This window comes from Prionailurus bengalensis, chromosome B4, assembly GCF_016509475.1.
Source record: "Prionailurus bengalensis isolate Pbe53 chromosome B4, Fcat_Pben_1.1_paternal_pri, whole genome shotgun sequence".
NCBI classification, from domain to species: Eukaryota; Metazoa; Chordata; class Mammalia; order Carnivora; family Felidae; genus Prionailurus; species Prionailurus bengalensis.
In genome coordinates, this window is record NC_057358.1 from 75178612 (window position 1) to 75250700 (window position 72089).

At 38.8% G+C, this 72089-nt stretch overlaps 1 protein-coding gene, 1 long non-coding RNA gene and 2 pseudogenes across 2 annotated transcripts; all 4 read left to right on the plus strand.

The window, feature by feature from the left end:
- The first annotated feature begins 14757 nt into the window (after positions 1-14757).
- On the plus strand, positions 14758-15710 carry LOC122472315. Its single transcript, XR_006294410.1, has 2 exons — positions 14758-14924; positions 15598-15710. It is a non-coding gene; the product is annotated as an uncharacterized LOC122472315 (long non-coding RNA).
- Positions 15711-22735: 7025 nt separating this feature from the next.
- CB4H12orf54 (chromosome B4 C12orf54 homolog) lies at positions 22736-38422 on the plus strand. Its single transcript, XM_043561736.1, has 5 exons — positions 22736-22789; positions 26193-26217; positions 27901-27949; positions 36708-36992; positions 38211-38422. Exons 1-4 carry the CDS (start codon positions 22763-22765, stop codon positions 36832-36834), a joined length of 228 nt encoding a protein of 75 aa, XP_043417671.1. The 5' UTR covers positions 22736-22762; the 3' UTR covers positions 36835-36992; positions 38211-38422.
- A 2941-nt stretch (positions 38423-41363) lies between these two features.
- Positions 41364-42882, plus strand: LOC122472316 (annotated as a pseudogene).
- A 19013-nt stretch (positions 42883-61895) lies between these two features.
- Positions 61896-62841, plus strand: LOC122472318 (annotated as a pseudogene).
- Positions 62842-72089: the final 9248 nt, after the last annotated feature.

The following is a 72089-nucleotide window of genomic DNA, read 5'->3' on the forward strand; positions in this document are numbered from 1 at the left end:
GAAGAGAGGGTGATTTTAAGGAGCAGACCAAACATTTCAGGTCTCAGAAATGAATGCCATGTCAGAGAGAGACGGGGAAGCAATGATATCCAGCCCAGGGAAACAGAGAGGAGATGAGAGCTATAAGAAAGGAAGTGCCTGATGAGGGGGTAACAAGAAGCAGCAGTAATTGAAGCAGAAAGGATCCTACACAGGGAGCACAGAAGCAGATAAATTCATCAGAGAACAGATGAAAAATATTACCACGTGTCTGGGTTTTTCTGGTGCAAAATATGTCCCATTTTTCTGAGTTGGTGGGCATGCCACTGAGCTCAGGAGAAATTCACAAGAGAGAAAATGTGCCACAACTGTCCAGTCATGTGAATTGGCATTGCTTTTTCTATTTAAAAACTTTCTGTGCATAAAGAGAAACATGTAAGCTCAGTCCTCAAAAGCCTCTGCAAATAAAGGCTTCAGAAAACTCTTCTAAATTTTGACAGCATCTTTACACTTATCCCTTAGTGATTCCATAAAATAACAAAGGAAAACTTGAAAACTTAAAATTCCTAACAAGTAATAAGGCAATTTCTTTCATATTTCCCCCAACATAATTACACAATAATTTCTGCACATATCTCTCTGTATGAGTGTTAATATAGTGCTCAGAGCACCATCCTGACAGAAGAGGCTCAGGTCTAGCCATTCAGAAGGGATTGTGGGTTAAGGTGGCCAATGAGATGGCAAAGTATGACCTGACAGCCCAGGGGACATTGTGGGTCCATCCTGATTGCTGGAAAGCTCAGCTTGAAGCTTGCTTTAGACTCATTAGCTAAACATGGTTACTGAATGATCCCTCTGGGAATTCCTACTAAAGTGATTCACAGCTTCCCTTTAGGTCATTTTTCTAATGTTGTCATGTATTTGATTATTACATTTATTCAGATGTAATTATTATATATGACATCATCATTGTTACTACCACCACCACCACCACCACCACCACCACCACTACAACAACAACTACTACTACTACTACTACTACTACTACTACTACTACTACTATATGGTCAATGATAATTTAAATTTACCAACATATTTGACTTTTATTTGCTCAATTGTTTCTATGGCACAAAAACAGACACATAGACCAATGGCATAGAATAGAAACCCCAGAACTAGACCCACAAACGCATGGCCAACTAATCTTTGACAAAGCAGGAAAGAAGATCCGACGGAAAAAAGACAGCCTCTTTAACAAATGGTGCTGGGAGAACTGGACAGCAACATGCAGAAGATTGAAACTAGACCACTTTCTCACACCATTCACAAAAATAAACTCAAAATGGATAAAGGACCTGAATGTGAGACAGGAAACCATCAAAACACTAGAGGAGAAAGCAGGAAAAGACCTCTCTGACATCAGCCGTAGCAATTTCTTACTTGACACATCCCCAAAGGCAAGGGAATTACAAGCAAAAATGAACCTTATGAAGATAAAAAGCTTCTGCACAGCAAAGGAAACAACCAACAAAACTAAAAGGCAACCAACGGAATGGGAAAAGATATTTGCAAATGACATATTAGACAAAGGGCTAGTATCCAAAATCTATAAAGAGCTCACCAAACTCCACACCCGAAAAACAAATAATCCAGTGAAGAAATGGGCAGAAAACATGAATAGACACTTCTCTAAAGAAGACATCCAGATGGCCAACAGGCACATGGAAAGATGCTCAACGTAGCTCCTCATCAGGGAAATACAAATCAAAACCACACTCAGACATCACCTCATGCCAGTCAGAGTGGCCAAAATGAACAAATCAGGAGACTATAGATGCTGGAGAGGGTGTGGAGAAACAGGAACCCTCTTGCACTGTTGGTGGGAATGCAAATTGGTGCAGCCACTCTGGAAAACAGTGTGGAGGTTCCTCAGAAAATTAAAAATAGACCTACCCTATGACCCAGCAATAACACTGCTAGGAATTTATCCAAGGGATACAGGAGTACTGATGCATAGGGACACTTGTACCCCAATGTTTATAGCAGCACTCTCAACAATAGCCAAATTATGGAAAGAGCCTAAATGTCCATCAACTGATGAATGGATAAAGAAATTGTGGTTTATATACACAATGGAATACTATGTGGCAATGAGAAAAAATGAAATATGGCCTTTTGTAGCAATGTGGATGGAACTGGAGAGTGTGATGCTAAGTGAAATAAGCCATACAGATACCATATGGTTTCACTCTTATGTGGATCCTGAGAAACTTAACAGGAACCCATGGGGGAGGGGGAAAAAGAAAAAAAAAGAGGTTAGAGTGGGAGAGAGCCAAAGCATAAGAGACTCCTAAAAACTGAGAACAAACTGAGGGCTGATGGGGGGTGGGAGGGAGGGGAGGGTGGGTGATGCGTATTGAGGAGGGCACCTTTTGGGATGAGCACTGGGTGTTGTATGGAAACCAATTTGTCAATAAATTTCATATATAAAAAAAAAAAGAAAAGAAAAGTGACTTCAGGAAAAAAAAATAAAAAATAAAAAATAAATAAAAAAAAGAAATTGTGGTTTATATACACAATGGAGTACTACGTGGCTATGAGAAAGAATGAAATATGGCCCTTTGTAGCAACATGGATGGAACTGGAGAGTGTGATGCTAAGTGAAATAAGCCATACAGAGAAAGACAGATACCATATGTTTTCACTCTTATGTGGATCCTGAGAAACTTAACAGAAACCCATGGGGGAGGGGAAGGAAAAAAAAAAAAAAGAGGTTAGAGTGGGAGAGAGCCAAAGCATAAGAGACTCTTAAAAACTGAGAACAAACTGAGGGTTGATGGGGGGTGGGAGGGAGGGGAGGGTGGGTGATGGGTACTGAGGAGGGCACCTTTTGGGATGAGCACTGGGTGTTGTATGGAAACCAATTTGACAATAAACTTCATATATTGAAAAAAAAATTTTTTTTTCTACTAAAATTGGAAAGTTTGATAGCTGAAACTGCAATGGATGAATTCAACACAAATCAGACAAAGCTGAAGAGGTATTAGTGAATCAGAAGATAGGTCAGAGGAAAATAAGAACTCACACCTGTGAGCATTTTCTTTCTCCTAGAACTTCTTTTAAGTTTCATTTAGTGCAATTCTGCTTCATGATGTATTTATCTCATCTTCACTCTTAAATGATGTTTGACCAGACAGAATCCTAATGGGGAAGCTTTTGTTTGTTTGTTTGTTTATCCAGTACTTTGAAGATGTCTTCTGTCATCTGTCTTTTGTCTTCTTGTTAGTCTAATTCCTCTCTTGTGAAGGCAGTTGTTAATCTAATTGTACTTCTCTGGAGTTCATTTGTCTTTTCTCTCTCTCTCTCTCTCTCTCTCTCTCTCTCTCTTGCAGGTTTTAATATTTTCTCTTTTGATTTTTAGTAACTTTATTATGATATGACAAAGTGTGACTTTCTTTTTTTAATTTATTTATTTAAATTCAAGTTAGTTAACATACGGTGTAGTATAGGTTTCAGGATTAGAACCCAGTGATTCATCACTTACATATAACACCCAATGCTCATCCTAACAAGTGCCCTCCTTAATGCCCATCACCCATTTAGTCCACTCCCCTCTGGCAACCCTCAGTTTGTTCTCTGTATTTAAGAGTGTCTTATGGTTTGCCTCCCTCTGTTTTTATCTTTATTTTCCTTCCATTCACCTATGTTCATCTGGTTTGTTTCTTAAATTCCACGAGTGAAATCATGTATTTCTCTTTAACTGACTTACTTCACTTAGCATAATACCCTCTAGTTCAATCACATTGTTGCAAATGGCAAGATTTCATTCTTTTTGATTGCCAGGCAATATTCCAGTGTGTGTGTGTGTGTGTGTGTGTGTGTGTGTGTGTGTGTGTGTGTACACTACATCTTCTTTATCCATTCATCAGTCGAAGGACATTTGGGCTTTCTCCATGATTTGGCTATTATTGATAGTACATAAACATGTATAGATAGATACATATAGATACATAGGTAGATACATATACGTATTGATAGATAAACATAGGGGTGCATGTGACCCTTCCAATCAGCATTTTTTTTTTCTTTTCATTTAACATACTTGGGATTTACTTATAGGGCTTCTAGTATTTGTAGTTGATATACTTTTTTAGTTTGGAACATTTTCATCCATTATCTTACATGTTGCCCTATTTTCATATATATTACCTTATTCTCTCTCCCTTCTCTGTAATTCCATGTACATGTATGTTATCCTTACCATTCTATGCATTAGGTATTTTATATTCCCTTGTTTTTTTTCTTTATTCTTTCTGTACCTTACTGAATACATTTTCTTCTTACCTACCTTATAAGTCATTAGTATACTCCTCAACATTGTCTAATATCCTTCAAACTTATCCATTAAGATCTTAGTTTCAGCCACTGAATTTTCTAGAACTTTCACTTAGATTTTTTTATAGTTTCCAGAAATATTATGCCAAATTCTCAATCTTGTCTTTAATCTCCATAAATATTTTAAGCTTATTTGTTTTAAAGTTATGTGTCTGGGTCTGTTTCTACTGTCTTTAGTTTTTGTCTCCCCATATTGTTTATTTTTTTCTATTGAGAACAGGATGTTATTATGAAAATTATGGAAATAATTTAAAGCTCTGGCTTATATTCTCTTCCTCCAGAGAAAATTTTCCCTAACTTCTGTCAGACAGCCATGGACATTCACAGTCCTGGATCATTCTCATGTAATTCCAGGGGCTGAGATGAAGCTGGGCTTCAGTCCTTATGAAGTTGGGCTGCTTCCAATCCACTTTTATTTCAGGGTATTGCCCTTCAAGGCTCCAACCCACCCCCTTGGTGGTCCCTGCATTCCATTTTTCCCACTAACTTTAGGAAACTGTAAAAATAACTTTTCACATTCTCAACGACCTCTTCAAGATGCACTTATGTGAAAAAGAGATCCCCGAATGCTGAGCTTGCTTCTCTAGATTTTCTTTTCTTTGGGATGATGGCTCTAAAATTCTTCACTGCTTTCTTAGTTTTAAAATATCTTCAAAGCATATATTAAAAATATGCTTTTCAAATAAAGATCCCAGAAATAAACCCATGCTAATATGGTCAATTAATCTATGACAAAGGAGGCAAGAATATACAATGGGAAAAAGACAGTCTCTTTCAATAAATGGTGCTGGGAAAACTGGACAGCTACATATAAAGGAATGAAACTGGGACACTTCCTTACACCATACACAGAAATAAATTCAAACCAGATCAAAGACCTAAATGTAAGACCTGAAATCATAAAAATCCTAGAAGAGCACCAGGCACCAATTTCTCTGACATTGGCTGTAGCAACATTTTTCTAGATACCGTCTCCTAAGACAAGGGAAACAAAAGCAAAAATAAACTATTGGGACTCCATCAAAATAAAAAGGCTTTTTGCACAGCAAAGGAAACTATCAACAAACAAAAGGACAACCTACTGAATTGGAGAAGATACTTGAAAATTATACCTGTGATAAGGGGTTAATACCCAAAATATATAACGAAATTATATAACTCAACACCAAAAAAATAAAAACAGTCCAACCAAAAATAGGCAGTGTACCTAAATAGACGTTTTTCCAAGAAGACATACAGATGGCCAACAGACACATGAAAAGATGCTCAGTATCACTAATCATCAGAGAAATGCAAATCAAAACCACAATGAGATACCTATCAGAATGGCTAAAATCAAAAACACAAGAAATAACAGGTGTTAGCCAGGATATGGAGAAAAAAGAACCCTCTCGCACTGTTGGTGGGAATGTAAATTGGTACAGCTACTGTGGAAAACAGTATGGAAGTTCCTCAAAAATTAAAAATAGAAATACCACATGATCTGGGGTGCCTGGGTGGCTCAGTTGGTTGAGGGCCCAACTCTTGATTTTGGCTCAGGTCATGATCTCATGGTTGTAAGACTGAGCCCCATATAGATTGAGATTCTCTCTGTCTCTCTCTCTCTCCCTCTGCCTCTCCCCCAACTAAGCACATGTTATCACTCCCTGTCAAAAAAAAAAAAAAAAAGTTCCCTACTGTGCCCAGTTTGCAGACTTTTATAAATAAATAATCACTGAACTTTTTTTAATTTTTCTTAACGTTTGTTCATTTTTGAGAGATAGAGACAGAGTGCAAGCAGGGGAGTGGCAGAGAGAGAGGGAGACACAGAATCTGAAGCAGGCTCCAGGCTCTGAGCTGTCAGCACAGAGCCTGATGCGGGGCTCGAACCCACAGACCACAAGATCATGACCTGAGCTGAAGTTGGCCGCTTAACCGGCTGAGCCACCCAGGCGCCCCTCACTGAATTTTACTGAATGTCTTTTTGCGTCTGTTGAGATAACGTGGTATTTTTTTCACTTAAAGTTTCAATTAGTGGGTTTAAATAAACTTTTTTAAAGCTTGAATTAGAAAATTCTTGCATTCATGGTATAAATCCAACCACTTTAAAATTAGAGGATTGGAGAAAAAACACTTCCTTCTAAATATATTCATAGTCAAGGTTCAAATAAATTAATTTTCCCAAACCTTGTAAGTAGAAATTGAAAGGTATTAAAGAGCAAGGATTAAAGTTTATTTACATCTAAAATACTTTTCATGTTGCCTCAAACACACACACCATTATATATGAAACATGTAAGTGAAATATCATATACCTCTCTATCCATCTCTCTCTCTCTCTTTCTGTCTCTCTGATCTATCTGTGTATCTACACAGACACACACAGAGAGACACACACACAAACATCACTTGTAGCTCATTTGCTCTGTCCTTGGAAAAAAAAAAAAAGGAAGGTGACATTTCATTCTTCCACTGAACTGAAACCAGAAATGCCTTATTTTGATTTACATAAATTGGCATTAGAGGCTGCTCCTGTAACCCTGGAGCATAATGGCATTATCAGGTCACACAACTCCTGTTGTTGTTGAGAAATAAAGCAGGGGCTCTAAGTTACAGGAAATAAAATGAAGATAGTTCCTCTAATTAAATCAATCAGATTCAACAGGTGGCATAGCCATTTTTACCTGAGATAGAAACAAGAGAGAAATGATCACAAACTGTAAGCACATTAGGAAGGTCTGGGAGATACGGAGTTTGGCTGAGCAAGTCTGATCGCTGAGAATAAAGCCCATTGACTACTTTTTCTCTTCCTACCCCTTTTTTTCTTTTCTTCTTCTCTTAATGCAACCTCAAATTAAAGGTAATTAGAATAAGCTAAGAGTTAAGAGAAAGATACAAAATTATACCTTGACTTCCTTTTTTAAATGTTTATTTATTTTGAGAGAGAAAGAGAGAGCACAAGCAGGAGAAGGACAGAGAGAGGGAGAGAGAGAATCCTAAGCAGGCTCCATGCTCAGCATGAAGCCAGACACGGGGCTCATTCTCAAGAACCCTGAGATCATGACCTGAGCTGAAATCAAGAGTCAGACGCTTAACAGACTCAGGCACCCATGCACCCCACTGACTTCCTTTTTAACACTTAAATAATTCCTTTTTAACATTAATTCCAAATATCATATTTTTAAAATAGTGCCTGAGTAACCACTGCAACAGATTTACATTTTTTTGTAAATGACATATGCGAAGCTCAAAGTCATAAATCATGGAGGCATGAAGAGTAAAGAAACCAGCTGGTTCAGACCAAATGACTAAGACACCACTGCCTCCTCGTGGCACAATTCCAGGATGACAAGTTATGATTAGTGGAAGGTGTTTTGTTTTTTCAAATCAGAGTTTCGACAGCCAATGTCACAGAAGCCATGGCTTGGAGTAGAAAGAGAGTTGCTATAAAGATCCCAGAAAGACATGAGAAGAATAGCAATTCTGAAAAGAGACAAAACCAGAGGAAAGTTATCCAGGTTTTCTTTCAGGTCTCCCAGGTATGGGGGCAGAGAGGTTAAAAAAGACTTGAGTAATAAGAAAAGCTGGACTTCAGTAGTTCCAGAATGGTATGCAGTAGAGGGAGATTGTACAGAAAAACTAACAGACACTTAAATCAAGTCTACATTACAGGCGTTGCTCTTTTCTGTATCATGTAAAATTATATATATACACATATACACAACCTGGTATTTCTTCATAAATATATAAACACCCAGGCTCAAAAACAATGTAATTTATTGTATGTTTGCCTATGAATAAGTTACTTAATCCTCTATTAGTTTTCTTATCTATAGGGATAATCATAGTAACTACTTCAGTGAGTTTTTGCAACTCAGTTTAGTGAGTTTTGCAGTTAAAAATGTTAATAATAAAAATAATGACATGATTGAGTCTTTACCATGTGCCACAGGCTATTTTAAATGTTTTACTTTATCTTATTTCTTCTCAAGACATTTATAAAGCATGCAAAGCTCTTAGCTAATACTATGTCAGCAGTTTGTACTCAATAAACAATATTTTTAAAGTCTGTAAAGTGTCCTCTATATCTCAAGTCAAGTAGGAGGAACACATTTGTTTACACAGTTCAGCCAATAAGACACGTTGTCCAGGCACTGTACTGGGCTCTGGGAATGTAAGAATGAGTAAGACAGAGTCTCTTCCTTTAAGACATTTATATTATGTGGAAGAAAGTTGTATTAACAGCTATAATGCAACATAGTAATTTATATTACAACAGTGTGACAAGATTGCTATGGGAGTTCTGAGGAGGAAAAAAAATCATTCTTCATCAGATGGTCAGGGAAATATTCACAGCAAAGATACCTATTTGACTTTGCCTGTCTAGATCACTAAATTTCAGGAAGAAAAGAAAAAAAATCTTCCTGGAAAAAGAAACACTTTATAGTAAAGGGAGAGAGATGTGGACATGTAACATTTGAGATTAAGAGGATGAATTTTGGAATTAAACAGAGCTGAACTGAAATCCCAGCTCTGCTCTTCACCTGCCTTCTGACTTTGGACAGGCTACTGCTCTTTCTCCTGTTCCCTTGCCTATAAAAAGGATGTGACAATCGTGCCCTATCAAAGGTTGGTTGTGAGAATTAAATGAGATGTTCACATAACATTTGGCACATTGTCTAGCCCATTAGTGTTGCGTTGTTATTAATATATTTCCCTCTAAGTTGTCATTTGCTGAAAAAGGAAAACCACCTACTAATTGCTAATTTTTTTGTCAAGCAGAATTAACCATATTAAATGGATTGTAAGATGCATTTGTATTTCAGAAACACTAAAATATGAAAAATGTCCATCTTAGAATCAAAGAAGATTACATTATCATAATTATGAGGACCAGTCTGCAAAGAATCTTTAATGCTATCCTGAATATTCAGAATTGAGCCTACTGTTAAAATCCTTCCCTTGTTGGTGGTTTCTAGATATTTTGTTTATAGTTCTTAAATGACACCTTAAGGTTAATGTTAACTTTCTGTTTCGTGTGGTCTCTAACATGTCCTCAGCAAATAGTGGATATTCCAAAGAGTATGGAATTAAATGGAATCTGACCAATCCATGAAAGGTGACCATCAGGTTCTCATCTTCGAACTCAAAGGAATAAGCCATAAGATCAGTACAAAATGAATACAAAAGATGCAGTTTTTGCCTAAACCCAATAGCTGATAGATAACTCACCTCCTCCCACTGTGTGATTGTTTAACAAAAACAAAAAAACAAAACCAACTACAGCAGTGGTAACTACATGTTAGACTGCCTCTGAATCATGTGTTGTTAATACATGGATTGCTGCCCACACCCTAAGAGTTTCTCCTTCAGTAGGTCCAGGGTGGAGCCCCAGAACTTGACTTGTTAAACCTGGTAGGCTAGTACTGATGAATCTAGTCTGCTACACTTTGAGAACCACTCAAGTAGAGGCAATTGGGCCTCCAGAGTCTCAGCCAGGGACAATTATTCAGAAAGGTCCTTGGCTCGTCTGACCTTCTCTCTGGTGGGTTGGGTAAGTCTGCCTCAATGCCCAGAAGAAGCCTGTGAGGCCTCTCCAGTCAGCTGCCTTCTCTGGTTCTGGCTCTTCTCTTTGTTTGGCATTCTCTACATCCACGATAACATTAGATATTGTCCTGGGGAGAAGGAACTGTGCTCCCACTGAGCATTATTAGCCATAGAGAGAGATGAATGGGAAGTGAGATTCTGCCAGGTATCTCGGGGTCTTGTTACTGCAAACTACACTTGTCTCTTTAGGCTCCGGCAGCTTCTGCCTCCTCTGACATATCATAGGAGGCTTAGTTAAGGAAAATTTGTGGAAGGAGCTCCCCAGTGTCCAAGCTCAGGAACAACTGCTGAACTTTAGCCTCCCTCATCTAGAGACCTCTGAGGAAATTGGCCAGCTGCCCACTTTGTCTTCAGCTTCCTCTCAGCAAAAGTATTAGAAATAAAAGAGAGGGGATACCCTTGAGGCATTCCTAGTGAGCTCCAACCTGACCTGCTATAGCCAAATGCAAGCATAAATTGTCTTCAGCCTCACTAGCTGGGATTGTTTAGAAGCTAGCTGGATTTAGAAAATATTTGTTAACTGCTACAGGAGAGGGATTACACCAGTTAAAACCCTGAAGTATAAACATTTAAAACACATAACTCAAGTAATTAAACATACATGGCATTTTGTTATTGGGATGTCTGAACAGAATAGACTCCTCCTTTCCATTATAGTTCACACATCCTTTCTACTGCTTTGTTATTGTAACAGTGACCACCCTATTGACCTCCTCCCCATTAACATGGACACTTACTGCATAGCTCATCCAAACATTACTGCTTAACTACAAAAGAGCTACTCAAGGACTTGGACCACCTCCTCCAGCTATTTTACTCCCAGTTTCCATCCTAGTAATCAAGACACAGCAGGTGCTTAATAAACATTTACAGAACAAATAATGTTAACATCAACCTCCTGATCTCTCTTCATTGTTGTTTTATCCCTGATACCCTTTCCATGAGGATACCTCATTGTTTTTTTTTAATAAAACCCCTATCCTGATACCTCTTTTCCTATTTTAGAAAGATGACTGAGATGTTTCAGCATGAATGAACAGACTCAAATACCTCTAGTCTTTAACAAAACATGTAAATCTTTTAGTTTTCAAATACAGATTTTAAGCAGTTTAGCAGACTTGTCAAATCTTTCTCTTCTTTCTGTTGCTGTGTTTTTCAACAGCATGTCCAAGTATAATGACATTACTTCCCACCCATCAATTCTTTTCTTAAAGCCCACTTTCCCTGTAAGCTGGCTTCCGTCTCTCCTCCTTCTCGGGAACTACACAGTCTGTGCACTAAAATCTTACTCTTGACAAATCTTAACTACCACTTTCTTCTTTGATTTCTATACCTTCATGAATATTACGAAATTGCACTTTCCCTGTTTCCTTATACTTCTTGTAATTCTTTTTGTCTGCTTAATAGATCCTACTTTAAATGGTAGATGCCTCAGGCCAGGACTTTTAGAGCTTGCAAATGCTGAAGTAATTAGCAATGCTATTCACCAATACTCCAGTTTTCTATCTAACAGCATGGATAGGAGGGAATTTCTGAACCACCTCAAAGCAAAGAGTGCCTATGTCTTGCTTGAACCAATGAAATATGAGTTGGGGGGCCTGGGTGGCACAGTTGGTTGGGCATACGACTCTTGATTTCTGCTCAGGTCATGATCCCAGGGTCGTGGGATCCAGCCCCACATTGGGCTGCACACTCAGAGTGGAGACTGCTTAAGATTCTCTCTCTCTCCCTCTGCCCCTCTCTCCTGTTCTGATCTGTCTAAAACAAAATGAAATAAGTGGAAGTTACATGTTTAAGGAAAATGTTTTTAAAATAAGCACAATTCATCATGTTTCTAGTTTGCTGCATCAGAAATTGCTGAAGCATGAAGAAGAAACTTCCTCAGCTTGATTACTTGAGTGAGGATGATACAGAGTAGGGCCTTTCCCCTAAAGCTCCCCAGAAAGGACATGTAATGTGAACAAAACCAAAACTTCCCAGTTTTAAACTGCTGAGATTCGGGGGTTATGTTGGGAGTCCCAAGAGTACCCTCAGGCTTGATGACTCACCAGAAAGACTCACAGGACTTCAGAAGTGGTGTAATTATGGTTACAGTTTATTACAGGGTTAGGATACAAATGAAAATCAGCAAAGGGAAAAAGCACATGTGGCAAAATCCAAGAGAAACCAAGCACAAGACTCCAGTTGTTCCCTCCCAGTGAAGTTGCATGGGGACCCACTTAATTCTCCCAGGAATGATGTGTGAGAACACATGTGAAGAGTTGCCAACCAGGAAAGCTCACACAAGCTATGAAGTCCAGAGTTTTTATTGGAGGTCAGTCTCATGCAGTGCCTATGTGACCAGCCTCAACTACTCAGACTCAAGTCACCTCCAGATCAAAAACATTCACCATAAATGTAAACTTATTTGGTCAAGCTAGTACACCATGGCTCAAAGCCTCCGTCTACAAAAACATTCTTGTCAGGCAGAATATTCCAAGGATTTGGAGATTATCTCCCAGGAGCCAGTCAAGGAGTCCTGAAGACAGGCCTTTCTTTGGAATATGTAGAGAATGAGAAACCCAGGCCAGCAGAGTTAACTCTTTACTGCCTAAGGAGTTAATCTGGGGGCGCATACAGCCCCAAGTCATCCAAATCATCCAAATTCCAAATCATCCGAATAATTTCCACTTTTGAAATACTTGTTAAACTAGAAAAATTAACAAATGTCCAAAAGTTTAAAAATATCATTACCAGGAGATCTGTACCGCAAGAAATTTAAAGAAAAGTCCTTTGGGGAGAAGGAAATGATACCATATGGAAATCTGGATCCACATAAAGAAATTAAGATATCAGAAAGGATATTTACATGAGTAATTATAAAAGACTGTTTATTCTTTTTAAATCTCCTTTAACAATAATTGACTATTTAAAGCAAAAAAAATAATGTATCTGGGGGGTTATAACAAAAGACAACAATAGTATAAAAGCATCAGGGAATAAATTAAAGTATACTGTTATAAGATTTTTATACTACACATAAAGTGACATAATATCACTTGAGGGTAGTCCCTAATATGTTAAAGATACAAACTATAAATCATAAAGCATCCCTTAAACTAAAACAAAAAGAGCTACAGCTAATAATCCAACAAAGGGATAAAAGAAAATCATAAAAATACTCAATTCACAAAGACACAGAAAAAGAGGAACAAAGGAACAAAGAATAGCTAGGACAAATAGAAAACAAAGAGCAAGATGGCAGCCTTACACCCAAATGTATCACAAATCACATCAAATGAAAAACTGGACAGCAACATGAAAAAGAATGAAACTGGACCACTTTCTTACACCATACACAAAAATAAACTCAAAATGGATGAAAGACCTAAATGTAAGACAGGAAGCCATCAAAATCCTCAAGGAGAAAGCAGGCAAAAACCTCTTTAATCTTGGCCTCAGCAACTTCTTACTCAACACATCTCCAGAGGCAAGGGAAACAAAAGCAAAAATGAACTACTGGGACCTCATCAAAATAAGAAGCTTCTGCACAGCGAAGGAAACAATCAGCAAAACTAAAAGGCAACCGACAGAACGGGAGAAGATATTTGCAAATGACATATGAGATAAAGGGTTAGTATCCAAAGTCTATAAAGAACTTACCAAACTCAACATCCAAAAAACAAATAATCCAGAGAAGAAATGGGCAAAAGACATGAATAGACACTTCTCCAAAGAAGACATCCAGATGGCCAACTGATACATGAAAAAAAGCTCAACATCACTCATCATCAGGGAAATACAAATCAAAAACACAATGAGATACCACCTCACACCTGTCAGAATGGGTAATATTAACAACTCAGGCAACAAGAGATGTTGGCAAGGATGTGGAGAAAGAGGATCTCTTTTGCATTGCTGGTAGGAATGCAAGCTGGTGCAGCCACTCTGGAAAACAGTATGGAGGTTCCTCAAAAAACTAAAAATAGAACTACCCTACGACTCAGCAATTGCAGTAATAGGTATTTATCCAAGGGATACAGGTATGCTGATTCGAAGGGACACATGCACCCCACTGTTTATAGCAGCACTATCAATAATAGCCAAAGTATGGAAAGAGTCCAAATGTCCATCGATGGATGAATGGATAAAGAAGATGTGGTATATATATATGCAGTGGAGTATTACTTGGCAATCAAAAAGAATGAAATCTTGCCATTTGAAACTACGTGATGGAACTAGAGGGTATTACGCTAAGCAAAATTAGTCAGTCAGAAAAAGATAAATATCATATAACTTTACTCATATGAGGACTTTAAGACACAGAACAGATGAACATAAGGGAAGGGAAGCAAAAATAATATAAAAATAGAGATTTACAAAATAGAGAGGGGGACAAAACATAAGAGACTCTTAAATATGGAGAACTAACAGAGGGTTACTGGAGGGGTTGTGGGATGGAGGATGGGCTAAATGGGTAAGGGGCATTAAGGAATCTACTGCTGAAATCACTGTTGCACTATATGCTCACTAGTTTGGATGTAAATTTTTTAAAAAATTAAATTAAAAAAAGAAAAAAAGAAATTGAAAGCCAAATTTTTCAGACCCTGTTTTGCAATTCAAAGTTAAAGGTGGATTCTGCTAAGCTCCTTCCTGCTGTCTCTCAGAAGCACTGGATGTTTAATGCAGTGGGTGGAAGGCAATGAAGCAGCCAAAAATCGTAGAAATTAAAATTCAAATTTTATATTTTCTCATTCTTTCATCATTATCATTTAGATTGAATGGAACCCGGGCTGAGGGGGGGGAGGGCAGGGGAGAGCCAATTGTCTCAGATCTATGATGTCACAGCTGAAGTCACAGAGAGTTGAAAAGGGCAAGGTAGACGGGGAGCAGATGAGATGGGATTGTTGTGAAATGGGGTTCAAAGAGGAGAAATTCTAGGGGGAAAGGGGTGGGACAAAGTATGACTTGGGCAGCGGAGCTGGGTAACTTTCTGGGCATAATTGGCCTAGTTCTGACTGGGGTTTGGAAGAGAGGAGGATAAGAGCAGGAAAAGGGGAGGCAACTTTTCAGAGGAGGGTTTAACTCTTGTCTAGGTCACTGCTTTGGCCTTTCAACCCCATGTGTTTTTGACACTATCAACTATGAGGTTTCCCTCTTCCTCCACAAAGCACTTGAAGGCTGGGGCTGCCAGACTTCCAGCCTGCAGTGTTACCCTTAGATGACCATGAAGATTCTGACTGTGGGGTAGAATGGGATAGGGAATTTTCCTATCTTCAGTTCATTACACACTACTTCCTATCCTTGCTTCAAAGTCCACCTTCACCTCAAGGGGACTCTAGCCAGCTTCTTAGCCCCAATCTCAGCCAGCTATTATTTTTTACTCAGGTTTTTTTTTTTTTCACCTACCTTCTCACTGGAACTTTCTGTTCTTACTTACTGAAAAAGACTTACCTGGGGCTACACTTCCTTCCTCTCACCCTTATCTTTCTTTACACTTATGTGCACGTGCACACACACACACTCACACACACACACACACACACACACTCAAAACACAAATGCTTCGTGTACTACTGAGACCTCTGTCCTTGTGGGTAAGTGCTTCTCTTCTCACTATACACCTGCCCTCTCCCCCTATCATTTGTGCCTCCCCAGGGCCTAGAGCTATCTCCAACTTCAGCTCCAGAGTCTCTGGTTTCTGTTCAAGGACAAATGGCACAGCATACTTTCCAAGATCAAGAACAAAGGACCTCCATACAGCAGAATAGGTAAATGGGGGTAATGATGATCGCCAAAAGTCTTTAGATTAGATATGCTGCGTGGGAGAAAAACTAGGGTCACCTGTCTACCATCCCCCTTCTGATACACTTACTTCCTGACAGAGGAAGCGGGGGGGGGGGGGGGGGGGGGGGGGACTTTCATGTATCCTCTCTTCTCCACCTCCTCAATGTTAGAGACATTAGTAGACCTTTGTCATTTCAATTTAGAGGGTTAGCTTCAATCTGAAATCCCTCTAGGAGTTAGTTGAGTATACAACGTAGGGACATTTATCCCAGGGTAAATGTTTGTTAAGAAGTCCTTATGTGACCTACAGTTTAAATCAAGGCCAGCCATCCAGAACCATGCTTCCCTTGGACTAGGGTAGAGAGGAGGGCCAGAATCTGCTGTATGAAACTGAGTATGAGACCCAGGCAATGTTATCCATAAAGTCAGAAGAAAGGAGGCTTGCTATGAACTTATGGGTCAAGAAAGCTTCAGAAAGGAATTAGGACTTGGCTTGAGCTTTTGAAGTATTCAGATGTTTTGACTTAAGAAGTAAGTAGGAAGTCAGGAAGTCAGGAAGAAAGAGAAAGTGTCTTCAAAGTTTCCAAGTTACCTATCTCTAAAATGCTCAGAATGGTCAACTGGACCTCAAGTCTGAGAGCCAGTAAGGAATTGAGAAGCCTGAAACTTGCAGGAAGATGAAAATCTGTTCCAAGAGTATGAAGTCTCTTGAAGACAGCTGCAGGACTATGAGGAGAAATAGTGAGTAGATATTGGAGTCTCTGCGAGTTCTATATGAGAAAGCATAAAAACCACACCAGAGATGTCTGCTGACAGGTGTTCTGACGGTAGAAGCAGGCAAGACACTGAAAAATAGTGATAACAATATTTAAAATGAACTTTACAGTTACAAAGGCTTTTATATAATCTAACCCCAAACTCAGTAAGGTAAAGATCATTTCTCCTACTTTTTTTACATGCAGAAATAAATTTATACAAAGAGACTTGACAAAAGTCCAAGAACTAGAACACAATGAAGCTGGAATTCAGACAAACTCTTCTTTCTCCAAACTCCAAATTCTTCCTACTGCAGTGTAATTAGGCTTTCAATAACTCAGTATAAAACAAGGAGGACATGCGCGCCTGGGTGGCTCAGTCGGTTAAGCGGCCGACTTTGGCTCAGGTCATGATCTCGCGGTCCGTGAGTTCGAGCCCCGCGTCGGGCTCTGTGTTGACAGCTCAGAGCCTGGAGCCTGTTTCAGATTCTGTGTCTCCCTCTCTCTGACCCTCCCCCGTTCATGCTCTGTCTCTGTCTCAAAAATTAATTAATTAATTAATTAATTAAAAAAAACAAGGAGGACATAATATATGCTCTCTTAGAGAAGTCATAACAAAGAATATATTCAAACTGACTGGGAATTAGCTTTTTTTATTACTATTACTTAGCATGACAGAGCTTCAGTTTGCTGTAAAGTAAAATGCTTCCCCCACACAGCAGCCCTGTTTGAGGATAAAAAATGTGGATCAAAGCACCCACCTCAGTGCCTGGTTCATGGAGGCTCAATCTTCTTCAGCCCCAACTTCCAAGAATAAATTGCTAAAATTCTACCATGACTGCATCTTTTCTCTCTCCTCTTTCTCCCTTGTTGCCCTCCTTTCTCTTTCTCTTTCCCTCTATCTCTCTCTCTTTAGATAGACAGGTAGATAGATAGATGGATATTGTTTGTTTTAATTTAGTTAGCCATTGTTTATTAAATAATGTAATCAATTTGTGCTTATCCATGGATCATTACATAGCAATAATTATTTAGTATTGCCATTTTGTTGTATCCTGAACATACTGTAATTCCATTGCTTCTCTCCTCTTGCTATCTTTGTGATTTGTTGAATCTTTCTTTTAGAACAAAATAAGCTGTTTAGTTAGGATTATATTTTCAGAAATTGCAAATAAAATTGTAACATTTATAACAGGAATATATATATGAATACACACACACACAGAGACAAAATGTAATTCATTCAGTGGAGACAAGAATGTTCATTTTTAGAAGAAGTTCATTTTAGCCTAATCAATAAGTAGAATGGCAAGTACAATCACCTACGATACATAACAACAACAAAAAAACATTTTACTAAACCTGTCAACAAATTCCATGAAAAATGTTCAATAAAAAGAAGTTGCCTAAAATGACCCATAAGTAAACAAACCTAAAACTAATAGGACTAATATTCACTGTCAAATAACCAAAGGCCCTTTCTGCTTCCATATATTCTGTAAGAACGATGAATTGTGAAAGAAAATCAAAGTTTGGAATTTCAATGTCATTTAAAAACTTTACAAAAATGGCTCTTCTATATTAATAAGAAAAGAAACTAGGTGTACAATCCCCATTACTACGTTAACAAAACTAGGAAATGACTGGGAATGAATTGTTGAATTTTCCTAGTGTATGTTTTGATTCCTTTCTCTTTATCTTTTGTGTATGTACTAGAGATTTCTTCTTTGTGGTTACAAGGAGGTTTACATAAAATATCTTATATAGTATAAGTCCATTTCAAGCTGATAAATTTGATTGCATACAAAAACTACATTTTACCCCTCCCCTATGTTTTATATTATTGTTGATATTTATATCTTTTTTTTTTAAGATTTTGTTTTAAGTAATCTGTGCATCCCACGTGGGGCTCGAACTCACAACCTAAAGACCAAGAGCCGCATGCTCTACTGACTGAGCCAGCCAGGCACCCCAATATTCACATCTTTTCATAATGTGCATCCATTAACAAATTATTGTATCTAGAGTTATTCTTAATACTCTCGGGTTTTAAGGTTTATACTAGCATTAAAAATGATTTAAGCACCAACATTACAGTATTGAAGTATTCTGTATTAGACTATATACTTACCTTTTCCAGCAAGATTTACACTTTCATGTTTTCATTCTACTGTTTAACATCCTCTCATTTCAATTTGAAGAACTCCCTTTTTTTTTTTTTTTTTCTGGAATTTATTGACAAATTGGTTTCCATACAACACCCAGTGCTCATCCCAAAAGGTGCCCTCCTCAATACCCATCACCCACCCTCTCCTCCCTCCCACCCCCCATCAACCCTCAGTTTGTTCTCAGTTTTTAACAGTCTCTTATGCTTTGGCTCTCTCCCATTCTAACCTCTTTTTTTTTTTTTTTCCTTCCCCTCCCCCATGGGTTCCTGTTAAGTTTCTCAGGATCCACATAAGAGTGAGACCATATGGTATCTGTCTTTCTCTGTATGGCTTATTTCACTTAGCATCACACTCTCCAGTTCCATCCACGTTGCTACAAAAGGCCATATTTCATTTTTTCTCATTGCCATGTAATATTCCATTGTGTATATAAACCACAATTTCTTTATCCATTCATCAGTTGATGGACATTTAGGCTCTTCCCATAATTTGGCTATTGTTGAGAGTGCTGCTATGAACATTGGGGTACAAGTGGCCCTATGCATCAGTGCTCCTGTATCCCTTGGATAAATTCCTAGCAGTGCTATTTCTGGGTCATAGGGTAGGTCTATTTTTAATTTTCTGAGGAACCTCCACACTGCTTTCCAGAGCGGCTGCACCAATTTGCATTCCCACCAACAGTGCAAGAGGGTTCCCGTTTCTCCACATCCTCTCCAGCATCTATAGTCTCCTGATTTGTTCATTTTGGCCACTCTGACTGGCGTGAGGTGATACCTGAGTGTGGTTTTGATTTGTATTTCCCTGATAAGGAGCGACGCTGAACATCTTTTCATGTGCCTGTTGGCCATCCGGATGTCTTCTTTAGAGAAGTGTCTATTCATGTTTTCTGCCCATTTCTTCACTGGGTTATTTGTTTTTCGGGTGTGGAGTTTGGTGAGCTCTTTATAGATTTTGGATACTAGCCCTTTGTCCGATATGTCATTTGCGAATATCTTTTCCCATTCCGTTGGTTGCCTTTTAGTTTTGTTGGTTGTTTCCTTTGCTGTGCAGAAGCTTTTTATCTTCATAAGGTCCCAGTAATTCACTTTTGCTTTTAATTCCCTTGCCTTTGGGGATGTGTCGAGTAAGAGATTGCTACGGCTGAGGTCAGAGAGGTCTTTTCCTGCTTTCTCCTCTAAGGTTTTGATGGTTTCCTGTCTCACATTTAGGTCCTTTATCCATTTTGAGTTTATTTTTGTGAATGGTGTGAGAAAGTGGTCTAGTTTCAACCTTCTGCATGTTGCTGTCCAGTTCTCCCAGCACCATTTGTTAAAGAGGCTGTCTTTTTTCCATTGGATGTTCTTTCCTGCTTTGTCAAAGATGAGTTGGCCATACGTTTGTGGGTCTAGTTCTGGGGTTTCTATTCTATTCCATTGGTCTATGTGTCTGTTTTGGTGCCAATACCATGCTGTCTTGATGATGACAGCTTTGTAGTAGAGGCTAAAGTCTGGGATTGTGATGCCTCCTGCTTTGGTCTTCTTCTTCAAAATTCCTTTGGCTATTGGGGGCCTTTTGTGGTTCCATATGAATTTTAGGATTGCTTGTTCTAGTTTGGAGAAGAATGCTGGTGCAATTTTGATTGGGATTGCATTGAATGTGTAGATAGCTTTGGGTAGTATTGACATTTTGACAATATTTATTTTTCCAATCCATGAGCAGGGAATGTCTTTCCATTTCTTTAAATCTTCTTCAATTTCCTTCAGAAGCTTTCTATAGTTTTCAGCATACAGATCCTTTACATCTTTGGTTAGATTTATTCCTCGGTATTTTATGCTTCTTGGTGCAATTGTGAATGGGATCAGTTTCTTTATTTGTCTTTCTGTTGCTTCATTGTTAGTGTATAAGAATGCAACTGATTTCTGTACATTGATTTTGTATCCTGCAACTTTGCTGAATTCCAGTATCAGTTCTAGCAGACTTTTGGTGGAGTCTATCGGATTTTCCATGTATAATATCATGTCATCTGCAAAAAGCGAAAGCTTGACTTCATCTTCGCCAATTTTGATGCCTTTGATTTCCTTTTGTTGTCTGATTGCTGATGCTAGAACTTCCAGCACTATGTTAAACAGCAGCGGTGAGAGTGGGCATCCTTGTCGTGTTCCTGATCTCAGGGAAAAAGCTTTCAGTTTTTCCCCGTTGAGGATGATGTTAGCTGTGGGCTTTTCATAAATGGCTTTTATGATCTTTAAGTATGTTATTGACAGTAGTTTAAATGGGAATAATGGCTAATAGTAGAAAACCATGCTGAAGCTTTCCTGTTCTTTATTAGATTTGAGAGACTCAGACCCGCTTTTTGTTGATGACTTCTAAAGTGTTGAGAAGTAAATGAATAGAAGTCTGTACTTTGGATAGGAACATGAATTGCCATTTTTGTGGTTAGGAAAAGAATGGTCAGGAAAACCATTTAAGTTGATTTAAAGAAATCCAGTCAAAAAATGTCTTCCTTTGTTAAATCAAATGTTCTATAATAATGAAATTGTTGAATCCAATTAAGAGTGTGTTTTGGAATTTGGCAACTATGAGTTGAAAACAAAAATAGGCCCATTAGGTCACCAATCTGAATTTGTTGCCTTCAGTCTTCTAATGAAGCAATGCGATGAGTGGTTAGTCTCAGAATCTACATTATTAAGTCTTGCTTTCTGAAACTGCTTTACAATAGACATGAATTTAATGAATTTGAAAGTAGCTTCTTTTAATTCTATAAAAACTGATGCCTTTTCTATTTTCACGAAATGTCCTTGGTTTCCCAGCTATATGAAAACAACAAGGTGGCCAATTCTCAAACATGAAAATGCCAGGTTTCACTTTATATTTCAATGGCCTATCAGTGCAGAAGCTAAGTATTCCCACAAGGCAGCCAGAGCAAGCTGTTGTGAATTCAAGAACACAGACACTATCTGGAGTTTCTCAGGACTTCCCAAAAATATCAACTACTTCAGCTTCCAAATCTTGACATTCTAGTTGCATATACATTTAAACTGTTAGATAGAGATGGGAATTAGAGGACAATTGATCACTTTGAACTTATATGTTTCCCATACCAAGCCAAGCAGGAAAAGACAATTAAATTAATGACTCTGGATTTTTTATCAAAAAATGAGAAGTCTCGCTAGCCTCTCCTGCAAGCTCCCAATGAACAATATTATATGAAATGAGTAATGTGATCAACTTTTTTATTCTCTGTGATTTACAATGACTCTTCCTGTAAGTTTTACAGAAGAAAGTAATCTTCTTAATTTAAAATGGATAGAATAACTAATGTTCTTATAATTATTGTATTAGAAGAGTGAGTTGCTTATGAAAGCCTCAGAAAACCATCCTGTTGAGAACCAATACATAATTGGATACCTATGACATACAAAAGAATATGATAAAACAAACAGTGAACAAAGGTAGTAAGCTGGTAACTGGCATAGTCTGCCCCACTGACTATCCAGCTTCCATATGCACCTGCACACACCTGTTGAAACTCCTGAATTTCAACAAAACAACTCTATATTTCTGCCAAACAAGACATAACTATCTGTCTCAAAGTCTTCATCCTTCTCCCAAAATGAGGCAACTCAGATTTCTAACAGTCATTCTATCCATCCATGGCTAGGTGTGAGGGTAGGTACATAGTCAGTTTTACGAGAACTGCCAAAGGTTTTTCCAAAGCGAATATACAATTCTACACTCCTTCCAACAATGTAGGAGAGTTCTGACTGCTCTGTATCTTCACCAGTATTTGGTGTTATCCTCCAATACAAATATGTGTTGACTTTAATAGCTATGCTTAGCTTCAGAACAAGGACCAATTAAACAAAGTATAATAGGTTTCACTTATATTCCTCTCACAACTCAGCCCTCTTTAAATAACTTCCTGCATTTCACCCATTTACCATTTGGAGAAATGATGGCCCAGATATATGTAGAGAAGTCAATGGGATCTATTGCTAAAGCTAGGAAGCCATGGTCTCTTGGCATTCACACCCTACAGCCTAATAGCTGGAAGATTCTATATATATAATCCCTTTGTAATAAAGTCTATAACATTAATTTTTTCACAAGTTTTGTGTCTTCTTTCAGGTACTAATGGCTTTTAGGGATATACAAAAAGAGGTGAGATTAAATTTCAATTTTCTAAATTCCCTGGCCACATCACTTTTCCCTTGCTCCCATGTTTTCCATACCCTACTGTGATGTTGACTCTGATCAAAGTTTAAGTTTCAGTCCTTTATCTAGTGAATTCTCCCTTTAAAGAGCAGCACTGGCTTGTCAGTTCAGGAAGCTAAGGGAAGAAGATGCCTAACAATCCCCTCGTGGAAATATGACAATAGAGAAAATTGTATCTACCAGAACTTCTCTGAGCAAGAATACTCTGTGTAATTATATGAAACATTGATAAGTGACTGAGTTAGGAAGAGTCCCCAAGTGATGTGGTAAATTCCTTATTAGACAAGTATGTCTATTCAGTGTAGGGAAGTGCAAATTAGAGGTCAGAGCTAAATGTCTCTGCTAAACAGAAACATTCCTCCTCCTCTGCTCTTCCTCCACATAGATTTCAGTCTTTTTCTATACAAATACTGATCAAATATTTTAAAAATATACTCAAACATGCACTGTCCCCAGCTTGCTCAAGGTGATGATATATCTGGGTCCTACCAAGCCTGCTGTCCCGCCTTTTTTTTTTTTTCTGTCTGTTACAGTGGACAACAATAGGCACTGTCTACACAATTACCTATCAGTAGACTATTTACATAGGTAAACACATAACTTAGGACAGGTACTCATATTATAAAACCAAAGCAAATGGGAAACTTCTACACAGATTCTTAACTTTTGTTCCTCTGAATAAAGACACAGTTTCATTAAAATTAGCATCTAAGTATAATATGAGCTTCCAGTGGTCTCAGAAACAGTAGCTCTCTCTTTCTAGTTGGCAAGAAGTCATGTATAAATTGATTGAGAAAGCACTGAAAATAAACCTCTTCTAAATCACTATCTTTGCCTTAGAACTGAGCCCCTTCTATGGTCCCAGGAAGCTATGTCATTGTATCCTGCTGCTATGTCCAGGACTTACTCTAGGGAAAATTAGAGCAGTCTTTGCCTCCACCTGGCTGCAAGTAAAAGGCGGCATTAGGTAGAGATAAGAAACTTGATATTTTCACCCAAGTTTTGCCTTAGGGTCAGGGTGCCTCTACCCTACCCAGAACTTTAGTCCCCTTAGGCCTGAGTCTCCTCCAGATAACGCTTGAATTAGTAAGAGGAGAAGCCCATCTATAAGTGAGACTTGTGTGTGTTGATTTCCATCCTCACAAGGCTTATATATTAAGTTAAAAGTCCCCTCTGATGTCCTCTATGTTGAAGCTCTCTTCTAGCGCTTCTTCATGGGATCCACCAGATAAATCCCTGTCTTCATAAATTCCCCCAGGCTGATACAGGCAAACATACTCCTTACTTACAGACTTATTAAGAAAAATTTTTATATTTAAATACTGAGAGAAGGATGTCAAACAAAAGATAGCAGAGAGAGGTAGAATTAGAATGTACTTGGCACAAAAACAGACACATAGACCAATGGAATAGAATAGAAACCCCAGAACTAGACCCACAAACGTATGGCCAACTCATCTTTGACAAAGCAGGAAAGAATATCCAATGGAAAAAAGACAGCCTCTTTAACAAATGGTGCTGGGAGAACTGGACAGCAACATGCAGAAGGTTGAAACTAGACCACTTTCTCACACCATTCACAAAAATAAACTCAAAATGGATAAAGGACCTAAATGTGAGACAGGAAACCATCAAAACACTAGAGGAGAAAGCAGGAAAAGACCTCTCTGACCTCAGCCGTAGCAATCTCTTACTCGACACATCCCCAAAGGCAAGGGAATTAAAAGCAAAAGTGAATTACTGGGACCTTATGAAGATAAAAAGCTTCTGCACAGCAAAGGAAACAACCAACAAAACTAAAAGGCAACCAACGGAATGGGAAAAGATATTCGCAAATGACATATCGGACAAAGGGCTAGTATCCAAAATCTATAAAGAGCTCACCAAACTCCACACCCGAAAAACAAATAACCCAGTGAAGAAATGGGCAGAAAACATGAATAGACACTTCTCTAAAGAAGACATCCGGATGGCCAACAGGCACATGAAAAGATGTTCAGCGTCGCTCCTTATCAGGGAAATACAAATCAAAACCACACTCAGGTATCACCTCACGCCAGTCAGAGTGGCCAAAATGAACAAATCAGGAGACTATAGATGCTGGAGAGGATGTGGAGAAACGGGAACCCTCTTGCACTGTTGGTGGGAATGCAAATTGGTGCAGCCGCTCTGGAAAGCAGTGTGGAGGTTCCTCAGAAAATTAAAAATAGACCTACCCTATGACCCAGCAATAGCACTGTTAGGAATTTATCCAAGGGATACAGGAGTACTGATGCATAGGGACACTTGTACCCCAATGTTCATAGCAGCACTCTCAACAATAGCCAAATTATGGAAAGAGCCTAAATGTCCATCAACTGATGAATGGATAAAGAAATTGTGGTTTATATACACAATGGAGTACTACATGGCAATGAGAAAAAATGAAATATGGCCTTTTGTAGCAACGTGGATGGAACTGGAGAGTGTGATGCTAAGTGAAATAAGCCATACATAGAAAGACAGATACCATATGGTTTCACTCTTATGTGGATCCTGAGAAACTCAACAGAAACCCATGGAGGAGGGGAAGGAAAAAAAAGAGGTTAGAGTGGGAGAGAGCCAAAGCATAAGAGACTGTTAAAAACTGAGAACTGAGGGTTGATGGGGGGTGGGAGGGAGGGGAGGGTGGGTGATGGGTATTGAGGAGGGCACCTTTTGGGATGAGCACTGGGTGTTGTATGGAAACCAATTTGTCAATAAATTTCATATAAAAAAAAAAGAATGTACTTCCTTTTTGATTAGGCAAACCTTAGGACCTGCTTAGAGCATCGTTAGGTAGAAAGATGATCTACCAGGCTCCTGTTTGCTCAGGGGTCCCAAAGTTATCAGCAGCAGCTGTTCACTCTAGGGTGGGTAAGAAGGATTTTTTTTTTTAAGGTCCTTCATAGATATTTAATAGTTCTCCTCAGAGAACCACTGGAGATGCAGAGAGGAGGGTAAAAGGGGGCCAGAAAAGGGAGAGCAAAAAAAACATAAAAAAGTAAAAGAGAGTAATGAATTGTGTGTCTCCACCCCTAAAGAGGCCACATCTTGTCCTATTTATTTATTCATCATTCAACATTCAGCATACAGCATATGCTGTACGCAGGGCATTATGTTAAGTGGTTTGGTGTGAGGTATATAAAATCAACACAAAATTCTACTTTCAGGAAATTTAGAATTTAATTCCAATCCCTAAAAGCCCTTATTTTCCACATAGACATTCCTACATTTGGCCAAGTAAGTGTACAGCTGGTACACTGAAATTTCAGAGGAGATGGATGGCTTCTAAGTGTCTGACTCTCTCTGAATTCTCATTATCTTTCAGCTGCAGGTAGATGCTCAGATTCGAGGTAAAAAAGCAGTATTTCAAGGTTTGGATAAGCCAAGAGTGGTGGGAGGGAACAAGAGGGAGTTCAACCCAAAGTCTCATCTTTCCTTTGGGTAAGAGCTGGAGTCGAGATCCTCCTTTCTTTTCCCCCTTCAGCCAAGTGAACATGGACTTTCCTTGAACTTGCAGGAGCACTGCTAGTCTCTCCTCTGTCCAGCCCAATTACCGAGATGGGCACAGAGGGATCCTTTTCTCCCATGGGATGACTGCTGAGGACCTGAGGATACTCTCAACCCTCAGTGAGACCTACCTCTTTTCAGCAGAGGAGGGGCAGCAAGCATAGAAGTCTGCTGTACGGGCTTACTAGGACTGGCATAGGGCTTAAATAGTGGGGACATCAGAACAGAATGCTTATTCATGGTGGTCAAATTTTAGTTCTAAACTACAGTCCTATGCCCAGATGAAAATTTTAGTGTTACAGGAAAATATTCAAAATACCCAGAAGCCTAGAATTATAGCATAAAAGCCGTATCTGGAGTTTCTTCCTTCACCCATCCAAGAAGAAATTTATAAATCAGGGCTTTTCAAACTTTTGCATGTATACAAATCACCTGTATACCTTGTTAAAAAGCAGATTCTTATTCAGTAGGTCTAGCGTGGGCTTGAGATTCTGTATTTCTAAGAGAGTACCACATGACGCCAAAACTGCTGACTCGTGAACCAGACTTTGAGTATCAAGGATATAAATAACTGGGCCCAGTGAAATATCCTCCAACGTCAGAATGAAGTAAGATTTATTTCAGGGGTTTACAAGTCCCATCACTTCAAATATGGGTGGAGTAATCACAGGGAGGAGCAAATCAAAAGGAGATTCTGACTAGCCTAGGGGTCTTTCTGAGAATTAAAACTACTCTATGCTTTTCTAGACCCTCCCCAAAACAGAGCTCATTAACAGTCCGAAACTTCTTGAGAATCTTTAAATATAACAAGTCCAGAAAGAATTGTTCTGATCTTGCCCCAAGCCTGGTCAATCACCTCCATTCCAGAATGATAAGGAAATAGGGCCAGGCAGAATCCATCATGAGATATAGAGGAAAGTTCTTGGCTGCCAATCCCTAAGGGTCAACAGGTCAAAAGTGCCAAGTTTACCTCAGCTTAAAGAATACTCTCCTTTATCCAAGAAAGGCTGATTTTCAAAGAGGTCACTGCAGGACTCTGGGAATACCCACCTGATGACCTAGGATGTAACTGCTGCTGTTGCTAGTTTTCCTAAAAGGTGAGGGAGAGCAGGAGGGGGTGGGGGTAGGGAGGAGAGACTCAGAATAGGATGAGGAGAATTAAAGTCTCATTGTATCCATTTTCCATACAAAAAAAGTAGATAAGAAGTGAGAAATCAAGGACCTACTCTAGTGGCAGTGCCCAGGGACTGAGACATTTGGCTAACTCCTAATGCCCAGCACTGCTTAAACACAGAATCATGGTGGCCATGATTTGCTCTGCTTTGCAAATGACCATATGTCTGGTGCAAGCAACCAGGATGGCTGGTGCCATAATCTGCATCTGCCTCTCTTTAGTTTCCCCATAAGTTCCAACCTCTCCTTCTTTGGCTATACTCCAAACTAAGGATGTGAGCAGGGCTCAGGGCCCTTAGGGAGACATTTCTAGATCCTTATAACAAAATGACTCCTTTGTGTGTCCACCTCAGGGATGAGCAACTGCTCCATGATACCCAGGTCATTTGCATTTGGGACTGGGTAAGTAGCCCTCTTTTGATAATCCCCAATGGAAATGGTATCCACCCAGATATGGGTATAATGGCTAGGAATATAGCTGGCTCTGAGCCTTGAACTTTCAGATGCCTGTATTTCCAATATACATCTCTTCTAAGCGGGGAGGAAGTGGCCCCCCACCACTCAACTAATGGTTAACTACAGAACCAGGGGTTCTTCCTCCATCCTCATCCCCATCAGAAATCCCTGTAATCTCAGGATCAGTCCTGGACCTCACTATAATAGAAATGGGGAGATTCTCATCATTCAATTGAGGGAGTAAGGGAACATCAAAAGAATGTCAGATAAGAAAATAGAGTCATGAGAAAAGAATAAAAAATTATGGAGGTACAAGAAAGACTTAGAAGAAGAAAATTAAATTAATAAAAGTTTGAAAGTCCAATGCCCTAACATGGGGAGATGTCAATTTCTTTTCCAAAAGAAAAATATCAGGATTGCTCAGCTGGGAAGACGGCAGAGTAGGAGGACTCTAAGCTCACCTCATCCTATGGATACAACTAGATAACACTCACGTTAGCATAAATAACCAGAAAGTGATCCAAAGCCTGACAGAACAAACTCCACAACTAAAGGTAGAGAAGAGGCCACATCAAGGCAGGCAGGAAGGGTAAAACATGGTTTGAGAGTGAAACAGACCATGGCTATCCAGGTGGGGAGAGAGCTGGTAGTGCAGAGAAGGGCAAAAACCAGACTTTCACACCAGAGAGCCTAAGAATGGGGAGGACAAATCTCCATAACATTTGCCTTTGAAAGCAAGAGGAGCTGAATTTCATGAGTTCTTACAACTAGTGGGACTTAAAGCCTGGAATTTTAAAAATCAGTCAACTCAGGTCTGGCACAGCCCAGAGGGCATTAGGAAGCTGAGTCCCTAAAAAGATAGTACAGCAACAACCTGTGCAGATAACAGCATAGAACCGCAGTGTGAAAAATGCCAGGGCAGAAGAGAGAGTGATTTACTCATCTCAGAGCATGGCCTGGAGAGACAGAGAAAACAGAGAGACCCCTCCAGAAGCAAAAGAGCTGGCAGGCACCATTTCCCTCCTCGATACACCAGCATAAACAACGGCCACCTGTAGGAACCAGCATGGGTCAATACTCATTACCTAATTTGTTTGCACCAAGTCCCCCACCTACTTCACTTCAGCAGATCCACTCTTCCCAGTCACACTCCCATTGGTCCCGTAGCTCCAGGCCCCCTTCCCCAGAAGAACAGCACAGAATATCTCCCAACCTACACATTTTGAGGGACCTCAGTTCCATCGACAAGGCAGATCTTATTTCACAAGCATTTCACCACACATGTTAAAACACACCCCACCCCCCACCACCCTGCTGGGGACCAAACATTGCCCACACTAGGCAAAGAGAGCCTCTGCAGACAACCGGACTGAAGTAAAAAGAGGCCAAGACTTAACAGCAGAGCAAATGCAACACACATAGGAGACATTCCCTGAAATTCCAGGCCCTGAGGAACAGGGGACACTGCACTGCAGAGTTCTACAGGACCTCTTCTTCATAAGGCTACTATTAAGAGCAAGAGGTAGCTGACTTCTCTAACACACAGAAACAGGCACAGAGAGTTAGACAAAAGGAAGAGACAGAGAAACATGTCCCAAATGAATGAACAGGACCAAACCACAGCAAGAGACTTAGGGGAAACAGATATAAGTAATATGACTGATAGAGAATTTAAAGTAATGACCATGAAGATACTCACTGGACTTGAGAAAAAAGTACACAACATCAGTGAGACCCTTAACACAGAGATAAAAAAAAAAAAAAAAAAAAAACCAATCAGAGATCCAGAACATAATAAATGAAATTTAAAATACACTTGAGAGAATAGCACACTAGATGAAGAAGAGGAACAAATTAATGACCTGGAAGACAGAGCAATGGAAAGTAACCTAGTTGAGCATAGGAGAAGAAAGTTATGCAAAATGAGAATAGTCTCAGAGAACTCAGAGACTCCATCAAGCATAATAACATTTAGATTAGAGGGATCTCAGAAAAAGGTAGAAAAAGGGCAGTAATTTTTTTTAAAATAACAGGTGAAAATTTCCCTAATCTGGAGAAGGAAACAGATATCCAGATCCAGGAAACACAGAGATCCCCCAAAATATTCAATCCAAAGAGGTCCACACCAAAACAAATAGCAATTAAATGTTAAAGGTAGTTATATATTTTTTTCTTTCAACGTTTTTTTTATTTATTTTGGGACAGAGAGAGACAGAGCATGAACGGGGGAGGGGCAGAGAGAGAGGGAGACACAGAATCGGAAACAGGCTCCAGACTCCGAGCCATCAGCACAGAGCCTGACACGGGGCTCGAACTCACGGACCGCGAGATCGTGACCTGGCTGAAGTCGGACGCTTAACCGACTGCGCCACCCAGGCGCCCCAAAAGGTAGTTACAAAGAAAAAAATATAAGCAACAAGACAAAAGACAGTTACATATAAGGAAAACCCCATAAGGCTATAAGCAGATTTTTCAGCAGATACCTTGTAAGCCAGAAGGGAGTGGTATGATCTATTCAAAGTGCTGGAAGGGAAAAATTTGCAGCCAAGAATATTCTATCCAGCAAGGCTATCATTCAGAATAGAGAGATAAAGAGTTTCTCAGACAAAAACTAAAGGAGTTCATGACCACTAAACCAGCCCTATGATAAATATTAAAGGGAGCTCTTTGAGTGGAAAAGAAAGACCATAAGTGAGAATATGAAAAGTAAAAAACACAAAAGCAGTGAAATATGTATTTCTGTAAAAATCAGTCAAGGGATTCATTAAAAAAAAAAAAAGAATGTAAAACATGACATATACCTAAAACATGGCAGTGGGGAAGAGTTAGAAAGATTTCAAACTTAAGCAAGAATCAATTTAATATAGACTGCTATATGCAGAAGATGTTATATACAAACCTACTGGTAACCACAAATCAAAAGCCAATAATAGGTAAGCAAAGAATAAAGAGAAAGGAATCTAAGTATATCACTAAAGAAAGTCAACAAACCATGAAAAAGCAAGAGAAGAAGGATCAGAGTAAATCTATAGAAACAACCAAAAAACAAGTAACAAAATGGCCACAAATACATATCTTCAATAATTACATTGAATGTAAATAGACTAAAGGCTCCAATCAAAAGACATATGGTGACAGAGTAGATTAAAAAAAAAAAAAAAAAAACAAGACCCATCGATATGCTACCTACGAGAGACTCATTTCAGACCAAAAGACACCTGCAGATTGAAATAAGGGGATGGAGAAACATTTATTATACAAATGGAAGTGAAAAGAAAGCTTGGGTAGAAATACTTATACTGGAAAAACTAGATTTTAAAACAAAAACTGTAATATGAGACAAAGAAAGACACTATATAATAAAAAGAGGAGAATCTAACAAGAAGATACAATTATAATATTTATGCACCCCACATGAAAACACCCAAATACATAAAACAGTTAATAACAAACATAAAGGGAAATAATCAATAGTAATACAATAATAATAGGGGACTTTAACACCCCACTTACACTGATGGACAGATCATCCAAACAGAACAGCAACAAAAAAAACAGTGGCCTTGAATGACACACTGGACCAGATAAATTTAACAGACATATTGAGAACATTTCTTCTGAAAACAGCAGAATATGCATTCTTTTCAAGTTCATACAGAACATTCTCCAGAACACATCACATATTAGGCCACAAAACAAGTCTCAACAAATTCAAAATGATCAAAGTCATACCATGCATCTTTTCTGATCACAATGCTAAGAAACTAGAAATAAACCACAAGAAAAAATCTGGAAGGACTACAAAAACATGTACATTAAACAACATGCTACTAAATAATGAATGAGTTAACCAAGAAATCAAGAATAAATGCAAAAGTAAATAGAAACAAATGAAAATGAAGACACAACAGTCCAAAACCTCTGGGATGCAGCAGAAGTGGTTCAAAAGAGGGAAGTTTACAGCAGTACAGGTCTACCTCAAGAAGCAAGAAAAATCACAAATAAACAACCTAACCTTACACCGAAAGGAGCTAGAACAAGAACAACACGTAAAACCTAAAAACAGCAGAAGGAAAGAAATAATAAAGATCAGAGGAGAAATAAATGAAATAGAAACTAAAAAAAAAAAAAAAAAAATACAACAGATCAATGAAACCCAAGAGCTCATTCTTGGAAAAGATCAACAAAATGGATAAACTTCTAACCAGACTCATCAAAAAAACAGAGAGGACCCAAACAAACAAAATCATTAATGAAAGAGGAGAAATAACAGCCAACACCACAGAAATACAAAAATTATAACATAATATTATGAAAACCTATATGCCAAGAAATTGGACAACTTATAAGAAATGGATAAATTCCTAGAAACACATAATGTACCAAAACTAAAGCAGGAAGAAATGCAAAATTTGAACAAATTACCAGCAATGAAATTGAATCAGTAATCAAAAAACTCCCAAAAAAACAAAATTCCAGGAACAGATGGCTTCATGGGTGAATTCTACCAACCATTTAAAGAAGATGTAATACCTATTCTCGAACTATTCCAAAAAAAAAAAGAAGACAAAGGAAAACTTCCAAATTCATTCTAAGAAGTCTATTATCACCCTAATACCAAAATCAGATAAAGACACCATGAAAAAAGAAAAATACATGCAAACATCTCTCACAAATATAGATGTAAAAATCCTCAAAATATTAGCAAACTGAATCCAAAACTATATTTTAAAAAATCACACACCATGATCAAGTGGGATTTATTCCCAACATGCAAGGTTGTTTCAATATTCACAAAACCACCACCATGATATGTCACATCATTAAGAAAGGATAAAAATCATATGATGATTTTGACAGATGCAGAAAAAGCATGTCACAAAGGATAACATCCATTCATGATAAAAAAAACCTCAGCAAAACAGGTCTAGAGGGAACATACCTCAACATAATAAAGGCCTCATATGAAAAACCTTCAGGAATATCAACCTAATGGTGATAAAACTGAGAGCTTTTCCCTTAAGGTCTAGAACAAGATAAAAATATCCACTCTTACCACTGATATTCAACATAGTATTAGAAGTCCTAGCCACAGCAATTAGACAGCATAAAGAAATAAAAGGCATCCAAATTGGTAAGGAAGAAGTAAAGTTCTCATTATTTGTAGATGACATAATACTATACAGAAAGAACCCTTTCTCCACCAAAAAAACTAGAATTGATAGCTCAGGTTGCAGGACTTTACTAAAGACTAAAGTCTCCACCAAAAAAAACAGAACAGTAAAGTCGCAGGACATAAAATCAATGTACAGAAATCTGTTGCATTCCTATATACTCATAATGAAGCAGCAGAAAGAGAAATTAAGAAAATCCCATTTACAATGGCACCAAAAATATGTAGGAATAAACTTAACCAAAGAGGCGAAAGACTTGTACTCTGAAAACTATAAAACACTGATGAAAGAAATTCAAAATGACACAAAGTGGAAAGACATTCCATGCTAATGTATTGGAAGAATGAATATTATTAAAATGTCTATACTACCCCAAGCAATCTACACATTTAATGCAATGCCTATCAAAATGCCAACAGCATTTTTCACAGAAATAGAACAATCCTAAAATGTGTATGGAACCACAAAAGACTCCAACTATCCAAAGCAATCTGGAAAAAGAAAAGCTAGAAGCATCACAATACCAGACTTTTAAGTTATATTACAAAGATGCAGTAATCAAAATAGCATGGTACTGACACAAAAATAGACACATATCAATAAAAGAGAATAGAAGCCCCAGAAATCAACCCACAATTATATGGGCAATTAATCTTCAACAAAGGAGGAATGAATATACATGGGAAAAAAATCTCTTCAACAAATGGTGTTAGGAAAACTGGACAGCTACAATGCAGAAGAATGAAACTGGACCACTTTCTTTCACACTACACAAAAATAAACTCAAAATGAATTAAAGACCTAAACATGAGACTTGAAACCATAAAAATCCTTGAAGAGAGCAAAGGCAGTAACTTCTCTGACATTGGGCATAGCAACAGTTTTCTAGATATGTCTCCTAAGGCAAGAGAAATAAAAGCAAAAATAAGTTATTGGGACTACATCAAAATAAAAAGTTTCTGCAGTGAAGGAAATAATGAAACTAAAAGGCAAGCTATGGAATGGAGAAGATATTTGTAAATGATATATCCAATAAAGGATTAGTATCTCAAATATATAAAGAACTTACACAACTCAACACCAAAAAACAAACAATCCAATTTAATTTTTTTTTTCAACGTTTATTTATTTTTGGGACAGAGAGAGACAGAGCATGAACGGGGGAGGGGCAGAGAGAGAGGGAGACACAGAATCGGAAACAGGCTCCAGGCTCTGAGCCATCAGCCCAGAGCCCGACGCGGGGCTCCAACTCCCGGACCGCGAGATCGTGACCTGGCTGAAGTCGGACGCTTAACCGACTGCGCCACCCAGGCGCCCCAAACAATCCAATTTAAAAATGGGCAGGGGCACCTGAGTGTCTCAGTCAGTTAAGCAGCTGACTTCAGCTCAAGTCATGCTCTCCTGGTTCGTGGGTTCAAGCCCCTTGTTGGCTCTGTGCTGACAGCTCGGAGCTTGGAGCCTGCTTCAGATTCTGTGTCTCCCTCTCTCTCTCACACACTCTCTCTCAGTCTCTCAAGAATAAATAAATGTTAAAAAAAAATTTTTAAATGGGCAGAAGACACGAACAGACATTTCTCCAAAGAAGACATACAGATGGCATACAGACACATGAAAAGACGCTCACCCTCACTCATCATCAGGGAAATGTCAATCAAAACTACAATGAGGGGTGCCTGGGTGACTCAGTCCGTTAAGCGGCTGACTTCAGCTCAGGTCATGATCTAGCAGTTCACTAGTTCAAGCCTCTCATCAGGCTCTATGGTGATAGCTCAGAGCCTGGAGCCTGCTTCAGATTCTGTTTCTCCCTCTCTCTCTACCCCTCCCCCACTCACACTCTGTCTCTCTCTTTCTCTTAAAAACAATTTTTTTTAATTTTTTTTTAAAAACTACAATGAGATATCACCTCACACCCATCAGAATGGCTAAAATCAACAACACAAGAAACCACAGGCAAGGATGTGGAGAAAAGGGAACCCTCTTGCACTCTTGGTGGGAATGAAAACTGGTACAACCACTGTGGAAAACAGTATGGAATTTCCTCAAAAAGTTAGAAATATAAGTCCCACGTGATCCAGTGATAACACTACTGGGTATTTACCTAAAAAATGGAAAAATACTAATTCAAAGGTTACATGCATCCCTATGTTTATTGCAACATTATTTACAATAGCCTAACTATAGCAGCAGTCCAAGTGTCCACTGAGGAATGAATAAAGAAGAGATGGTGTATATATACAGTGGAATATTATTCAGCTATAAAAAAAGAATGAAATCTTGCCATTTGCAACACCATGGATGGAGCTAGAAAGTATAATGTTAAGTGAAATAACTCAGAGAAAGACAAATACCATATGATTTCACTCTTATGTGCAATTTAAGAAACAAAACAAACAAGCAAAGGAAGGAAAAAAGACAAACCAAGAATCAGACTCTTAGCTATAGAGAACATACTGATGGTTACCAGAGGGGCAGTGGGGGGGAGGGGGGGGATGGGTGAAACAGGTGATGGGGATTAAAGACTACACTTATCTTTATTAAAAAAAAAAAACAGAAAAGAACAGGTTGGCTCAGTTCATTAAGCATCCAACTTCGGCTCACGTCATGATCTCGTGGTTTGTGAGTTCAAGCCCCTCATCAGGCTCTGTGTCGATTACTCAGAGCCTGGAGCCTGTTTCAGATTCTGTATCTCCCTCTCTCTGCCCCTCTACCCCCAAATAAATAAACATTTTAAAAAACATTAAAAATAAATTAAAATAAATTTTTTAAAAAACGGAAAAGAACAAAAAAAGACTAGGGAAAAAAAGATCAGGCTACAACACCAGAGATTTAATTTAGACATTAGGAATAACTTTCCAATAATGACAACTAAGAAACAAGAGGACTGGGTGGTCAAGAAAGATGGCAGCATCATGTTCTGCAGAGGACTTCAGAGATACTTTTTTAAAAGTCAGTTTGATATATTTCAGATACAGTCCTTCCTGAACCAGGAAATGAAGGCGAACTCCCTGACCCTGTTTGAACCAAATTTGATCCTTTCTCAGACAGCTGGCTCTAGTGAAATAAAAACCATAAGAGACAGATCATTATACTTTAAATTGATCAGTGCTAAAACCATGAAAGGAATAACTGACCGGTAATCTCATCTTTACATACATTTTAAGTGTAATTACTGTAAACCTTTATAACGAGAAGCACTTTTGTTTGGTAAAAACCATATCGGAACTATGATTTTATTTAATTTTAATATTCCTCTGAGGCAAGCATGAGGAACTATCCTGACTTTCCTGATGAGGACACAAGCTCTCATAAGCTATGACACTACATCTCCTAAGACCTAGTAAGGGCTATTCCCTGTGGGCCACATGATCACCAGAGAATTGCAACTCCCAGAGCTAGTGATTCCCATTCCTGGTGGAATGTGATGAGAAAATCCTTCAGGACAGTGAAAGCCAGGACAGGGGGGAGGGGTGGATGAGATCACTCTCCGCCATATATTCACAATCACAACCTTCTCTTATTGGGTACAAAAGCATCAGGTCTCCAGATTCTGGGATGACCCTAAATTTGGGAAGCACTGGAGAACAGCCATCAAGGGCGCAGGCCCACAACCTAAGAAGACAGTTCTCTGATCAATCAGCTTGCTACCCTGGACCCTAACCCTACAATCAAGAAAAGAAGGTCTCTCTTCTGCTTCTGCCAGGTTTCACCCACATGGCCTTTCCCCTGAGGTCTCCCCTGCCCATCCTTCTATAGTCAAGAAACCACGCCTCATGGGTCCTCACTCGAACAAGAGAGAGCAGCGCCAAACCAAGCAGGTATGCTCCAACCCAAGGGACAAGGAGTTGGGGTGCCTGGGTGGCTCAGTTGGCTAAGTGTCCAACTTCGGCTCAGGTCATGATCTCACAGTTCGTGAGTCCAAGCCCCATATCAAGCTCTGTGCTGACAGCTCAGAGCCTGGAGCTTGCTTCAGATTCTGCGTCTCCCTCTCTTCCATTTCCCCACTCACTCCTCTCTCTCTCTCTCTCTCTCAAAAATAAACATTTAAAAAAATTAAAAAATAAAAGGGACAAGGAGTAAGAGAATGGAAGCCTGAGGGCAGGGCCAAGCCATGACTTCTTGGTCTCTTTGAACAATACAAAGAGCCAAAGTATGTCAGGTGTGGATGGTTCCATATAGAGAAAATCACGGAGAAACAAGTATAGGATAAAGAGATAGAAAGGTAGGAAAGCTTAAACACAAACTAAGAAATGTGAGGCCCATTATTCCTTTCTGGAAAGTGCTCCAGAAACTTGCACTACCGTGAGGGCTTAATTCAGACTCAAGAGTTAAACACAGTAGGCCCACAATAGACTCCATTGTCAAGATATTCATCAATAAAGTACTTGAGTATGCTGCCCTCAAAGGCACTGCTTGAGTGACAGGTCATTTTCTCAACCTTTTTAAGTTCCCTACTCCCTAGTTTCATCTGACACCTAATATCATATGGAGAAGAAGACTGTCTCAGATGTTCACCTGTGGCATATACAGTGCTAGCCACACTCTCTATATGGTCCGATCTATGACTTACTAGGAATTCCTTTTAAGACAGAATCTGAGTAATGGGTGATGAAGAAAAGTGGGCATATCTGCATATGTCTAAGTATAGTAACTGTGCATTTTCTTGAGTAGTCCCCTTTCAAATACTTTACTCCATATTTATCACCCATAGCAGCAAAATACACAAAATTTTCCAACATTTTGGCAATAAGATTACATCTTTGTGAAAGAACACATACACTGACAAAACCTCTGTCATCATTCAAAACTCAATTTGGTTCAAAAATTAAGGCAGGGAGCTTCCTTTCTCTTCAGTACCACATGGGCAGCAATGTAGGATAGCAAAGAATGAACACTGCATAGAAAGATGGTATACAACCAGTGGATCTCCTCCCTTACTTCATGTTAGATATCCTGGGATAGGATCATAAAGGCAGTGCCACCTGCTTAGTGAACCAAATCTCTTTTATTTCCATTCATGTGACAATGACATCTAGGGCACAGCTTAGGTTGCCTGAAAAAAAGAGAAGTTACTCGGCAGACATCACCTCTGACCCAGAAGAGAAACTGAGCCTCATGGACAAAGATACCATGATCTTCGGCCACACCTGGTAACTTGGAAATTGAATGAGACCCAAGCACATCACAACTGCCAAGCAAAGAAACCAGCAAACAAACAACCAGTAAAATAAATGTGATATAAAAGGCACTCACTTTATCAGTTCTTACTGGGTAGTGGAATATAGTGATCAGATGTCCAAGTTTGGTTCATAGAACAGCACTGTAGATTAGAAGAAAATATGAATTATAAGGTCACAAACCCACTTCGACTTTGACTGAGTTATTCTTTTTTTATGGACCTCAGTTTCCTCCCCTGTAAATAATGCGGCATAACTGGACACTACTGAAGGCTCCTTTCATGTTTAATATCCTGTGATCTAGATGGTCTCACAGTCTACAATTCCAACATAGCTATTCTCCAGACTTGAAAAGCCATCTCATCCAAAAATATTTCCTACAAGGAAGGAATATTTAGGATTTCATCAAAGGTGGTGGCCTTTGAACACACAAATGCACATATTACATGACAGAAAATGTAGAGTTTTTTAACTCTTTCCTTCCTAAACAAAATCTAAACAAATGAACATAACATACTAAAAATTATACAACATAGCATTAACCCAGGACTTAAAATTTGTCATAACATCAGTAAAATAATAAGCAGAACACATTATAGCAACAAAACAAGTATTAAAAAAACATCAGGGGCACCTGGGTGGCTCAGTCAGTTAAGCACCTGACTTCCCTTCTGGAAAATAGAGATTCCTCAAAAAATTAAAAATAGGGGTGCCTGAGTGGTTCAGTCAAACACCTGACTCTTGATTTCAGTTCAGGTCATGATCTCATGGTTCATGAGTTTGAGCCCTGAATCAGGCTCTGCACTGACAGTGTGGAGCCTGTCTGAGATTCCCTCTCTCCCTCTCTCTCTCTCTCTCTCTCTCTCTCTCTGCCCTTTCCCTGGTCATGCTCTCTCTCAAAATAAATAAATGTTTTTAAAAATTAAAAATCAAACTACCCTACAACCCAGCAATTGCACCACTAGATATTTATCCAAAGGATACAAAAATGCCGATTCAAAGGGGCACATGCACCCCAATGTTTATAGCAGCATTATCAACAATAACCAAATCATGGGAAGAGCCCAAATGTCCATCGACTGGTGAATGGATAAAGATGTGATGTATGTATGTATGTATGTGTATATATATATATACATACATACACACACACATATACATACAATGGAATACTACTCAGTGATGAAAAATTATGAAATCTTGCCATTTGCAACAACGTGGATAGAACCAGAGTATATTATGCCAAGCAAAGTAAGTCAGAGAAAGACACATATGATTTCACTCCTATGTGGAATTTGAGAAACACAACAGATGAACACAGGGGAAGGGAAGGAAAAATAAGAAAGAGGAAGCAAACCATAAGAGACTCTTAAATACAGAGAACAAATTGAGGGTTGTTGGAGGGGAGGTGGGTAGGGGGATGGGTTAAATGGGTGATGGGCATTAAGGCAGGCACTTGTTGAGATGAGAACTTGGGTGTCATATAGAAGAGATAAATCACTGAGTTCTGCTCCTAAACCCAAGACTACACAGTACGTTAACTAACCTGAATTTAAAAAAATAAATAAATAAACAGCAAAACGGGCACATTATGGTGATACTGAGGTGTTAATTACAGGAAGTAGCTACCATCCTTAGGGCTAGGGGAAAAAGATGAAGTTGGATTGCCAGCCACTACAAGCCTGCAAGAGATTCTCTGTGAGCTGGGACTCACTTCCCTGAAGAGGCGTGCTGCCTGTCCGTGCTGCTATCTCAGGAGTTCAGAGGAGGGAGCCTGTGGAGCTGAGAAGGGGAACTTTCTTGCTGAGAGGGCATAAGGAGACCAGTTCTGGGAGTGCCAAGAAAAAGCTGGAAAGTGGAAGCCCAGCTATTGCTGGGCTGCTAACAGAAACAGCAAGCAGTCTCCCGTTAGTGCCGGAACCTAAGAGAAGTCTTGTCAAATACGCTTTCCAGAACCCGCACTGCACACAATGGTGGGTCTGAAGATGAGAGTTGCCTAATAACTACTATGAACCTCCAGTAGGATAAATGCAAAAGAAACCACACCTCAGCACTGCATAATAAACTACTGAAAACCCAAGACAAAGAAAATTCTCAAAACAGACGGAGACCAAGGACAAATACCTTTAAACAGCACCACCTTTAGGCCCAGGCAACTGTGGCCCGGGGCCTGGACTTAGGGGTTCCCGTTTGGCTTCCTTCCCACCCGTCACCCTCCACAGGGTGAGGGTCCTGCAGAGTCCCGCAGCCAGCACACTGTGGAACTCAGGCTCCAAACAGAACTCTGGGCCCTCAGAATCCCCTGCCCGCACAGCCTCAGGTCCACCTCCAGCGCTCGAAGCCCTCTTTGCACCGCAGGGCGCGCCCCAGGCCTGAGCGCCCAGAGCTCTACGGTGCGGGCTGAATTCCTTAAGCATGCAGCCCCCCACCTCCATTCAGGGACGACCCAAGGGTGGGGAAAGAAAGGCACCTGGGTTAATGGCCTCCATTTTTTTGGTCAGGGTGGGCCTGCCTCGCAAAGGACCATCAGGTGCAGCGGACTCCTCCCAGTCAGGCAGTGGGCGGTGCGAGGGAAGGAGACTGCTGGGAAGGCGGGAAGTTTAAAAGGCCACTCCCCCCAACCCCGCCCCCCGGCCTCCAAGAGCTCGTGCCGCCCTACCAAGAAACGCGGCAGCTGCGCGGGCCTGCGCAGCCCCCCCGGCCACGTGACAGCATGGAGGCAGCGGGCTGTGAGGACAGCCCCTACCTCTTCAAGGTGGTGAAAAGCCTCTACCACCGCGAGGCCGGCATCCCGGAGGACGGGCTGGCGGCACACATCCAGAACCAGGGGAGTGAGGAGAAGAAGCTGCACCCCGGGTGCGTGGCATCCTGCGAATCGTGAAGCCCTGCAACCATGTGCTCAGCCTGCTGGTCCCCATCCCGAAAGACAACGGCTCCCCAGAGGTCATCTGGGGCTATGGGGCCAGTACAGCCGGCACTGCACGCTCCCGTTACAACCAAGGTGTGAATCTAGGGAAGATAAAAGTTTTGGCTTCCCTTATGACGTCTAAATGTGCTGTGGTTGATGTGCCATTTGGAGGTGCTAACGCTGGTGTTAAGATTAATCCCCAAAACTACACCAGTAAGGAAGTGGGGAAAGATCACAAGGGGGTTCACCGTGGAACTAACAAAACAGGGCTTTATTGGTCCTGGAATTGATGTGCTTTCCTCAGACATAGGCAATGTGAGTGAGAGATGTCCTCGATTGCTGACACCTATGCCAGCATCATAGGGCTTGCATAGTGCATGCAAATTAACGCACATGCCTGCTATCCTGGTAAATCCATCAGTTGGGGTCTCATCCGCCAACATCTCCGCTACTGGCCAGTGTTTTACATGGGATTGAAAACTTCTTCAGTGAAGCTTTTTTCGTGAGCATTTTTGGAATGACACCAGGGTTTGGAAAGAAAACATTTCTTATTTAGGGCTTTGGCAATTTTGCACTCTATAGTTACATTATTTTGCTAAATGTGTTGGTGAATCTAATGGGAGAATATGGAATTCAGATGGCATTGACCAAAAGGAACTAGAAGACTTGAAACTGCAACATGAATTGGAGCACCTGGGTGGGCTCAGTCAGTTAAGCGTGGGACTCTTGGTTTCTGCTCAGGACATGATCTCACGGTTTATGAGTTCAAGCCTCACATCAGGCTCTGTGCTGGCAGTGCTGGCAGTGTGGAGCCTGCTTGGGATTCTCTCTCCCTCTCTCTCTGTCCCTCCCTACTCACTCTCTCTCAAAATAAATAAACTTAATTTTTTAAAAAAATAAAGTTGCAACGTGAATCAATTCTGGGTTTCTCCAAGGCAAAGCCCTAGGAAGGAAGTATCTTGCCAGCAAACTGGCATACTTATTCCTACTGCCAATGAAAAGCAGGTAACCAAGTCCAGTGCACCCAGAATGAAAGCCAAGGTCATTGCTGATGCTTCCAATGAACCAACAACTCCAGAAGCTTATAAGATTTTTCTGAAGAGGAACATTACGGTCATTCCTGATTTATACTTGAATGTTGAAGGAGTGACAGTGTCTTACTTTGAGTGACTAAAGAATATAAATCATGGGGCACCTGGATGGCTCAGTTGGTTCACCCATCTGACTCTTGATTTCAGCTCAGGTTGTGATCCCAGGCTTGTGAAACTGAGTCCCTGACCAGGCTCCATGTTGAATATGGAGCCAGCTTGTTTGTGTGTGTGTGTAGTCAGCTATGGCTCTTTGACCTTAAATATGAAAGAGATTCTAGCTACTGCTTTCTCATGTCTATTTAAGATAGTTTAGAAAGAAAATGTAGAAAGCACCATCAAACTTTTCCTATTATATCCACAGCAGGGTTCCAAAACAGAGTATCTGAGAAAAGACATTGTACATTCTGGTTTACCTTACACTGGGGAGTTTTCTGCCAGGCAAATCATGTACACAGCCACAAAGTATAACCTGGGATTGAACCTGAAAACAGCTGTCTATCTCAGCACCATTGAGAAAGTCCTGAGGGTGTAGCTGGTTTGACCTTCAAATAAATGGAACATAGCTGACTACTTCACTACCCTCTTTAACTGTAACTTCTGCAAACCTATCACATGTTTACATATAACCACAAAAAGATTTTTCTCTTAAGGACATCATTCTTAATAAGTCAGTCCAAATCACAACAAGAAGCTAAATGATGATAGAAGATACATGTAAATTGTGTGGAAGGGAAATACAGAGAAGTGAGCAAATTGCTTCATGAAATGGAAGAATGGAAAAGAGCAATATTCTAAAATAAATCTATTCTTTTAACAATGTTATTTTAGGGGCGCCTGGGTGGCTCAGTCGGTTTTGCATCCAGCTTTGGCTCAGGTCATGATCTCGCAGTCCATGAGTTCAAGCCCCGCATCGGGCTCTGTGCTAACAGCTCAGACCCTGGAGCCTGCTTCGGATTCTGTGTGTCCCTCTCCCTCTGCCCCTCCCCCATTCATGCTCTGTCTCTCTCTGTCTCAAAAATAAAATAAATGTTAAAAAAAGTGTAATTTTAAACAGAGATGTGTAATTAAGTTAATGCATTACATATTATAAGTAGGAAAAAAAATAAGTCAGTCCAAATCAGCCCTTTAAAAAGGAAGAAATTAAGGGTGAGAGATCACAGACACATTGATGAGTGTGAAAGTAGAAATTGCCTGTGCCAGAGGGCCACTTGGGATAATTTGCCTTTAAATCAAAAGCCTTTTCATCTAGCTATATGCTCCCAGCTCACAGTTTGTTCCCAGCATGTTAATTACCTTTTGTTTCAGCTGAGCAATCAGTTGTTTGCCTAATTTTACTCTGGCCAAGTCTGAGATGGAACATGCTATAATTTTGATGCATTTAAAAAGTGGGTGTGTGGCATTTTCAGAAGGTAGTATTGTCCTAAAATTAGTTATTATTATTTCACATCAGCAAAATAGCTCGATTTTATAGGTTACAAACAAAAATAAAAGCTGTTTCTTCTATGCATTTTATTCTCTTAGGAAGACACAAGTACATGCTGCTGTAATAAAATTGCCTTTAATCATTTAACAAGCCTAACTTTGACTCAAACAGTAAGTGCTTACAAACATAAATTTAAAAATCTAGTATTTTATGATATAAAATAGCATTACTTATAGCTCATCAGTTCTGTATTGTCCAGCAAAAATAAACAGCCAGATGGAGAATTATTATCTTCAAAACTACAGATGATGGAGGCTATTTTTATTGTAGCTATCTGAATTTGCTAAATATAATTATGACATGTAGTCCAAATAATGCAGTGACCTGCTTACCATGTTAATTTTTCATTTCTTTAGGGATCCATTGCTGAGTAATTGAACAATAATTCAAGTGGAGTAACCCAGAAAAATCTACTTGGTCTCCCTGTCTGGAATCTGGCTAACAATTTAAGCATTACTTGATTTTGTGTCTCTTTTCTTTTAGGAGGCTTCATATGCACACAAGCTTAATTAACAAAGTGGGACTTAAAACATTGGATTGGGTGTTTTGTTTGGGACTTTTTTGGCCAGGACCTTTTGAACAGTGGTATACCAATGAAATACTAGACATTATGTATGTAATGAATGAGCCCTTTTTTAAAAACAATAAAACTCTCAGAAATTTCTAATTATTTTGTAACTTCATGACTTAACCTGGTAATAAAAACAGTTATTAAAAGTCTGCCTTTTAAAAATAATTGAAAGGGAAATATTTTCAGACAAATGACAGCTAAAGACAGCACCAGGATACATTTACAACAGAAATACTGAAAGGATTTCCTTTTATAGAGGCAATATGTTCCTAAATGGAAACATTGAAATAGAGGAGTGGATTAAGACCTACTGAAAGTTTGAAACATGTGAGTAAGTTTGCATGACTATTGAACTGTATAGCAACAATAATGTCTTGAGGATTATACACATACATACATATATGTACATGTACACACACACATATAATCAAAATACATTTCAATAACAGCACAAAAAGTTGGAGAGGGGTAAAACATGTTAAAACTGTGCAATGATCCTTATATTGTCTAGGAAGTGGTAAAAGTACTAATTTATAGGATACATTTGGTAACATCCAGGGTAACAACTAAAACAAGAGTAAAAGATTGCCTCCTAATAGAAAGGAAATAATGGAGTGATAAAATAAATGGGGGGGGGGGAGGTAATCCAAAAGAAGGCAAGAAAGGAGAGAAAAAGGAATATAGAGCAGGTGTGACAGTGGTGAGGTAGGAAGTTAAATTCAATTATATGAGTAATTATGATAAATGTAAATGGACTAAATTCTCTGACTAAAAGAGATTATCAACTAAATGCTACTTAAAAGAGTTGCACACTAAATATCAGGTACAAAAAGTTGAGAATAAAAGGGTGGAAGATGCTGCATCTTATAAATGATTGAAAAAAAAAAAAAAGCTTATAAGGTGCCAATAGGAACCTCGTCAAAACCTCTCCTTTATCTATTCCCAGAGAGAGGTGTGAGAGCTGGGGAGGTAAATCATCATAAGATTATTATAGGGTGGCACTTATAATCTATTCTACTTTGGATGCATGAGGCAAGATCAATATTCAACCAAGATGTGCCTTAGGAATAAATACAGTCTAATTCAAAAGAATAGTAGATAGATTATTTTGAGAAGCTACGTCCCCTTTACCTCAAACATGCAAATGTAGTCCAGGGCCTGGGATGTTGGAGCTGATAACAACAACAACGACAACAACAAAAAACTTTCCAATGTGCAGAAATCTCTTTAAAAGGGTTCTACATTTACCACTCTTCATTATCTTATGAGGCATATATTCACCCAATTGAGCTAAGAATCTCTTTATGATCTTACTATGTCTTTAACAAAAATATTTAAATTTCCCATTCTAGTTGTTCAGTTAAGTCACTACTCCACAGGTGTTAAGTGTTCTTTTGACCCATTTTTGTGTAAGAGTCATATTCAAATGTGTTCCTTGATCCAATGAGGTGTAGGTTATGGCTCCAAATTGGCATAAAATGCCTATTTCCAGGACCTTAATGGTGTTTTAGCTACTATTTCTGTTAAAGAGTAAGAAATAGTTATTTTTGTTAAAAATCCTTTTGAATTCTTCAGAAATATTAGCAGTGACCTTGTGTCATTCACCTGTCAGCTTTGAGTCAGTCTTGTTATTGGGGATTTTCCCAAGGCCAATTTCAGATAGTTTATCTGTTGTTAACATTCAGTAAATTATATTTGTAACTTCCACATTAGTGACTCTGCTAGATGACAGTGGAATATGTTTTTGTAAACTCATTGTTTTATGACTTGGACATGACCATGCCTCATTTCATGTATCCAAGTGATTACCTGCAGTCAGTGGACCAAGGCATCATCTTGGCATTCCAATTCTCCTCTGAAAGAAAAATTGGGTTCTTTTGGGGAGCATCAATATGATCTACTTTAATTTTCTTTCTGAAATTCCACAGGCCTTCCACAGTTGTGTTCTTCACAGATGGTACTCTTTATTACTCATCCATTAAACATTTATTAGCTATACCCTTGGGCCATTGGCTATGGACGAAGAGCTTGTGATACCCACACTTTTTTACATAGCATTTTATGTCAGGACTGTGATCTAGAGCAATATTCAGTTCTTTTTATATTGCTCTATGCACTGCTTTCAGTTCATCCCATTGTGTAGAATTACCTTTACCTTTTTCTTTCTTCTTTAAATTTATTTTAATTCTAGAATAGTTAATATACACTGTTACATTAGTTTCAGGGGTACAATACAGTGATTCAACAATTCTATACACTATTCAGTGATCATGATAAATGTACTCGTTAATTTCCATCATCTATTTCACCCACCTCCCACGAACCTTCCTTTTGGTAACCACCTGTTTCTTCTCTATAGTTAAAAACCTGTTTCTAGCTTTGTCTCTCTTTTTTTTCCTTTGCTCATTTGTTTTGTTTCTTTTTTTTTTAATTTTTTTTAACGTTTATTTATTTTTGAGACAGAGCGAGACAGAGCATGAACAAGGAAGGGTCAGAGAGAGAGGGAGACACAGAATCTGAAACAGGCTCCAGGTTATGAGCTGTCAGCACAGAGCCCGACGCGGGGCTCAAACTCACGGACCGCGAGATCATGACCTGAGCCGAAGTCAGCCACTTAACCGACTGAGCCACCCAGGCGCCCCTGTTTTGTTTCTTAAATTCCACATGAGTGAAATCATATGGTATTTGTTTCCCTGACTTATTTCACTTAGCATTATACTCTCTAGCTCATATCCATGTTGCTGCAAATGGAAAGATTCCATTCTTTTTAATGGCTGAATAATATTCCATTATATATATATACATATATATATGTATGTATATATATATATATATATATACACACACACACACACACACACGTGTGTGTGTGTGTAACCACATCTTCTTTATCCATTCATCTATCGATGGATACTTGGGCTGCTTCATGGTTTTGTTATGGTAAATAATGTTGCAGTAAACATAGGGGTTCATGTATCCCTTTGAATTAGTGTTTTTGTATTTTGGGGGTAAATACCCAGCAGTGTGATTACTGGATCATAGGGAATGCCTACTTTCACCACTTATATTCAGCATAGCATGGGAAGTCCTAGCCACAGAAATGAGACAACAAAAAGAAATAAAAGGCATCCAAATTGGTAAAGAAGAAGTAAAACTTTCACTATTTGCAGATGATATGATACTATATGCAGAAAACCCCAAAGACTGCACCAAAAAAAACTACTAGAACTGGTAAATGAATTCAGTAAAGTCGCAGGATACAAAATCAATGTACAGAAATCTGTTGCATTTCTATACAATAATAATGAAGCAGCAGAAAGAGAAATTAAAACAACCTCATTTACAAGTGCACCAAAAATAACAAAATACCTAGGAATAGAATTAACCAAAGAGGTCCTTTGACCTGTATTCTGAAAACTGTAAAACACTGATGAAAGAAAGTGAAGACAACACAAAGAAATGGAAAGACATTCTATGCTCATGTACTGAGCGAACAAATATTGTTAAAACGTACCTTTGCCTTTTTCAACTAGGGAAATAGCTAGGCTAATGGCAATTTAGCAGCTGGGCAAAGAGCAGCAGACTTCCATAAGAAGTCTTTTTCAGTATAGGAGCTCCCACTGGTGGAGCAAGCAGTCTATTACACGTCAGTGGAAAGAGTCATACAATTCAGACCACTCAGAAACAGGAGAGGATGTTCTATCATTGATCCTAGAGGTAGAGAAAGGCTACCTGCTCGTGAATATGATGCACTTACTCCATTTCAACATATTTGTAAGTATAACGTTTACATTTTCCAAGGAACTGTGTTGCACATCCCTTTCTTTATTTGAATGTCTTTCTCACATCACTCATATCAAAATATATATCTTGGTAAGTTTGTCCTTCAGCCATATGACCTGTTGCCACCAGAGCTTAAGAGCACACTAGTATTTATATCTCAAATGGTTTATACTAAGTTACAGCATAATCTTCTAATTCAAAATACCAGTACCTGCCATTTAGCGTCGGAATTAGACTTCTAATAACTGCAGTCTCTGAGTTTTAGTGGTATACACATATAAAACCCTTGGTCTGTTAGGATTAGATAGTCCCAGAGGTGCCCTTTATATATCCTCAAAGACTTCCTTTGTTCCAGCTCGTTTGAATTTAGTCTTTTTTTTTCCCCTAGTCACTCTATATTACAGAGGACAGGATACTCAAATTCAGTATACGTGTCCACCAGAATATATGTAGCTCCACAAGACTTCGTATCTTTTTCTCATTAGTGGGACCCAGAAGGGACAGTAATTTGTTCTTCACTATTTGTGAAATGTCCCTAAAGGCCTCAACCTGGGATATTCCTGGATATTTGCCTGATTGGCCTTGACCCTAAATCAGCCATCCTTGACTACTTCTGCACATTATAATTTACAAATGCCCTTGGCTTCCTCTTCCAAAGAGGAAATTATCATATTATCAATGTAATGAATCAACTTATTTTGAAACTGATCGTATTTAAATCTCATCCTATCAGGTTGTGATAGTATGCTGCAGCATTCAGTTACCCTTACAGGAGGACAGTAATTGCATAATGGAGTCCATTTCACATGAAGATGAACTGTATACTTGACTGGCTTTCCAAAATGAGAGACAAAAGCCAAGTCACCTTTAGCTAACCAGTCACCTTTAACCTGCTGAATGCTTGAAATGTTGTCCTCATGTCTGGCATAGCAAAGGCTATTGATGGAAGTGCTTTTAAAATGTGGTAGTCAGCAGTCAGCTGTGCAGTGTTTTTTATAAGCCATATAGGAATACTATAGAAAGAATTAGGAGAGACACCCTTCTACAGTTTTCTTAGTAAGGGCTGAGGTTCACTATCCTCTAGTACTCAAGTACTGCTTAATAATTACTATAGAAGAGAGTACAGGCAATGCTTATGTCCCAGTTAGCAAGTAATTAAAACCAGGCAAAGGGTGAATTTGCCCAGCATTTGGCTACAAGCTGGTAATGGCAATGCCCTCTATTCATGCATTAACTGTCTTCTGTATATACATTTGTGACAATGTGATACCATCACTGAGAATCTCTCACTTTCTCGATTATCTACACTTTTACTCAATCCTGGCACCTTCTGCCACAGAATCAGCATACTACCCCAAGGTTTACTTTTATCCCCTTAATGTTGCTTTCTGATTTCCCTAAAAGTATAATAGACATCATGTACCAAAATCACTAGGGAAAATTATATGTTTTCAGCACTTGAAAGCATAGAGGTTATGATGGTCCTACAGTGGGGGTGATCATGGACAAATCTAAAAGATAAGATCCAAAGGTTAGAAATGAAGTTCTCCATGCCTATATCCAGACCTGCCAGGAACAGTTTTCTTCAACAACCATACGATTTAAAATATATATATATACTGGGGCGCCTGGGTGGCGCAGTCGGTTGGGCGTCCAACTTCAGCCAGGTCACGATCTCGCGGTCCATGAGTTCGAGTCCCGCGTCAGGCTCTGGGCTGATGGCTCAGAGCCTGGAGCCTGTTTCCGATTCTGTGTCTCCCTCTCTCTCTGCCCCTCCCCCGTTCATGCTCTGTCTCTCTCTGTCCCCAAAAAAAAATAAACGTTGAAAAAAAAATTAAAAAATATATATATATATACTTTTGATTAGTAACGAATCCTGGGTGAAGGCACCATATCAATTATCACAGCCTGATTTAACTTATCTTCCTCCCTGGTCCAACCATCAGAGTCTACTTCCACGTATATTCCCCAGTTTTCCCCAATATAAATTAGCAAAATCTTACTTCGACTTCTTTCATTTTGCACTTTGTAATTTTCCCACTCCCCAAACTGAGACCATTCTGGGATTTGAGTGCATTAATACATTTAGAAGCAATAAGGGGTTTTGAAGTTGAGTCACAAGGAGAATTGATACCTTCTTGCAAGCTGTAGCAGTTAATGGTTTTAGTGAAATTACAGAATCCTCTCTGGTTAGTTGAAGCAGAAATGAAATCTATTAGCATTCAGTAGCTGGTACTTAACTGCAAAAATCAGGTTAAGGTGATTAAGCTTCCAAAACAATTTCCAGGACTAATCAGCAATTCTATCCTCACCAGAAAGCAGTCATCAACACAGCCATCCCCAGAATTTTGCCTCTCCTGCCACGACCTGTTTAGTTTTCTCTTGCTGTAAAAAAATATTACCGCAGGGACACCTGTGTGGCTCAGTCGGTTGAATGTCGAACTCGGTTTTGGCTCAGGTCATGATCTCACAGTTCATGGGTTCGAGCCCCGTGTCAGGCTCTATGCTGACAGTGCGGAGTGGGCTTGGGATTCTTTCTCTCTCCCTCTCTCTCTGCCCCTCCCCTACTCTCTCTATCTCTCTCTCAAAATAAATAAATAAACATTTTAAAAAACATATTACCACAAACTCAGCTGCTTAACACAATACATTTATTGTATCATAATTATGCTATCGCAGTTTCTGTGGGTCAGGAGTTGCAACTGAGCTAGTCCTCCACTGCACTTGTAATGTTGGCCAGGCTGCCTTCTCACCTGGAGACTCTACTGGATGAAAGTCCTCTTCCAAGCTCAGTCAAATTTTGGGGGAGAACTCATTTCCTTGCAACTTCACAACTGAGGGCCTCAGCTTCTTACTCGCTGGTAGCTGCCCTCAGCTCTCGGAGGCCACCTGTATGTCCCTGCCACATGGCCCTCTATAGGCAGTCACAACATGACACTTTACTTCCTGAATGCCAGCAGGAGAGCATCTCTCTGCACAAAAGGGTCAAGTCCCTTTTTTAATGGCTGATTAAGTCAGGCCCTCCCAGTATAACCCTCCTTTTGACCAATTCAAAATCAAGTGACTTAGGATCTTAATTACCTCTGCAAAATCCCTTCACTTTGCTTTATAACATTACCTAATCAAGGAAGTGGCATCCCTTACCTTCACCATATTCCAGAAGTCACACATTCTGTCCCCACTCAAGGGAAATGTGTGGATTTACCCTAAAAGTGCCCTGAGAGTAAGAGCTGTACATGACCATTCTCAAGAAACTCTGGGCTTCCAGGAGAACCGCTACAATCTTTGTGTGAACATTAAACAGGGACTCCTGTGGGCAGTTACCACTCCCACAAGTTCACCGTTGGCAAGTAGGGATTGGCCTAGATTTTAGACCACCACTCCAACCCAACCTTTATTCAATGCACAAACTGCGTACTGAACCAAAGGCACAGGCTAGGCCAATACCCTGCACGTAGTGGGTGAACATCTGATGGATGAATGTCTTCTAGAATGTCAAATCACCCAGTCTCATCATCTCATTAAACAAAGTCTACCAAAGGGCACATGGTATAATCCTGCCCTGTCCTTTCTCTCTGAAAACACCTTCTATTTTAACTTTTTTTCCTAAGTTTTATTTATTTATTTTGAGAGACTGTGTGCACACACAAGCAGGGGAGGGGCAGAGAGGGAGAGACAGGGAATCGCAAGCAGGCTCCACACCGCTAACACATGGTGCCAGAACCCACAAATTGCAAGACCGTGACCTGAGCCAAAACTAAGAGCCCGACACTCCACTAAGCCACCCAGGCACCCCAGGACACCTCCTTGCTATTACCATCCTTTTGTCCCACTATCCTGCACTCTTCCCAGTGAATCCTTTGGTTATCAATTTCATTTTCTTTTTTTTTTATTGAGGTATAACTCACATAACATTATATTAATTTCAGATGTACAGCATAATGATTCAGTGTTTGTATATACTGCAAAATGATCATTATCGTAAGTCCAATTAACATCCGTCACCACACAAAATTTTTTTTCTCATGGTAATAACTTTTAAGATCCTTTCTCCTGGCTACTTTCAAATACGCAGTACAGTATTATTAACTGTAGTCACCAGGCTGTACGTTACATCCCTATGATTTGTTCACGTATTGTACCTTTTGACCCCCTTCACCCATTTTGCCCATCCCCCATCCCTAGCCTCAGGCAACCACCAATCTATTCTCTTTTTTGTTCATTTTGTTGCTGTTATTCTTGTCTCATTTGTCTTTGTGTGTACTTTTTTGGATTCCATATGTAAGTGAGATGTTACAATATTTATCTTTTCATTTTGGACTTATTTCATTTAGCATAATGCCCTCATTTCATCCATGTTGTCTCAATGGCAATATTTTATTCTTGTTTATGTCCTATATCTTTTAACATCCTTCATCAGATTTTTCGGGGTCAGTTCATAGTGGTTTGGAAAATGTGGCAAATATGAAAAGCGGTTTGCCTATTTGATCATCAGAGAACCAATATGCAGGATTTCTTTTGTGTGTTTTTTTCAAGTTTTTATTTAAATTCCAGTTAGTTAACGTACAGCATAATATTAATTTCAGGTATAGAATTTAGTGACTCATCACTTACATATAACACCCAGTTCTCATCACAAGTACCTTCCTTAATGCCCATCACCCATTTAGCCCATCCTCCCACCCACCTCCCCTCTAGCAACCCTCAGTTTGTTCTCTATAGTTAAAAGTCTATTGGGCGGCGCCTGGGTGACTCAGTCGGTTGAGCATACAGCTTTAGCTCAAGTCATGATTTTTAGCTCAAGTCATGATCTCACGGTTCGTGGGTTTGAGCCCCACGTTCAGCTCTGTGCTGACAGCTTGCAGCCTGGAGCCTGCTTCGGATTCTGTATCTCCCTCTCTCTCTGCCCTTCCCTCACTTACTCTCTCTCTCTCTCTCTCTCTCTCTCAAAAATGAATAAACATTAAAAAAATCTTTTCTTCTTAAAAAAAGTCTGTTGGGGTGCCTGGGTAGCTCAGGCAGTTAAGTGTCCAACTATTGATTTCAACTCAGGTCATTATCTCATGGTTCGTGAGTTTAAGCCCTACATCAGGCTCCTCACTGGCAGTGCAGGGCCTGGGTGGGATTCTTTCTCTACCACTTTCTCTGCCCCTCCTCCCCATCTCTCTCTTTCTCAAAGTAAATAAACTTTATAAAAAAAGGATCTGTTTCCTGTTTTGCCTCTCTCTCTTTTTTCCCCCTAGGTTTGTCTGCCTTGTTTGTTAAATTTCACATATGAATGAAATTATATGATATTTGTCTTTTTCTGACTGACTTATTTCACTTAGCATAATGCTCTCTAACTTCATCCACATAGTTGCAAATGGCAAGATTTCATTCTTTTTTGTGGCTAATGTTCCATTGTGTGTGTGTGTGTGTGTGTGTGTACCACATCTTTGTCCATTCATCAGGACAATGGACAAAGGGGATCTTTCCATAATTTGGCTATTTTTGATAATGCTTCTATAAACATCAGGGTGCATGTTTGAATCAGTATTTTTGTATCCTTTTGGGTAAATGCCTAGTAGCACAGTTGCTGGATCATAGTTCTATTTTTAACTTTTTGATGAACTCCATGTTTTCCAGAGTAGCTGCACCAGTTTGCATTCCCATCAACAGTGCAAAAGGATTCCCCTTTCTCCACATTCTTTCCAACACCTGTTGTTTCCTGTTAATTTTAGCCATTCTGACAGGTGTGAGGTGATATCTCACTGTAGTTTTGATTTGTATTTCCCTGGTAATGAGTGATGTTGAGCATCTTTTCATGTATCTCCTAGCCATCTGGATGTCTTCTTTGGAAAATGTCTATTCATATCTTCTGCCCATTTTTTAACTGGATTATTTGTTGTTTGGATTTTGAGTTTGATAAATTCTTCATAGATTTTGGATACTAACCCTTTATCAGATATGTTATTTGCAAATATCTTCTCCCATTCCATAGGCTGCCTTTTAGCTTTGTTGATTGTTTCCTTCACTGTGCAGAAGCTTTTTATTTTGATGAACTCCCAATAGTTTATTTTTGCTTTTGTTTCCCTGCCTCAGAAGACATATCTAATAAGAAGCTGCTACGGCCAATGTCAAAGAGGTTACTGCCTGTGTTCTCTAGAATTTTTATGGTTTCAGGTCTCACATTTAGATCTTTAGGTCTTTAATCCATTATGAATTTGGTTTTGCGTATGGTGTAAGAAAGTGGTCCAGTTTCATTCTTTTGCATGTAGCTGCCCAGTTTTCCCAATACCATTTGTTGAGGAGATTGTCTTTTTTTCAGTACACAGTTTTGACCCTAAAACATTTCAGATTGTTTGCACCTCCCCCAGTAAAAAATCCAATCCGTATTTTCTGTCACTTGGGCCCATCCACTCTTTTCAAAGTTCTTTATGAGCACTGACTTCTCAATATCATTGACCCATTTTACTTTTCATGCCATAGTCCATAGGTGCTTATGGAGCCAATGGGAACATCCAATTTCTCTTCAGATTCACTGACTCTTGTTTCTGTTTCTTAGCTGATATCAGGTTGTTTTGTTGCCATGTTCTCCTATGGGCTCCAAGTATACAAATGCACAGGGGAGTGTAGAGGAGAGCTGCCCTGACCCCAGCCCCACTCCTTTTCTCATAGGAGGACACTACTGGCTGCCTAATAGACAAGCCAGCTGAAGGCCACAAGTATGATTTTTTTATTATAGTTTACTTTTTTATTTCTGTCGGTCTCATTTTGTTTCATAAAATGTCCTGTATCTCTTTCCATATTTGAAATATCCTGAAATTGATTTTTATAAAATAAGAATTATTGGTTATTTACATTCCTAAATAACTCATCAGTCCAGACCAGTGAAAGGAGGAATTTAAGGCCCAGTGACCTAGCTCTTGTCAGGATTTGGTTGCTGCAATTGCCCATTTACTACACTCACTAAACATGGAAGCAAAAGGTCCTCAGGGAACCCACCTAGCTTCCAGATATTCATCTTCATGCCCCCATTATGTAGAAGCATCTCTGGATACTCATGATAAAGAACCCTCATAAATTTAATAACTTCCTATTTGTCATGAGAAGCCCAAAATGACCAGGCAGCAGTTGTATCATTAGGTTTGGTGGAAATGTCACACCATTAGCTGATGGGAGCATTCTCCCTAGCTTATCCCAAAGTCCTCCAATCTTTAATTCCCCAGAGTTTAAAGTGTCAGATATGGAAAGCACAAGTTTCCCAAACATGTCACTAGGAATGGTGATGAGAAGATCTAATTCAACTTTATCCCTATGGTTACTGAGGCCCTGGTATTCTGGCTAATGTGGACAGAGCATCATATAATGGCCATTGCTTCATTGTATAGTCTGCTCCATGGAAGATGTTCACTGAGGGTGTGATAATCAAGCTGGCATATCACCCATTTACACCGTTTTTACATTCTGTCAGACCAGAAGCTTCCATGTGAGTGGTATAGTGTAGGAACAAGGGACACCATGGTCATGTGGCCATTGTCTCAGCTCTTTGCCCTAAAGTGGGTCCTTTGATACAAGGTAACAATATGCAGGATCCCTAAGTTTATAAATTAGGTATTCTATCAGTCCTTAGATAGGAGGCACTGTGGGAAGGGAAGGTTAACTAATATCTAGAACAAGTGCTAATACAAGCGGGAAGAAATTAGAGGCTTCTCCAGACTAAAAAATGTCTGATGTAATTAACTTACTGCCAAGAGGCTGGTTAGTCTCTGAAAGATGGTTCTACCTCAAGGTTTTGGTATTGCACTCTGCTTTTTACAACTTGGACACTAAGCTGCAACAACAGCTATGTCAATCTTGGTGAGAGGGAGTCTATGCCATTGGACCAAAGCATAACTCCATCCCTGTATTATAGCTATACCTGTGGCCCATTGTACAAGTACTGAGGTGATCAAGGACAAAAGTTGGCAGGCCCCCACTTGTTGACCCTTCCTGTCCTTCCTGGGCCTTCTTGGTTTATGAGAAACCAAGATCCACACATTTTATGAACACTTACACATTCATCCACTTTCCTTCTCCCAAGACTTCTTTGTCCCACCTTTCAATATTCCTCTTTCTTGGCCACTGACCATTCAGCTAAGCTATTTTCCACTACCCAAGAGTTCATGTGTAACCCTATTTTGGATCAATTCTGTCTCCATACAAAGTTGATGTCTAAAGTGCACCACCCAAAGTTCTGTCCATTGGGAGACTTTCTCCTCATTACCTCTTGGAGCCACCCCTGAGTAGAAATGTGGTATATATATATCATCAGGCTTTTTCAGCTTGTACTAATTAATTTAGCAAACTCAATCACAAACTAAACCTGGGTTTTGTCTTTCTCCATCAACTGGTCATGGGGAAATTTCTATGAGGCCATAGGTGTGAACTACATTTAGGTGAAACATTGGTGCAATAACGGTGGGTGTCATGAGGCTACCTGCCCATGAGGACTTGATGGTGTTTTATGTCCCAGGTATCAGGGTTTAGCTCAGACCCTGTGCATAATATCCCTCAAAAGATCTAAGTATTTTTATTTTCTCAGTGTACAGTTAGTCTGATAAATTAGCAGTTTGGAAAAAGAATTTGAGTAACAGTTTTGAAAATACTATATGTGACTGTAGGACTTTCCTCAAGGACACTTGGCTTCCCCTTAATGAGATGGACTCTGGGTCTTAAAACTAGTTCACGTCTGGAAACTTGACATGGAACCATGAGTTTTCATGGTGGCAGCTAACATCAGCATTCTGCTCACTATTCCCGATCATGTTTGGGGGCCATTATTAGTAAAGAAATAATGGCTCATTGGCTGCCTATCTCCCCACTATGCACATTGTGATCAGTTATGCATCAGTACAGATGTTTGCAGGCCAAAACACCTTGGTTGCCAATATGGCCTTGGTGCACATCACAGTAATTGTATTCACCTTACACTTGACTATTAAAGATAGTCATCTGGCCTCTGCTATTCCATAATCTTATTTCCTTTGGAAATAAGTACCCCAATTTCATGGCAGCATCTCCAACCATCAAACCTTGCCTACCTAGGACAGACTCCCCTGAGGTTCTGAGTGATTCCATTGCTCTTTTCAGTAATGAATTCCTTAGAACTTTAGCAAAGGGAGTGCCTCATGAAGAACACAGTCAGATGATGGATACTCCAGCCATAAATAGTAAAACTACTTAACATGCACAAGTCTTTTTTCTTTCCTCAGTAGGTGTGAGGCAGTTCTCACAACTCCAGCTAATTTACTCCATTGTGTGTGGATGCTTCCATTGCACCCTTTCAGGGACCTAAAATTTTAAATTATGTGCTAGTGCTACCATTTAAATAAATCACCCTTCTCCCACAAATACCTTTAGGATATATGTGTTCCACAAATTCCTGCTAGTACATATTAACTGTATCTTGCTGCCCTTTCAATGAATAAGCTATCTCTTCCTACAGGGATGCCGAATTTTCCTACAGTCCTGAGGTCTAACCTATGTTATTGGTCTAGAAGCAATGAGGGGGAAGTTAGGGCAGACCCTGAAGAGGACACACATCGTCTTGTGAAACATGTGCTTCAGGCAAGGCTTTTTCATCCAAGCAGTGTGAGAGTGATGGACTTTAATAAAGAGGACCGGGAGAGACCATCACTTCTGAAAGCCTGAAGATTTAAGACAATATGTGTTCAGGGTTCTCTGTCCACCCAAATATTCACATCCCTGACTGTAGGGTTTAGTCCCTTCCTTATCAAGGTCTTTACTTTAGCACAGGAAACCTTCTAGAGCTGCATATTTAGATTTCTTAATGGCTCAGCTACCTTAAGATCAAATCTTGAACTTTGTTTTCATACAGTCTCCCCTTCTGCAATGGGAAATAAGGGTTTTTTCAATGCTTCCATATAATATTTTTGGATTTGCAGTGTACCCTAAGTTGATAGCTGACTGATTTGAAAATATCATTTTCTATTTCAGGGCTTCTAGCTCAAGTGACAAATGCTTGGTTCTCCACAATCTTTATAATTATCATTATCCACATATTTTTGAATTGCTGCAGCTACAGCCAATACTTTCACTTCCATATGTACATCATTCAAATCAAAAGAACCATAGTAATTGGATGTTAAAGGGGTTATTCCCATAGTACTTACCCCTAGGAAAAGTCCCTGCTGCCCCTTAACTGGCAAGGGATGTATTACCAAAATCCCACTGTTCTCTAGAACTTCATCCGGTACCATCTTCTTTTGCATTCTCCCAGAAGCATTTAATGAGACATGGATTTGGGTACTGGTAGAGTATTTTAGAGAGGATTCAAAGTAAGGAAATGGGAGGCATGAGACAAGAAAGAAAAACCAATAAAGGATGTGTTAATGATTTTATAATGGGAAACTAGAACTCAATCTCACTGGGGACCCTCCGAAAAACCGTGTGATACATAACTCAGGAACTTTCCTCCTGGGGCATTTACCTACTGATTTCCTTTTCCTATTGTTTAAGTTTGATCCTGATGGCCATTAACTCCATGAACTTCTGGGTTGAGTATGCGTGCTTGGAGCAAGATCCTATTCTAGAGATTATCCTCTTTTGTAGAAGTGAATTGATGCAGGTACTTGATCTGGGAATCTATCACTATGCAGATGAACTCAAGTGGGTCCCAGAAAATGTGGCTGGGATATAAATACTATATATTCATATATGTAAATATTTCATATACCTAATTTTAATTTTATAAAAACTAATGTAAATAAAATAATTTTAGTATCCACATACGTTTCCTGCAGGAAGACAATCTTCTAAAATGGACTTGTAATCTAACTTCCTTACAATTCTATTGCTTATGTTTATTTAATAAATTGACAGGGGGGGATGAAAATCACTATTAAGCATTCTAGTTTGAATGATAACATTATAGTATATCATAAATAAGTGGGCATTGTGATTTATCATAATATATTGACTCAATACATGATACATTCAATAAGTAAATGCTTGCTTAAGTGAAATCTTAATCACTAAGCATGAAAATTGTTATATAGCCATCACGTGGCTAAAGTATATATGGATTCATGTATATGGGTTAATCACACCAGAAAAAGTTGACTGGGCAGTTTGGACAAATGACTAGTTATGAGATTTCTTTCCTTTATTATAATTTTTTACTCATTTTATCTTCAACTCACATGTACGCAGCAGATTTACCTGGGTGAAATTGCTTTAGAGTGTCAAGTGAAAAATATTTGTTTTTTTACAAGGAAGACAGTTAAAAAAAACCCATTGCCTTTTCTGTCCCCTGTGAACTTCCCTATCAAGAGTTCACATCTGAACCAAGTTCCAAATGCCACACTTAAGGGAACCCCATTGGTATTCTTTACTATAAAACCTTCAAGTTCTGACTACAGGGAATAATTGGCATTGCATCAACCATTCTCTGGGCTACTGTTGCCTGGTAGTCAATCCTCAAGGTACCTAAACTAAGCAGCTTTGAGGATTACTTGGACCAAAGTATTCTATACATGGCTGAGACAAGGTTTTTGGAAAACAGAGGAACAAATGAAGAGGTGGCAGGGTGGTTGTGTTTCAGACAATTCGAAAGAAAAAAATTCCCTGTAGCTATTTCACTCTAATAGTGAAGAATATGAAAAAAAATATTATCAGTAGAATTTTATAACCTCAGTCATAAAACCAGGTATAAAAAAAGTGCCTTCTCCCAAACATTTTTCATTCTTACAAGTTGAATCAAACACAAGCCCTATAGCCACATCAGGGAGTAGACTGTCTGTTGAAGAAGATGTACAGGTAACATGCATTTGGGTATTGGAAATGGAACAGGGATGTGTTGATGGCTGATCAGTTGAAAAGTAAGCACTCAAAGTTAACCTTGGTCAGGCTTTGAACTTATTGGGAACAGGGCAACAAAGGAATGGCAGGAAGAGGAAATACACTCAGCCACTGTATAAGTCCTACGAGTGACCCAAAGATCCAATTCTAACACATCCGACCAATGCTAGAACTGATGGATAACATCCAATGTTCAAACAGGCAGAGTATTTTTATAAACCAAACCTGAGTGTTTGGGCAAAGTCAAGGTACAGTGAAAGGTGTGGGTACTAGAGTATTGGGAAGTGTCTCAGGATGAATGTCAAAGGATAAATCTAAATATGTGCATGACTGAATGCTCTATTCCCTTCTTTAAGAAGCCTTCTTAAAATGGACAGAGGAAAGTTATTTAGGAAGAATCTCTTCTTGTGGTAATTCGAGAATAATTTAGAAGTCCTGCCAAGCTCTCAGAGTTCTAGGATCATGGGCTCCTGAAATTCTGTCCCTACTTTACTTCTTTTCTGCCTTGTCTGAGTGAGTGATCTATGCCATGGACACTGGCAAGGTACTCCTTTATATGACCTCTTCCTTATTTGCCTGGAGGTCTGGCCGTTCATGGAGCGCACATCCATCCCAGAAAGTGATTTCTTTCTGGGGCCACAAGTTCACCTTCTCTCTCCTTTGGCATCTCTCAAGTCTGGCTGCTTTTTTGTTCTGAGTAACATTGCCCTCAGTAACTTTAAGGTCTTTAACCCTTGAACATTTCAATGTGATTCCAAATCCCAAACCTTTCAGGTGGGAGATGGAAAAAGGAGAGTATCTATCTTTAGTGATTTCAAAATAACTTTATTATACTCCTTTCAGTAAGGAACAGGAGCAGTAGTGGCAAAAATAACTTTAACTCTGATAGGGGATAATTCTGCATGACGATATTATTTGTTTCAGGCCACAATTGTAATCTCAAATAATGATGACAGTACATTAAGAAATAGTGTACAGGTTTTTAAAATGTACTTAACATATGTTATCACATTTAATTCTCCTAACAACTCTAACAGAGGTATGTTGTTATCCTAATTTTCAGCAAGGAAACAGAAGACAAAGACAGTTATGTAACATGCCACAATGTGGAGCTGGGATTTGATTTTAGTCTGACACAGGACCCTACATCCTTAGTCATTGCACTATTATCTACTCATATTCTAAACTCTTAACTATTAAGAAATGCCCACGTTTTACTAAATATGCCTTTCTACTTCTCAATCCTGATCTTCCAGTTAAATGGCCTTCCTTTCCATGACTTCCTAGAGAAATCATACTTATCCTTAAAGTTTTCTTCCTTTATCTTAAATTAGATGACATTAATGACTTCTCTCTTAATCAAACTTAAAGTTCCCATTTCAGTTACTCATATTCTGATTTAATTGCTTGTCTTTATTTTGTATTCTTCTTTCAACTATGACATTTTTTTAAATGTTTATTTATTTTTGAGAGAGACAGAGACAGAATGCGAGTGGGTTAGGGCAGAGAGAGAGGGAGGCACAGAATCCGAAGCAGGCTCCAGGCTCCAAGCTGTCAGCACAGAGCCTGACGCGGGGCTTGAACTCACAAGCTGTGAGATCATGACCTGAGCCAAAGGTGGATGCTCAACCAACTGAGCCACCCAGGTGCCCCTCAACTATGACATTTTAAAATGTAGGCATCAAATCTTATTCTTTATGTTCCATGTGACTGACACAAAACTTGGCCCATGATGGAAGTTAAGACATATTTTCTGAATGTTTATGATATTACAAGAGAAGCAAAGCAATATGAAAATTGGTTGGAGGAAAATAGAAACTTCATTGCCATGCTTTTCATAATCATATTTAGGGGCCATCCTTTTTAAATGGCCTTGGGGAACCACACCACCATCACAGAGTTTATCCTGCTTGAACTACCTGCTGACCCCCACATTCAGACTCTGCTCTTTGTGCTTTTCTTGGTGATTTATCTCCTGACCCTAATAGGGAATCTGACAATGATGCTGGTGACCAAGGCTGATTCTTACCTCCACAGCCTCATGTACTTCTTCCTAAGTTTCCTCTCTTTCTTAGACCTCTGTTTCCCTTGTCACTGTGCCCAAGATGTTGGAAAACCTCCTTTCTAAGAAGAAAACCATCTCCTTTCTAAGAAGAAAACCATCTCAGAAGAGGGCTGCCTGGCTCAGGTCTTCTTTGTATCTATCATGGCAGGGGCTGAAGTCTGCCTACTCTCAGAGATGGCTTATGACCACTATGTTGCCATCTGCCACCCACTGCTCAATGGCCAGGTGATGAGTAAACAGTGGTATTTGCAGCTAGTGTAGGGTTCATGGAACCTGGGCATTCTGGACACACTCATTAATGTCCCTTTGGCAATGAAAATGGACTTCTGTGATAACCATACTAGCCCACACTACAGCTGTGAGCTGCCCTCTCTCTTCCTTCTCTCTTACTCAGATGTTTCTACAAACCTCTTTGTCATATTCTGCTCTTTCCTCCCATATGGCCTTGTAACTTCCTTGTCAATCTTCATCTCTTATGCCCACATTATCTCCACCATCCTGAGCATCACCTCCACCTCTGGCAGAAGCAAAGCTTTTTCCACCTGCTCCTCCACCTTACCACAACGATCTTGTTCTATGGCTCAGGTCTTCTTCATTATTTCATTCCAACTTCAGAATCCACCCCCGACTCTGGATCTGATCTCTGCAATATGGTGTGATCACTCCCATGCTGAATCCTCTCATCTGCAGACCAAAAAATAAGGAGGTGAAGGATGCTCTGCAGAGAACACTGGGGAAGTATTTATAATGTTTCCAGTGGCAGAATAAAGAGAGAGGATTATGGGTAATTATAATAAAAATATGTGGCAAAACATCGAGTGAGTTGACATTAAGGGGTACTTCCTGACAGTTCATGATGTCCAGTTTGGAAAAATTAATCAGAAAGGATTAAGAAAAAAAACAAAGACCTATTATATGGTGGATCATTTAGGTCAGTCCTACTTGAAAGCAAAAAAAAAATAATTGATTAAATATTCATGTAACACTATAAAATTTTGCTTAGAACATGTTCATCGATATTTCTCATTTATTTTCATATATATTAAGATGAGTGATGTAAATTAACTATCATCATTTGTAGTGGAGTTTGAAAGCCATGGTTTTCCTAAACGGAAAATTGCCTGAATCTTTGAATGAGAACAGTCGTAACAAGTTCACAGGGCCACTGGGTAATGAATTCTGGTTAAAGTTGCAGGAAGAGAAATGAGTGAGTCACCATAATGGGGCTGAAGACTTCCCAAATATTTGTTTTTATAGAAAGCTTAAGGTGGGAATAGGCCTGTGGAAAATTGCCCTCCTAGAGTAACTTTGCAAACCTGCTAACCATTTCCTGGGTTTAAGTAGTGCCCACAGCCTCAGGGAAAGAGACAGTGACAGGAAAAACAGAAGTACCAGAGCAATGCAATCCTATTTCCAAAACAAGCAGACAGAGGTTAAGTTCTGAGTAGATTTGCAAACTGGACATATTTGGTGACTTTTACCTTTCCTTTGCAGATCCTTACTTTCCTTGATGCCTGCTCACATCTAAGTGCTCAGAGCAACATTTTTGCTCCCGGCAGGAATCTTGCATTTCCTTAGGTGCCCACCTAACCAATGACAATTCACTGAAGATGAATTTTCCTAAATGTCCTTTATCCTAATGATACATTTCTATAGTAACAATTCATTTAGATTCTATCATCAAAATATTTCCCAATTTCTTATGAGAGAGAAATATTTGAGCCCCTTTAGTATTTCGGGATGTTTTTCTCTTGGCTTTGGAGAATTTGAGCGATTATTAGCCCATTGATTCAAAGGCATTTCATATTTAAATCATAATTGTAAATGCTTATCAGTAGGCCATTCTTAACAGAAGATTCATCACGTATATAATTTTAAAAATTGTTGCTCTGTTTTGTGCTACTTTTATTCATATTCACATGAATTATGCTACAAGAAATAGTAGATCAATTTAACACCTGCTTAAATTTTTTTCAGTGTTTTATTTTTGAGAGAGAGAGTGTGTGAGAGGGGGAGGCATAGAGAGGGAGGGAAACAGAATCCAAAGCAGGCTCCAGGCTCCAAGCTGTGAGCACAGAGCCCCACGTGGGGCTCGAACTCACAAACCATGAGATCATGACCTGAGCTGAAGTTGGACACTCACCTGACTGATCCACCCAGGTGTCCTGACACCTGCTTAATATTCACTTGTGGAGGGGCGCCTGGGTGGCTCAGTCGGTTAAGCGGCCGACTTCGGCTCAGGTCATGATCTCGCGGTCCATGGGTTCGAGCCCCACGTGGGGCTCTGTGCTGACAGCTCAGAGCCTGGAGCCTGTTTCAGATTCTATGTCTCCCTCTTTCTCTGACCCTCCCTTCATGCTTTCTCTCTCTCTGTCTCAAAAATAAATAAATGTTAAAAAAAAATATATTCACTTGTGGATACTGAGGTATTGTTCTATGGACAGCAAAGGTGACAGTCTATAATGGATACTATAAAGCATTTACTGTCCCTTTTCAGTTAATTTCTTGCTATATTCAAAACAAAAGGTTTTGTTACTACATCATATAATTTGTATTAATGTAAACCAATATTTTCTTATTTGAAAGAAACTGAATTCCTTAAGTTATCAAAAGTTTTCATACAAAGAAATGATAGGTCAGTCTTCTCTTCTTTCATGAATTCCTACATTTATACATAATTTCCTTGGTGCTTTCTTTATGTGATTTCTAGGAAAGGAGTCTACCCATCTCTCACCTACAAGAAGAGGAAGAAATGATTGTCCATCAAACATATTATAATACCCCTACAGATTGTAATATGAGACAAAGACCTCAATATTCCCTCATCCTCTCTAAAACGCCAGAATTTCTTTTATGTATTGTTCAACATGTGTTGGAGTAGTAGCAGCAGATGTATTCTATTGGTGAAGACTTGCAGTGATGGTGGGGGGGTTGGAGCTGCTGGCCAAGCAAGAATTCTTGAAGATGGCTTTAGTGCAAAAAGGTGATTTTATTAAAGCATGGGGACAGGACCCGTGGGCAGAAAGAGCTGCATGGGGGTTGTGATGGGTAACTCATTATATACCCTCAGGTTGGGAGGGGGTTAGGGATAGAGTAAGTCTCTAAGCAATTTTGGAAGCAAGGTTTCCAGGACCTTGAGGGGCTAGTTGTGTTAAGAAAATGCCCTTTATTATCGTTTAGTAAAACCTTCATCATGAGACCCTTCAGGTATATATCAGGTGGCCATAAACTTGGAGTATGACTGCCAGCATATATCTTGGGAGAGTTGAGATAATGGAAGTTTTTATATGTTAAAGTAGACTTACAGGATCCTGAGGGGTCAGGATAATGGTAAGCCAAGATTCCCTTTTGCTCCTAGCAAAGTGTCCTCATGGAAGCAGCTGAACTTCTAGAGGAAGGTCACTCTGCCTGTTTCAAGGACTTGTCAATGGCCTGTAAGCAGCAAGAGAATTACTTTTTCATTTGCCTTTGTTTCCCACATTACCATGGCAAGCACTTAAACCCCTTTCCTTTGTTCTTGGGTAGCCAGGAGTGTCCAGGAATATCACACATATTCCATAAGGGGTAGGGTTGGGGGTGCTGTTAGCCTGTACTTTGTTCTCAGCTCACCCGATGCTCCCTCATCACTATTACCTGTTAGAAAGCCAAGGAGAAAAGGATTTGGTCATTGTTGGCAGTTCATTTTAAAAGAGGAAACTTAGCATCTGTTTCACTGTGAGCCCTATAACCAACTCCAGTCCAAGAGGATAATTCCCACTGACATGTTTTATATTATGTTTACATCTTTATACCTAATAAAATTCATACAACATGTATCACTATATATACAGCTTTTTACTTAAATTATATTGTAAGTGACTTTTATGTTAATATAACTAATATTAATTTTAATTATTTTAATAATCTATTATGTTTATATTCCAAAGTATGCTTGGCATTTCCTCATCATGGAAAGTAGTTTATTGTTTCACTATTATAATTTATCTTTCATGGGGCGCCTGGGTGACGCAGTCGGTTAAGCGTCCGACTTCAGCCAGGTCACGATCTCGCGGTCCGGGAGTTCGAGCCCCGCGTCAGGCTCTGGGCTGATGGCTCAGAGCTTGGAGCCTGTTTCCGATTCTGTGTCTCCCTGTCTCTCTGCCCCTCCCCCGTTCATGCTCCGTCTCTCTCTGTCCCAAAAATAAATAAACGTTGAAAAAAAAAATTTTTTTTTAAAAAAAGAAAAAAAAATTTTTTTTTTAATTTATCTTTCATATATTTTACAGTACAGTTCAGGTGACATTTCAGTTCTAAAAATAGCAATGCATTAAATATCTCATAAATATATTTTTGTTATAATTATTTTGATGCTTGGAAATTATTAGATCAAATGTGTATGATGTTTGTTAAGCCTTGTGACATGTTTCAACAGATTATTTTGCCAAGTATTTTACGACTATTGTGATGCCAGCAACATATGCAAATGTCTCTTTCCAATGTAACCTGTATTATTTATACTGCTTTTAAAATATTTTACTTATAGGCCAGGAATTAAATTTTTGTATCTATCTATATTTCTTTTGATTCTACTGACATGAACAATGTTACATATTTATTTACTACTTTTCTCTTGTCTAATTATTCATCTATTTTGCCCACTAATATATGCAGTTGGTGATGTTCTTATCAATTTAACAAATACAATAAATACATTAAACATCGTCTGTCATAGTTGATTCCAACTTGTAAACCTCCTTAAAATGCCTTTTAATTTTGTGGGTTTCCTTTTTAGAGAAAGAGAAATGTTAACTTTTATGTAATCAAATACGTTCAACTTTCCATATGAAGATTCTTTTTTCCTAAAGCTTAGAAAATCCTTTTGTTAATATGAGGCAAATATCAAACATGTTTGCAACTCTTCATTTGTCTCAGAACTTAAATAATTTACATTCACTATCCCATTATTATTGACATAAGGTAAATTTGGCCAGTCACATATATGAACAAGAAAACTTAGAGTAAAGGATGTTAATAAAAATAACCCAACGATGCATATTAAATGGTTTAAGTTGGAATTCAAACTAGGCAGCTCAGAATCTAGAGTCCATGTTCTTAACTATTATGTAACAGAAAAATTGAAATAAATTTGAATTGATCCCACTTATTAATGTAAATAATGACTTGCTCTAGCTTTCTACACACACACACACACACACACACACACACACACATTTAGAGCAAACTCTTCATTCTCTACCTGAACTGGTGACCAAATTTCAAGTGTGAGAGTCTGTAAGAAACTCTACAATATAGAAACTTCTATTTCTCATAGAATCTTCACTGATCAGGAAAAGTTCCCCAGTTCCTATTTTCTCACTCTTTCTTCTAAAGGCATGAGGGTGCATTCCTTCATAGAACACAGGCTACAAACAGTAATCAAGACTAATCATCTGGTTTTGTTCTTTTCTTTAGTGGTCCTGAGGCCATCTTTGTAGTCCTTTCTTTGTCAAGCAGGCAACTGGTAAATATTTAGTGGCTGCTGCGTTTGATGATTCTAAAGCCATTGTTCAAGTCTGCTACAAGAACTCATATAGTTCTAAAAATTACAAATGCATTTTAACATGGTTTGCATGTTTCATTTATATTTAAAATTATCTGACTTACTGTCCTTATGTGAAAAGGGTGCTGAGGGAATGAGAATTTCCAGCAGAATTTAATGTCAGTTTATACCTTTCTCAAGCCTCTTTTACAAACTCATCCTTAAATGAATTTGACTTCAGGGCACCTGGGTGGCTCAGTTGGTTGGGCATCCGACTTTGGCTCAGCTCATGAGTTCGAGCCCCATATGTCGGGCTCTGTGCTGACAGCTCGGAGCCTGGAGCCTGCCTCAGATTCTGTGTCTCCCTCTCTCTCTGCCCCTAACCCACTTGCGTATTGTCTCTGTCTCTCTCAAATATAAACAAACATCAAAAAAAAAAAAGAGTCTCATAACCATAAGAAGGTTAATGGGGGTGGGGGGTTGGGAAGTGGTTTAAATGGATGACAGGATGAGCACTGGGTGTCATATGTAAGAGATGAATCACTGCGTTCTACTCCTGAAGCTAAGACTACACCATATGTTAACTAACTTGAGAATTAAAAAAAAGTCAAAAAAAATTTAAGAAACTAATTTCAATTTACAATCATTTTACTTTTGCTGGAAAAAATAAGCTTTGAATAATTTTTTTAAAAATTGATTACCCTGCTATTATCACAGATATAAAATTACTAATTTTCATATATAATTTGATACATCACAATGTAAATAAGTTACCTTTAAAGTTGCTCAGCAAAAAAAAAAGTCTCTTACAGTTTGTTTCCCTCTCTCTTTTTAGATTTGCCTCTCTCAATGATTGATTTCTGACTGTTAATTTTGCATTCGCAAAATGAGCCCCTCTTCATTATCTTTTTAATAAATTATTTGACTCTATATGCTATGTTTTGCTTGCAATTTTTCCATCTATGTTCGTGATAATTATTGGACTATTTTCTTTTCACGTTCTTGTCAGATTTTAGTATCAGGGTTATTATTGCCCTCATAAAACAAGTTGAGGATTCTTCCTACAATCGCCATTCTATAGATGCATTTGTACGTAAAACTGGTACTATTTGTTCACCAGTGAAGTCATGTAGATTGGAGTTTTCTTTATGGAAAATATTGTAATTTCATGTTTAATTAACAGATACTGAAGTGTTCGAACCTTATATTTTCTCTTGTGTTAGAATTGTTAGGTTGTGTTTCTCAAGGAAATTGTGCTATTAATATAAATATTTGATTTATATTTTCACGAGTATTTGATATATTTGTGTATAACATCCTTCTAATAAGTTTTTTATGTCTATAAGATTTGTAGTAATTCTTCCTTTTCATTTCAGATATCACTAATTTTTTAATTATTTATTTATTTTTGGTCAATACTGCAAATTTACCATTTATTCTGATCTTTTCAAGAAATCAACTTTGGCTTTCCTTGTTTTCTTTGTTGTACATCTACTTTCTATTTTGTTTACTGCTCTTGATTATTTTCCTCTTTCCACTTGCTCTGTATATAATTTGCTGGTTTTTTCCAAGCTTCTTGAGGTGCAAGCTTAGAAAATTGAATTCCACTCTCTCTCTTTTTCTAATAGATGTATTAAAAGATTTCTTGTCTCTCTTAGTACTGTTGTGGCTGTGTCTTACAAATTTTGATATATTACTTTCATTTTCTTTCAATTCAAAATATTTTCTAATGTCCTTTGCAATGTCTCTTTTAACCTATGTGCATTTATAAATGTATGGGGGGTGGGGGGCACCTGGGTTGTGCAGTCCGTTGAACATCTGACTCAGCTCAGGTCATGATCTCACAGTTTGTGGGTTTGAGTCCCACCTCAGGCTCTGTGCTGATGGCACGGAGCCTACTTAGGATTCTGTCTCTCCTCTGCCTCTCCCCATCTTGTGGTCTCTCTCTCTCTCTCCCAAAATAAATAAATATATTTTTAAAAAGAGTATCTTTTAAAAAAATGTATTTGGGGACTTTTCTATTTATCCTTCTGATATTGATTTCTAATTCAATTTCACTATGCGAGAAAAGATAGTTTACTTTTTCAAACCTCTAAAATGTGGCCTATTTCAGTAAATTTTTTTATTTAACTTTATTTATTCAAACTTTATTTCTATTTCTATTTCTATTTTTTTTGTCATACTCTTAGTTGATATTTAACTCTCCTCCAGCTCAGGTTCCTTTTTGTGTTTTGCCCTTTCTAGCTTTGGATTGAAATCTTCACAGAAAATTTTAAAACCATTCAGAAACACAGACATACCAATCAAATGTTTGCAAAATACAAAATATGCACCTCACAATAGGAGAAATAGAATCCAGTAAGTATTCAAAATTTATTCACTCTAGTGAATATAAAATATAATATAAAATATTTTATAAAATATTTTTATATTTTATAAATATTTATACATATTTATAAATATATTTATAAATATTTTATAAAATATAAAATAAAATATAATTTCGGGCCAATAAATGTTTAAAATTAAGTATACTAGCAATGTTTAATGTTGGTGAAAATCTAACAAAATAAGCATAATCACATGCTTTAAGCCAAAATATAAACTGGTTTAATGTCTCTGGATATCATGTAGTAATATGTATCAAGAGTTTTCACAACGATCATATCCCTTTCCCTAGCTTGTCTGGGTTCAAATAATTAATCGGTTATTGCATCAAATTTTAGCCACAAGACTGCTTATCATAGAATTATCAGTTTTCATGATAACTATGAAAACTATAAAGTATTTAACTGTTATATTAGAGAATGCATTATTTGATTAAAGTAAACCCATGCTGGGGCACCTATATGGCTCAGTTGGTTGAACTTCCAACTTTGGCTCAGGTCATGATTTTGCAATTAATGAGTTCAAGCCCTGCATCAGGCTCTATGCTGACAGCTCAGGGCCTGGAGTCTGCTTCCGATTCTGTGTCTCCCTCTCTCTCTGAACCTCCCCTGCTTGCATTCTGTCTCTCTCTGTCTCTCAAAAATAAATAAATGTTAAAAAAAAAAAAGTTAAGTAAACCCATGCTATGGAATACTGTAATCCATATTTTAAAACCACATTTAGAAAAGTATTTAATGTAAAGAAAATCTACACATTAAAATGTTACATAAAAGTGTTACCAAACTATACTTGGATTTAATTCACTATTTACCAAATTTTTATGTAGACATGGAAATCTGGTTGAATGTAGATCCTAATTCAATAAGGCAAGCACAGGTCCTAAGAGCCTGTAGTTCTAACAAGTTCCCACGTGATGCTACTAAGCTGGCTCATTATTGAATTGAGGAGCAAGAGTGTAATCAATTTTGAAGGGAAAGTAGATACATGATAAATAGATAGGTAAATAGATAGATAGATGATAGAGATAGATAGATAGATAGATAGATGATAGATAGATGATAGATAGAGACAGATAAGCAGACAAACAGAATTAAAGGAAAAGTGACTTAATACCAGAGTATTCATCTCTAAATGTGTCAAATAAAAAGGGCTTTATATTTTTTTTTTTATAATTTTTTTTTCAACATTTATTTATTTTTGGGACAGAGAGAGACAGAATATGAATAGGGGAGGGGCAGAGAGATAGGGAGACACAGAATCGGAAACAGGCTCCAGGCTCTGAGCTGTCAGCACAGAGCCCGATGCGGGGCTCGAACTCCCGGACCGCGAGATTGTGACCTGGCTGAAGTCGGACGCTTAACCGACTGCGCCACCCAGGCGCCCCTATATTTTCTTAATTATGGTTTTCTTTTACTTGAACTTGTGTTACTCTTGTTCTGGCACTCTATTTCTTATTTTAACAGATACTTAATATAGAAATACAGAGAATCCCCCTAAAAAGAATAAATAATGTATAATACTGCCCATCCAGAAATAACTACTATTAATACTTTGTATATATTCCTTACAAGCAAGCACACGGACACCATGCACATGTGAAAATATACAAACATGCATGTATGAGTCATATACAACATTCTTACATTATATAATATATAATAACATTATACATATATGTATATAACTTTTATAATCAGAGAAATAAATAAAAATTACTTGGCATTGATTTCCTGGAGAGAAACAATTGTCCAGACCTGAGCTGTCCAATGTGATAGCCACTAATCACACAAGACTATTCAAATTTAATTTTTTGTTAATTAAAATTAAGTAAAACTAAAAATCCAGTTCCTCAGTCTCACTGGCCACATTTCAAGGGCTCAATAACCACCCGTGCCTAGTGACTACGTTTTTGGAGAGTGCATATATAGAACATTTCCATCACCACAGAAACTTCTCATCACACAATACTAATCTAGACAAGTCTTCCGATCTTTTTGGAACTTTATTTGCTGGCTTTTCTGTTTGAGTAGGGAAAGGGTTAACATTAGGCAGGGATAGATAAGGGATAGATAACGCAGGCTCCAGCTCAG

What these genes read in the sequence shown, in the direction of transcription:
- CB4H12orf54 (XM_043561736.1), top strand. Translation starts at nt 22,763, where the DNA reads ATGGCTTTTAGGGATATACAAAAAGAG. An exon ending in TTAGGGATATACAAAAAGAG is followed by an intron (nt 22,790 to 26,192) that starts GTGAGATTAAAT and finishes ATTATCTTTCAG; the next exon opens with CTGCAGGTAGATGCTCAGAT. An exon ending in GGTAGATGCTCAGATTCGAG is followed by an intron (nt 26,218 to 27,900) that starts GTAAAAAAGCAG and finishes TGTCCACCTCAG; the next exon opens with GGATGAGCAACTGCTCCATG.